General features: G+C 34.3%; 2 protein-coding genes and 3 long non-coding RNA genes across 14 annotated transcripts; 2 read left to right on the top strand and 3 right to left on the bottom strand.

Annotated features, from left to right (window-relative positions):
* Window positions 1–7,391: 7,391 nt before the first annotated feature.
* LOC112789727 (uncharacterized) lies at window positions 7,392–18,889 on the bottom strand. Of its 7 annotated transcripts, none has more exons than XR_011879575.1 (5): window positions 18,319–18,884; window positions 9,204–9,258; window positions 8,875–8,943; window positions 8,614–8,749; window positions 7,392–7,613 (listed from the first exon to the last, which is right to left on the bottom strand). It is a non-coding gene; the product is annotated as an uncharacterized lncRNA (long non-coding RNA). The 7 variants fall into 7 exon arrangements; XR_011879574.1 differs by having other exon boundaries at window positions 7,392–7,608; XR_011879577.1 differs by lacking the exon at window positions 7,392–7,613 and having other exon boundaries at window positions 7,639–8,749; window positions 18,319–18,364; window positions 18,444–18,889.
* Window positions 18,890–25,132: 6,243 nt separating this feature from the next.
* Window positions 25,133–27,870, top strand: LOC112789725 (uncharacterized). 2 transcript variants are annotated; one of them, XR_003196374.3, is made up of 4 exons: window positions 25,133–25,594; window positions 26,142–26,257; window positions 26,373–26,773; window positions 27,638–27,870. It is a non-coding gene; the product is annotated as an uncharacterized lncRNA (long non-coding RNA). The 2 variants fall into 2 exon arrangements; XR_003816401.2 differs by having other exon boundaries at window positions 25,142–25,594; window positions 26,153–26,257.
* Window positions 27,871–28,511: 641 nt separating this feature from the next.
* On the bottom strand, window positions 28,512–30,829 carry LOC112789724 (uncharacterized). 3 transcript variants are annotated; one of them, XR_011879578.1, is made up of 6 exons: window positions 30,410–30,829; window positions 29,591–29,961; window positions 29,383–29,456; window positions 29,111–29,285; window positions 28,907–28,998; window positions 28,512–28,809 (listed from the first exon to the last, which is right to left on the bottom strand). It is a non-coding gene; the product is annotated as an uncharacterized lncRNA (long non-coding RNA). The 3 variants fall into 3 exon arrangements; XR_003196370.3 differs by lacking the exon at window positions 28,907–28,998; XR_011879579.1 differs by lacking the exon at window positions 28,907–28,998 and having other exon boundaries at window positions 29,111–29,183.
* Window positions 30,830–38,602: 7,773 nt separating this feature from the next.
* LOC112789723 (transcription factor MYB14) lies at window positions 38,603–39,952 on the bottom strand. Its single transcript, XM_025831762.3, has 3 exons — window positions 39,647–39,952; window positions 39,422–39,551; window positions 38,603–39,323 (listed from the first exon to the last, which is right to left on the bottom strand). The coding sequence occupies exons 1-3, from the start codon at window positions 39,777–39,779 to the stop codon at window positions 38,633–38,635; spliced, it is 954 nt and encodes a 317-aa protein (XP_025687547.1). The 5' UTR covers window positions 39,780–39,952; the 3' UTR covers window positions 38,603–38,632.
* Window positions 39,953–55,612: 15,660 nt separating this feature from the next.
* On the top strand, window positions 55,613–60,846 carry LOC140183302 (uncharacterized). The gene is made up of 3 exons (XM_072231421.1): window positions 55,613–58,262; window positions 58,370–60,165; window positions 60,529–60,846. Exons 1-3 carry the CDS (start codon window positions 55,613–55,615, stop codon window positions 60,844–60,846), a joined length of 4,764 nt encoding a protein of 1,587 aa, XP_072087522.1.
* Window positions 60,847–66,756: the final 5,910 nt, after the last annotated feature.

The raw sequence follows: 66,756 nt of genomic DNA, 5'->3' as shown, positions 1-66,756 counted from the left end.
GGAGATGACACTAGGGATAGTATTCTGTTTATTGTATTTACATGTTCTTTATGTTTGTTAGTGTTCCGCTCCACTATTGTGTTGAGCTCTTTTGTTCAAAAAACAGAGAAGATGAGGGTTTTTTTATTTTTTTTCTTTTTATTTTTGATTTTTTTTGTAAGAACGGAGTTTTTAGTCCTTGTAATTATTTAGAGTTGACACATGGCACACACTTAACATGTCAGACGGACAACCTGTAACCAACCGATTGTAGGGATCGATTTGTCCAATTTTACTAATGGGTGGGGGCTAGGTTGAAGTTTAAAGATGATTAGAGTGCAATATATCTCACGGTAAAAAAGTTAGAGGCTAAAAAGAATATTTATCTCTTACATTTTTATCTTAAGTTTGTGGAATCAACTCTCACTTTCTGTATTTATTCAATTATTTTTAATTTTAAACATTAATCTCTTAAACTTGGACTTCAATAAACTTTCACAAATTAAAAGTTTTATTAGCTTATTTATACAAATTAAAATCTCATTCTTATTATCATTATTATTCTCATTATTAACAAGATTTTACAATTTTAATGTTAGAAATAATGGTAGTAACATTAATTTTTTTAAATCTATATAATTATTTATTTTACAATAATATCCTAGATTTAGGTCTTAATAGACTTTTATAAATTAAAAGTCTTATTGACTATTTTATATAAATTTAAATCTCATTCTTATTATTATTTATTATTCTCATTATTAACAAGATTTTATAATTTTAATATTAGAATTAATTGTAATAAAATTAATTTTTTTATCTATATAATTATTTATTTTATAATTTTAATTTTAAATTTATTAATGTATAATATAATATCTGTCTATATAGTTATTTATTGTCATATTAGTAATAAATTTTAAAATAATTATATTTATTTATTTTATTTTAATATAAATATTATTATAATTTTTATATTAAAATTTTTTGTCTCTCAAAGCCACTTATTACTACATTGTTACTGTATAGTTGATGATCCGTTAAATTTGTCTAAAAGAAGCCACTTTTTATACTTACAACTTAATGTTAAATTTTACATGGTCATATTTGTTAATATTATATCTTTCATGGCCAGAGTGTTAGTACTTGTTTAAACTTTAAATAGTTGCGCTTATCAACCTTTTTGGTCTTATATTTAATCACATTCCCACCTGGGATAGATAATTAAACGTGAACCTCGCAATGTAAGTTTCCAAGAAAAATGATAAAATAAATATAATAATTGTGCTTACCAAAATGACTGAACTGATTGATTATGTTACTATTTAAGTATTTATTCTTTAATATCAAATGATTCACTCAATTGGCCCTTGGCGCCTGGCGGATTGAAATGGTCGCATGTATGATATATTTTTAGCGTATGAAAGGCACCTTATTATTCTAAAAGATGAAGGGGAACTATTTCCCGTACAAATTTCCACATGTGAAGAACGAATATAAATATACTCTTGCAAACTTAAAAAAAAATTAAATCAAAATAATTATCTATTTTACAAGGAATCTCGTATTAGATCTGGCAATTTGCTTCATGAACTGTTAAAAGTATTGTTAGATGACGCTATTTTTAACGCGCAAATGCGTGAGCATATGATATCATCAATTCATCATAACTTTTTATATATGATCGATGAGGAATAATATGTATACATATATACCCTATATATTATGGCAAACGTATATTTAACAAAAATGTACGAGAAACAATAACAGGCTCATTTTTTTCAATATGAAGAATGTATGTGGGTTATGCGTCGTTATGAGGTTGGATGTATATTAGATGTTGATGTGGCAGTTTTGTTTTGAAATTTGTGTAGAAAAAATTCGACTGTCTAATTTCTATGTTGGTGAAAGATGATAGACAAATCAGAGAAAAAATTTTGAATTCTCCGTAAGTCCGATTTCAGTAATTTTAATCTTTTTTTATTTGAATAAGGAATAAATCGGACCGGCTGATTTGTATTAAAAAAAAATTTAATTTCTAAATAAAAATCAGATTAACCAATTTGTATAGTTATATATATACACAACAGGATTTTCAGTTGACAAATTTTTGTGTGCATTTCAAATAAGAGAAAGTATACGGAGTTAATGGCCTAAGCGTACGATGTGTATAATAGAGGTTTAGAAAATATCAGAAATATGACCATTAGTATTACATTATTCTATCATGTTATACTTTTGGGATGAGTGGTTTCATAATATGGTATTAAGGTTCTAGATTCGAAAGATCAAGAGTTCGATTCTTGGTGAACCCTAAAATCAGCTTAAACTTTTTGGATGAGTGGTTATATGACATAAGATGTTTATTATTCCTGAGTATGCAAATGGTTATTCTGGATAGTATGGGTGATGTTCATTTTATTCATGGACCAAAGATTTAGCCCATTGTACATATTGTACGCTTAGGCCATTGGCTCCCTGACAGTACTCTTCAAATAATTACCGTGAAGCTCATTTTGATGTAAGTAAAAAAAATGAATAATAGAGTTGTGTTAAAAGTATATTATTATGGTCAAATTTTGTTACAAATATCTGAATGAGTGAAATTTAATTTGCATGTGAGAATCCGTTAGATATTATTATTTTATTCACACTCTCATTTAAAGAATTTAAAGGTGTAATTTGTGAGAAGATAGATTCTCAGATGTCAAGGAGAGTGTCATGTATTTTATACAGGTATCTTATATTGGTATTTGGTGGATTCGTTCAATTTCAAACAAAATATATAACTGATGAAGCGAGCATGCAAGAGATGTTTTCAATATATATTTAAAGTCGTCCTTAGATATCGTTCATTGAGTTTTATATTGAGTTTGAACAATTTGAAGCCGACCGAAATATTGATCAAGAAGATTACAATAGTATAGTGAGGAAGAGTTTAAAAGCAACTATGAAGTTGTTGGTCCAGATGGAGACAAAAATCAAGCTGACGGCATTATAGAGACAGATGTGGCAGAAGTGGCAAATGCACTAACAAACCAACATCTGTTTGAGGAGCCATCTTTCATGCGCGCTATAACACCCTAACATTCATATTCTTATGCTTGAGTTATAAATCAATGATAATAAGGCGGTACGATTCAAGATGAAGTTATAATACTTACATAATGAGAAGAATTTATTAAACGAGAAGTCTGAAAAGGAGTAGAAGAAAAATTGCGAGCGCACACACACGTATCGAAGAATATAACGCATTTGGATAAATAGGGTAAAATAAAAACTTAAATGTAGAATAGAGTAAAGATAGAATATATATATATATATATATATATATATATATATATATGTATGTATGTATGTATGTATGTATGTATGTATGTATGTATGTATGTATGTATGTATGTATGATAGCCACTAATCACGACCTGCGAAGTTTAGGTCGGCTAGAGTTACATCAGTAAAAACAGTTGATAACAGTCTTATCTCTTCCAAAATACATCAAAGCCTCTATAGGCAATGTTTCAAAAAAAAAATTTACATCACATCATTAAAGTTTTCCAAAATAAAAAGGAGAGGAATCGAAACAAAATACAAGCAGAATTCAAAATAATGAGATTGTGGATAAATCAGAAACTCTGTTGTCTTTCCCGACTTGGTATACTTCTTTATGATGCCTTTTACGTGAGGATTTAATGATTTTTCCTCGTGCAAACCCTCCATTTATCATGTGTATGTGTCTCTCAAGAGTTTGTGGGGTTGATCTCGCCGTCCTCCGTCATCATCATCTCTTTTCCTCTTTCTTTGGTCGTCCGACCTCTCGACCAAGTACCTTTCTAGCCGACCTTCCTTGGCCAGATTTTCTATGACATTCTTTAAGTCATAATAATTATTTGTAGAATGCACATACAGCTTGTGGTACTCGTAATACTCTGTCCAACTTTCAGCCCTTTTGTGTTTGATGGGCCAAGGAGGTGGAAGCTTTTAGGTGTGACATATGTCCCTATAAACATCTACAAGAGAGATTCGGAGTGGGATGTAGTTGTGATATCTTCGAGGCTTTTTCGAATTATATTCCTCCTTTTTCTTAGCTTTTTTCTCATTGTCCTAATCTTGGTAGGAGAACTTTGGTCTTGGGGAGGCTTTCTAAGTCGGAAATTCTCCTCCATGTTGATGCAGTTTTCTGTCTGCTCTTGTACTTCATACAAGGAAGTCGGGTGTCGCTTGGATATGGATTGGGAGAATGGCCCTTCTTTAAGGCTATTAGCCAAACCCATTATTATCGCTTCAGGAGTGTCTATCCGCCTTCTTATTTGACCCCGAACAGGCTTGGAGTGTGCTTGACTTTATCTTTCTAAATTGAAAATCGGATAAGGAACTTCCTTACCAGGTCATCAAAGCAAGTTACTAACCTAGGAGATAAGTTGTCAAACCATTTTATTGCTGCTTTAGTCAGTGATGTTGGGAAGGCTTTGCAACGATTTGCATTGAGAATATCAGCTAGGTACATCCGACTTTTGAAATTACTGAGGTGATGCCTCGGGTCGGTCGTTCCGTCATAAAGATCCATGTCGAGTGTCTTAAAATTTCTAGGAACCCGGACTTGCATAATCTCTTTAATGAATGGATCTTCCCCTCCAAGAGGGCTTTTCTCCCGATCTGCTCGATTGCTATGTCTTCGAAGGTTGGCTTCTAACTTAGAGAACTTTTCCTCCGGCCCTTTTCATCATCGTACTTCTTTTCGTAATTCTCTCTCTGCTTCTCATTGTTGTTCAGCCTCTTTTTTGAGTCATTCTAATCGGCTGCGATGGCCGTGAACCAACCCTAATATCTCCGTCGGATGTGGAGCTTCTTCGTCTTTAGGTGGATGGACTTCCGCGATGATGGTTTTTTGACGTTCCCTCCCTGTGTGGGCGTATTTGTTCTCTCCAGGGATAGAGGTAATGCAAGCGTCAGGTCATCGTTGTGGGGCTCTGGTTCCGACTCAGATGCCATATGACCGTTTTCATACTAGTTGTCTGCCATACGTAGTGTAGACTTCTAGGTCCCCAACATCGGTGCTAATGTTTCGAAGGTTACCTGAAACTAAATTGCTTTTGGGTCTAGACGTAAGGTCTAGACACCTTTTGAGACAGCGTCCGACTTGTGTGGGAGTCGAGATGTCGCCGTCTGAGTTCCTCATAATAAGGAGGGGGTACCTATAAGAGATTTCGATACTTAAGTTAATAAGGATTTAAGAAGACTTTTAGTAGATTGGAGACCTGAATATACCTGAGGTTTTGTCTCGTGGCGGAGCCACGTTAGAAGGAAGGGGGCAACGACCCTCCAAAATTAATAATTTGTTTGTATAATTCTCTAATTTTTTAGTTTGACCCCTTTTTAATTTTTAATTTTTCTCTCTTCTTAACTTATATTTTTCATGTTGGCCCTTCCCAAAAAAATTTCTAGCTTTGTCTCTGATTTTGTCAGTATATTTATAGTAAAAAGATAACCACCTCTTTAGAGTAATTTTACCTTTTATGGTGGATGGCTGTTCCTTATTCTTGAGATTTGTTAAGATTTCCTTTCAAAATAAAGTAAAAAAATAGTAGGAGATATTTTAAGAGTTGGTTACTTATTCAAATAAGCATAATTAATCTCCTGTTATTGGGTAAAAATAGCCGCCTTTATTAAATGAATTCTTAACTTTTTGTTTACTAGATTTTATGTTTTGAATCAAAATATAAACATAATTCATTTTATTTTAAGATATTAGGATAATATTAATTTCTATTTAATTTGTTTATATAATTTACCCTTTAAAATATATATTTAATTTCGTTATTATATCCAAAGAAAAGTAGAGTATCGCAGATAAGGATTGAATATAAAAGTAATCTCTTTGATCAATGATTATCGTTGAGAGAGCTATTGCGGCCTTTAATAATAATAATAATAATAATAAGATAAATGTTATTATATCCTCTTTAAATTAATACGTAAATTATTCTCTTAAATTATATTTTAATAAGTATTTATTTATTTTAAATTTTTAATAAAATTTATTAGATGATTAATTTATCTAATAAAATAAAAAATAAGAAATTAATTTTGGGTCATTAAAATTTGTAAAAAATTTAACAAAATATTTGAAAAATAATGTTATATATTATTCTTTTATTTTTCATACAAAATCTCTAATTTCTAATAAAAATTAAATAAAAATCTAAATTTTCATAAAAAATAATTACAAACTAATTACATTAATTTTTAAAAACAAGATATAAAGTGTTTTAATTTTTTCTTTTTTTTCATATAATTCAAAATTAAATTGCATAGAATAAATTTTAAATTTAAAGATTTACTTGACACCATAAACTTTTCAAATTGAAAATTTTAATGGTAATGCTAATTTGTGTTTCTATTATTAATTTGTCACATCAATATTTTAGTTTAGAATTTAGTTAATATAAAAAAAATTTTAAATTAATATTTTAATAAATATATAACAAATGTATTAAAATAAACATCAAATTAAAATGTAACATATCAAGAAAAGGTAATTTACATGTTACTTTAGAGAGGATAGAATAACATTCACCTAATAATAATAATAAGGTTTAATTATTCTATTGGTCCCTATAGTTTCGTAAAATTTTCAATTAGGTCTCTATACTTTTTTTCTTTTTAATTGAGTCCCTGCAGTAAAATTTTTTTTTCAATTAAATCCCTTTTAGTAGTAATTGGCTTAATTTTATAGGGACCCAACTAAAATAAAAAGAATTGGTATAAGGATCTAAATAAAAGAAAAAAAAGTGTAAGGACCCAATTAAAAAAAAATTGACACAAGAACTCAATTAAAAAAAAAATATAAAGACCTAATTAAAAATTTTGCAGAATTATAAGAACCAATTAATTAAACCTAATAATAATAATAATAATAATAATAATAATAATAATAATAATATAACTGCACATCACTGCCAACATGGTATAATTAACATAACAATATTAGCGTACAGCTTGTATCAATCGTCAGTCACCAATGATGATTGACCCATCAAGAAACAATTAATCCCAATTATATGAAATGTTTATTCATTAGAATACGTATTATCATGTTATTGTATGTGTGAGATGTCGTCGGTCATATATGGCTGTGACAAAAAATTTTGAATCATGGATAGTATGTGATAATCAAAATTGGCATCACTAGCATCTTCTTCACTGCAGAATCCGGACTTTTAAAGTGATGATTATTATCATTGTCTGACACCTTTTCCTTTGTTATTATTTGGTGAGAAATTTGTTCATCACTCGCTGTTGTGTTATTATTGTGATCTGAAGTGGTTACAGAAGAAAATTCGTCACTAGAAGAAGAAGATAGTGGTGATGACGGGGTAGTAGTGCATTCTGAAGGATCAAGATCAAGATTCTTTATTGTTATATTATTATTATTACTATTACTAGTAACTTCTTCTTTTTGTGATGATGACGATTTGGATGATTCTTTATTGTTATTATTATTATTACTAGTAACTTCTTCTTTTTGTTGCAAGCGTGCGCTTCTTGAGCGTTATGTGCCAATAGTTCTGGATTTCGTTATCTGTTAATTCTTCCTGGTAATTCAGACGCAATTGAAGATCAGACCATCTACACTAGTACAATTGAAGGGAGAATTCATTAACATCAAGCCATCAATAATAACCAACAAAATCATATGAATTAATACCACTTAATTAAGAATCAACATAATCATATACATACCTATTAAATTGAACATTCGATATATTTATTATTCATTTAGTATTTTCATTGTCTCCCTATATTTTTCTTTAATTAATACCACCCATAAGGCTAGAAAAATAATAATATAAAGTTTACGGTTTATAATTTGAAAAGTTTAAGAGCCAGCAATTTTATTAAAATTTGGTCAGCACTTAACCAGTAAAAGAAAAGTGAGTAATTCAACATCATTAAATATAATCTCATACCATTAAAAACACTACTAATGACTAATTGATGACTATAAATTATAAAAACTGCTGACCACCTAACACTCCTCTTTATAATTTTATACATATTTTATATATTTATTATATATAATATTATTTAATTATTTTAAGAGTTCAACAAGAACTATTTTTTTCCAAAAACAATAATTTTTTAATTTTAAATTATAAAATTTGAATATTAAATTCTATATTCTAAATTCTAACTGTAAACTCCCTAAATTTAAAAAAAAAGGATTAAACGAATAAATTTACAAGAGCAATGTGATATATATAACAAAAAGATTTATTATTTTTTACTAATCTATAGTCAATTCTAAATATTAAAGATTAAGTCTAAATTTTAATAATATAAAAATAAAGTATCAACTCAAAGTATTGACTAAAATTAATAAAAAGTTTTGACCCCTATTATTTCTCATCTTACAATAAATAAAAAAAAGCTCGCTTGACTAATTAAAACAAGATTTTCTATATTTTTTATTTTAATGTTAATTAAAGAAATTTTTTCTATTAATATTGCCTGCTTAAAAATTGGTAATACTTAGAACGTTTTTCATTTAGTTTATTAGTCCTAATATTTATTCCCGGAATTAAAACTTGCGGAGGAGTTAGCTTCAGATTATTATTATTATTACTTAATTACCTATTGCCGAGTTTATTGTGCAATTTGATGATAATATCTTCTTCTTGTTGAATGAAGTTCCCTCTTTTGAGATTAGGACTTAAATAATTCAGCCACCTCAACCTCAACCTGCAACTCTTCCCACACCTTGCTAGGCCTGAAAAATTAAGAAGAATTTCATATAATTGATTTAAGACCGCTACAAATTATTGCGTGCTAGCTGCACCATTTGAATGAATACATTAAAGTGATTTGCAAATAGTATAGATAAATATATATTACCTGTAAATTTTGGAAGTTGACTCCAATTCCAGCAGCCATACCTAGTAACATAAGCAATTAGCTTCTTATCTTCCTCAAGAGCACATGCAACACAAGAAATAAGAATTTAGCTACGAAAAAAAGGTGGTTAAAATTCATAAAAACGGTAACAATCATACACTAGTCACGAAAAAATATTTGTGACTAATACTCAGTTTGTTACAGCTTTCGGTTTATTAGTCACAATTTCAAATATCGTGGAGATCTTTAAAGAGTCACAGTTTATACATTATTTTTCACACTTAATACCATCAGTAAAAAAAATAATTAAATAAAAAATATAATTTTACCACACTTTATCCGTAGCTAATTTGTGCAGGCCGAGTTTTTAGGTCACTACTTTTTCTGCAAAATCATGAAAATTAATAAATAATTAACTAATAAATTAATTATTATTCAAAAATATTAAAAAATTAAAGTTGATAAATTAGAATGGTAGAAATAATTAAAATACAAATTTTAACCATAACTTTAAAGATTTTGGCCGAAAACAGCGTCAACGGACTGAATCGGTTAGACATACCCAAATAGGACCCATAGTCCAACATATATAAAGCAAGTTCAGCCACCTTCTCTCCCAAAAAAAATTCACATTGAGCACGCTGAAACGGGGGGCAAGGGTGAACAAGAAAAACACAAACCCTTGTCACTTTGATCTTCAATCTCACATATCTCTCAATCCGGAGTTTCGATCGCCACACCGTTTGCGGCCACGCGACTACCACAGCGAGTTCTTCAAAACCATCTAAACAAAGTGGTAAGTAGATTGAGTTTTCTCACTCATCCTCTCTTTCTCCAATTTCGAAAATCTTAGGTTTTTGTATTGAAGAATTGAATAATTTTGATAGTTTAGATAAACTCTAGCAGCGGGTAATCAATAGGTTTTATCCATTTGACCCATAGATAATAGTAAAAAAAACCCTAACCATTGCGAATTGGTGATTTAGTGAGCTCTATGTTGATTATTGTGATATTGTGTGAGTTAAATTGTGCGTCATGTTATCTTGGAGTCCAATTTAGCGGTTTAGAACGAGATTCCGGTGTTGGAGCTTGTGGAGTTGGAAAATTGTGACTTGAAACTTGAGAAGGGAGGCACTTTGGGGAGTTACTGGCTTAGGGAGGAATCGACTAAGGTATAGTTTTGGTTTCTCATAGTTAATATTTAATGTCACGTAAAAACTTAGACTAGAAGACCTTAAGATAGGAATGAATTGAATGGATTGTGATTGAATTGTGTATTTGGGATATTGATATGATTTCCGTATGATGAGTATATGAATTTGTATGTGATGAGTTCTAAGTTTATGGAGTATAAGATATTGATGATGATTGTTGGGTTGTTGACAATTGATGATGATTTTGTGATATTGACTTGAAATAGATTGGGTGAATTGTGTGGGTTGACATGTATAGTGTAAGAGAGTAGTCTATGAACATGTTTAGGGACATTGGAGTTGTTTTGGTTGTGAATGTGTGGATTTGTAATTGAGAATTTGAAAAGTTAGAGGTTTTGTAAATTTTGTTAAAAAGTTGAGTTTAATGGAAATTGTTGAATGAAATTGATGCATTTATATGTTGGAAGGTTGTAGAATAGTTGGAAAGTATGTGAACATGATTTATGGATATTAGGACTGATTTGGTTGTAAAACATTTGTTTTAAATTGAGAGTTTGGCGAATTTGAGGTTTTAAGATTTTTGGTAAAAATAGATTTTTGACCAACTTGGCGGGTCATAACTTGGCTATCGGACTTTTAAATTTTGTGAAACTTATTTTGAAAGAAAATTGGGTCCGTGAAGTTTATAACGTCCAAAAAACAAATTAAAAACAATTTTTAACGGAAAAGTTATGCGCGTTCGAAGTTGGGTATACAAAACAAGGAATTCTGCAGATTTAACAGTTTTTCTAAGAAAAGTGATGCATTCGTGCGCGGACACATGCATGCGTATGCGAGAATCTTCTCTGTTTCATACACTCGGATACGCATGAGGTAGATGCGTATGCGACTTTTCCAAGTTTTACAATCGTACATACGCATGAAAAGTTAAGTTTTGAAGGTAGGCGTATGCGACGATGTTCACGCGTATGTAAGGCGCCCCTTGGTTTTGAGTACTCGCGTACGCGGAAAATGCTCACGTATGCGAGTTTGCCAAGAATCACATTTGTGCATACTGTTTTGGAAAAATGGTATTTTTGAGTTTTAAACGTATTCACTAGCTTTTCGAACCTCTTTGATACTAGTTTAAGGTCCATTAGCGAGCTTTTAAGCCTTAGAACAAGGCTGAAGGTGTTAAATAAGTTGAGGGAACATTGAGAAGGATTTTGGGAAGTGATAGCTGAAATTAATGAAGTGTTGATGATTTTAAACAAGAAGTTATTGATAAATATGATGATAATAATGATGAATTGCAAATTGAATGAGAGATGGATTGATGATGATTGAATTTGAATGAAAGATAATGAGGATTGAAATTATAGTATGATATTTGAATGAATTTAATGATATTGAGGTATATGTGATCGGATAAGATGCTGGGGTGTTGTCCACCTGCTCTGGGTATGAGTTGAGACTCTGGGCAAGACGCAGTGGCGTTGTCCACCTGCTCTGGGGATGAGTTGAGACTCCGGATAAGATGCAGTGGTGTTGTCACTTGCTCCGGGTAAGAGTCGAGACTTCGAGTAAGATTCAGTAGTATTATCCACTTGCTCCGGGTAAGAATTCGAGACTCTGGAAAAGAGGCAAGGGTTGAGTTCTGTTGCTACTTGCTCCGGGTCAAGAATTGTAACACCTTCTGGGTAAGAGGCAACGGTGAGATTGTCCGTTTGCTCCAGGTACGCGAGTAAGATGCAAGGGTTGTGGTTTGGTCCCACTTGCTTCGTGTTTGGTGTTCTATGCAGGGTTCGCTACCGGACAGGTCAAGTTTGACTTTATAGCCGACAGATGAGACTCATCGGCCGTAGGACAGACATACATCATATGCATTTGTATGTCTTGCTTGAGTGTGCATTATTTTGGTTTGCCTAAATGCTTATATATCTTAATTGCTATTTGCTCTAACTGCCGTATTTGTACCTTTATTTGTATTTTCTTTGTCTGAATTATATGTCTTTACAACTGAGAGATCGCTCATGCTGGGAGAGGAGGCGCTGAGGGTAGTTCCACTGGTGTTTAGGAGATTTGGAAGAAACAAAAAGTGAAGTGTTAGGTTAAAAATAGTTTTAGGACTTGAACACCTTAGATAACTTACCTCATTTTTTGTTTAGAATACTTTCTTAAGTTTAAATTTGAGTGTCAAAGTTTTAAAATTGCCTCTGGCTTTCTCGGGACCTTTTATATTAACTATGCGGGCATCTTTACCATGTTGAAAACTCCCGGTTCTCATTCCATACATATATGGTTATTTTCAGATGCAGGTCGAGTGGCACCTCATTAAGCATTTTGGAGACTCTTGGAAGCGAAGAACTATTTTGGGACTTAGAGTTTGTATTTTGTGTATGTTTTGGAGTTTGAGTTAGACTTTTGGGTTATATATATATAAATGGACGGCCTTAGCTTCGTAGGTCAAGTCTGGAGCTTGATAATTGTATCTTTGGAAACTCTAATCTTTATGTATATTGTTTATCCTTCTTTTTTATTCTCTTTATCCGTTTGTGCTAATTCGAACGAGTGTGATGTAATTTTTGATACGGTTCTGTTTAGCTTCTCTTTTAAGGCTCCTAATTACCATTTCCTTCAACCATACTATATATGTGTTTTTACTTTTAGAGGTCATAGCGTCTCGCCACTTCTGATTTACGTCCTAGGCGTAAAGCTCAGTGTGGTAGAGTACTACATTTTGGTATCAGAGCAGTTCGTTCCTATAGAGCCTAAAGGACAAACTGACTATGCTTCTGGGCATACTCTGAGTGTCTATATATACTGAGTAGGATATCTAACTGATATATGTGGCATATTTGTTCACGAGCATGCGTTTGGGACTTTGAAGCACCAGACTTGAGATATTGAGACTGATCACCTTGATATCACTTGTTTGGTGTGAACATGAACCAAATGACGACTCGTGGATGTGGACGCGGTCAAGGGAGAGGTCAAAGTGGCAGTGAGGGACTCGAAATGACTGAGAATAATCCTGCAAACTTCATGACTGCCTTGGAAAACATGGCTGCTGCTATGCAGGCCACGACTGAGGTGTTAGGGAATCAAGCAGGTAATGGGAATGGCAGTAACGGAAGAAACAGGCCAATGACCTTAGCAACCTTCCTGAAAGTAAACCCACCAAACTTTAGAAGGACGACGAACCCTACGGAGGCAGATAATTGGTTTCAAGCTATGGAAAGAGCCTTGCAAGTGCAACAGGTGCCTGAGGATCAACATGTTGAATTCGCCATTTATTAGTTAGTGGAGGATGCACAATTCTGGTAGCATGGAACCCGGCGACTCCTACAGCAAGGTAATGTCGCGATACCTTGAAATACCTTCCAATCTGAATTCTACAAGAAATATTTTCCTAACTCTGTTAGGACTGCAAAGGAGATTGAGCTGCTACAACTAAAGCAAGGTTCCTAGTTTATGTCGGTTTTCTAAGATCTGTCAGGGTGCTTTAAAGGGATTCGAAGAATAGAAATGCATTAAATACGAAAGGGACTTGCGAGGAGATATCCTGAGTATTGTGGGGCCTATGGAGGTCCGGTTCTTCTCAAACTTGGTAAACAAGAGTATGGTTACGGAAGAATGTTCAAAGAACTCTGCTATAGCAGAGAATGATCGCCGGGAGTTTTACCAAAAGGAGCACAACCAGGATTTTGCACCAAGGGCCCAGAATTCAAGAGGAGGGGATACGCACAACCATTTTTTCAAGGTCGGAATAACTCCGAAACGAGTGATCATCACTGAGAAAATGGTAGAGAAAAATAGATAAGGGCTGCCTTAGATGATTCAAGTTGTCAGAGATGTGGAAGCTATCACTCGAATAGGCCGTGCCATTTTGTTCGAGCTTATGTTACAGGTAGGGGTGTTCGTGGTGTGGTTTGATTCGATTTTTGAGAGAAAAATCATCTCGATCCAAGCCAATAAATCTATCCCGTGCTACAATCCATGCATCAATGAAACAGACTTCCAAAAATCAATAACAAATACATTGAACAAATACACTGAACAAATAATTAAAAAATCAGAAGCATAAATTCAAACAAATACATTCAGCAAATATATTCAATAATGAACAACAATCAGCAACAAATATATTCAACAAATACATTCAACAAATACCTGACTTGGAGGCTCCTTATTTGACTCGGTGGACTCTAACCTTCGACGGTGTTGAGAAGGAGGGGGGTTTGGCGCTGCTGGGAATGGCTGGGTTCGGCGCTGCTGAGAGGGGTTGGGAGGGCTAGGTTCGGCGCTGTTGGGAGGGACTGTGTTTGGCGCTGTTGGGAGGGGCTAGGAGGGCTGGGTTCGACGCTGTGCTGGGAGGGGCTGGGAGGGCTGGGTTCGGCGCTAATGGAGGGGCTGGAAAGGGGGTTCGGCGCTGTGCTGGGAAGGGCTGGAAGGGGGGTTTGGTGCTGTGCTAGGAGGGAGAGTTTGAACGCGCTAGGTTATAGTTAGGGAAATCTGATTTGGGGGTGGGGTAATAATGGGGTTGGGCTAAAGGGATAATGGGTTTTTTCAGGTGACCGGTTCGGTTCGGATTTTTATTCTAAGAATTGAAAACCGAACCAAATCGTAATAAAAATAGCAAAACATATTTTTCGATTTTTTCGGTTATCTATTTGTTCGGTTTTTGGGTTTTTTTTTTGTTCAGTTGGTCGGTTTAGGTCGGTCTGGATCGATTTTGAACACCCCTAGTTATAGGTGTAATCTTCCGGGGTATATGTCCTGGAACTATCCACATAGGGAGACTTAGGATGCCGGTCTGTCATCACGAGGTAGAGGTAATCGTGAAACTACTAACTTAATTTTAATTAAGTTATAGAAAGTTGAGACATTGTGTTTATTCATGCTTAAGATGGAAATGAAAACTTAGGATTGGAAGTGTTGAACTTAGAATCAAACTTAATAGTATCGCGTAGAATATTGCCATTAGAGCAGAGTTTAAGGAGATTCTAGTTGGCGTTAAGTGAACAGTTAAATTCTTAGAGACAAATGAATCAGAGTGCGACAACGAAAGCACGGAAATTGGGAGGACATTAGGACTACTAGGATAAGGAGGAGAAGTTGCGGAAAATAAGTCGTTGTGGAGATTGGCAAAAGGTCGAGAAACTATACGTTGAGTTAAAAAGGAGGACTACTCTCGCGTACTCTTGTGGTGACCGTTATTTTTTAGGGCAAATTTTTTGTTAATGGAGTAGGATGTAAAATCCTGAAAATTAAAAAATAATTAGCTAATAAATTAACTATTATTCAAAGAAATTAAGAAATTAAATTTGATAAGTTAAAAGGATAGAAATAATTAAAATACGAATTTTAACACTAATTTTAAAGATTTTGGACCAAAATTAGACCAACAAACCAAACTAGTTGGATTGAGACTAAACAGAACCCATGGTCCAACATATATAAAGCAGGTTTAGCCATTTCCTCTCCCAGAAAGAAATCACATTGAGCACGCTTAAAAGGGGGCAAGGGTGAACAAGAAAAACACAAACCCTTGTCACTTTGATCTTGAATCTCACATATCTCTCAATCGAGAGCTCCGATCGCCGCACCATTTGCGGCCACACGACCACGGCGGCAAACTCTTCAAACCCATCCAAACAAAGTGTTAAGTAGATTGAGTTTTCTCACTCGACCTCTCTTTTCCCAATTTCAAAAATTTTATATTTTGGTATTAAAGAATTGAATAATTTTGATGGTTTAGGTGAACTCTAACAGCGGATAATCACTATGTTTTGTCCATTTGACCCGTGAATAATGGTAAAAAAACTCTAACCATTGTGAATTGGTAATTTAGTAAGTTCTATGTTGATTATTGTGATATTGTATGACTTAGATTGTGCTTCTTGTTATTTTGGAGTCTAATTTGGCGGTTTGGAACAAGATTTCAGTGTTGGAGCTTGCAGAATCGGAAAATTGTGACTTGGAACTTGAGAAAGAAGGCACTTTGGGGTGTTTTTGGCTTAGAGAAGAATCGGCCAAGGTATGATTTTGGTTTTTCATAATTAATATTTAATTTCACGTGAAAACTTAGGCTAGAAGACCTTAAGATAGACCTTAAGATAAGTATGAATTGAATGGATTGTGATTGAATTGTGTATTTGAGATATTGATATTATTTGTGTATGATGAGTATATGAATTTGTATGTGTTGAGTTTTGAGTTTATGAAGTATAAGATACCGATGATAACTCTTGGGTTGTTAAGAACTGATGATGATTTTGTGATATTGACTTAAAATGGATTGGGTTAATTGTGTGGGTTGACATGTATAGTGTGAAACCTAGTGTATGAACATGTTTAGGAACATTGGAGTTGTTTTGGTTGTGAATTTGTGGATTTGGAATTGAGAAATTGAAAAGTTACAAGTTTGTAAATTGTTAAAAAGTTGAGTTTAATGAGAATTGTTGAATGGAATCAATGCATTTATATGTTGGAAGGTTGTGAAATAATTGAAAAGCATGTGAACATGATTTATGGATATTGAGACTGATTTGGTTGTAAAACATTTGGTTTTAAATTGAGAGTTTGAGAGGTTTCAAGGTTTTTGGTAAAAAAATTTTGACCAATATGGCGGGCTATAACTTAACTTCCGAACTACCAAATTTTGTGAAACTTATTTTGAAAAAAATTGGATCCGTGAAGTTTACAATATTTGAAGAACGGATTAAAAATAATTTTTAATAAAAAAGTTATGCGCGTTCGAAGTTATGTATGCAAAAAATAGAAGGCTACAGATTTAACAGTTTTTTTTTTTTTTTTGAGAAAAATGAGAAAAATGATGCATGCGTACGCAACTTTACCAAATTTTCCAATCGTGCATACGCATAAAAAGCCATGTTTTAAAGGTATGCGACAAGTACGCTTTTTATGGTACGCGACAATATTCACGCGTACACGAGGCACCCCTCGATTTTGAGTACCCGCGTAATGACTCAACTCTTTAAAAGAGGTGTTCTAGGGGCTCTAAGGATCAATTTATTTTATTTTTGTTTTTGGGAGTTCGTATTAAGAATTAAATTTTCTATAACTTTTCATAGTTCAGCTACCCGTTGCAAAAGAAAAACAAAAAATAGCAGGTAGGAGTAATATTAGAAAATTCATAAAAAATCTAATTCTAATCGAATGTCTTTCAAATTTAGAGAACATATACTAGACATGCCTAAGTTTTAATCACAATAAGTTTCAGGGGCACTCTATTATAAAGATTGAAGTGGTATAGAGAGAGAAAATAAATTCTTTTTATAGTTATTTTTTATTATTTTATTGTTATTCAAAGTGTGGATCTTATCTTTTTTAATCTCTCTTTCATCCCATAAAAAGAAAGATAGGTAAACTTACATCTTTACCATATAATTCACCAAGTTTCAGATCCATATCAAATCATATGAGGAAGATATGCAACTGGAACATAATCCTGTTTTAAAGACTAATTTTTTTTAAATTTCAGTGAGGTGGTCATACTCCTACTTGCATATTTAATTTTTCTAAATTAGCATTGATCTGAAATTTGATCTGGTATTCTAGACACATAGGGCTGTGAATTGCTTTTAGTTCCAACTCAAACTCTTATCAGAATTTAAGGTTTGGTAGATTAGAAGTTACTGTCTCAGCAACATGAAAATGGAACTTTCTGCATAAATCACCGATTTTTAAAATTCATTCCTCCCAATCTACCCATCAATAAATTCTAAAATTTTTATGAGATAGTCTATACACATCCAGGTTTTACAAAAAATTAATTTTATAAAAAATTACTGTATAGATTTCGCCCAGAATTTTACACAAGTTGGCGCCAATCTGCTGAATTTTCTGCAGCAAACAATTCAACAACCTCATATACTAAATTTTGTATCTAAGCTGTTAACCTTCCTAAAACCAAAATTCTAAATTTATTTCAGTTAACCAATATTGCTACCACCATTAGCACAACCCTAAGAGCCCAGATTTATTAATTCAACAAGCATTCACACAATTGGTGAAATTTCATAATCTCAGCAAGAATCAGAATTTTTAGCATATCATCACTAACAATCATACATCAATTTCATCATTTAGCAAACAATTCACCAAGCACAGCCACAATCAATATCTAACTATCCTAACCCTTACTTTTTTTTGTTGATCAAAAACAAATAATTTATTCCTGCTTCTCCCCTGAACCCGAACCCTAACCAATTCAAGAACCAGAATTTTGATCACATCCTCAAAGCCATTCGGCCAAATCAAACATAAGTAAGGGAAGATCACTCACCCCTCTTTGTTTGTGGTGGTAGCTATGCTAACAAAATTTGAATAAACTGGGAGAATGAAGCAAGGGAAGGGTCAGAATTTTGAATTAGAGTAGGAAGGGAAGAAGATGAAGCCGTTGGACCTTACCTAGCAAAGATGTAGCACACTCTTCAGCTTCGGTCAGCTCGCTCCTTGGCCATCACCCTCCTTCTCTTGGTGCTGTGGTTGATGAAGGGCTAGAAGAACTTGAAGAACGTTCTTGTTCTTGCTCCCTGGTGCTTCGGTCGTTCTCCTTCTCCCCGTTCTCTCTTCTGCTGTTCATGGAATCAAAGGAATGAGGAGTGGTGTTTATATAATTAGAAGAATAAGAAGTAGGATGCGGTGACGGCTTTGCTGGTCTTTACTTCTACCAACACCTATCAATGATTCATCATTGCAAATGGTGATCAAGAGGTGTAATCATAGTTGGAGGCTTTTGTGGGTTCGGTTAGCAAGAGAAGGAAGGAAAGGGGGTTAGGGCTTTAATCAGGGTTTGCTGTTCTTTTAACAGGGTGAAGGTTGTGTACACCATATCACATAGAGCTTTCCATTTATGATGTAAATCAAAGGTAGCGAGGCGCTACGACCTCTAAAAATAAAATATGTACGTGTGTGTATATATATGAAAAGAATTTTAACTAAAAACTTTAAAAAAACGTAAATGAAACACCAACAGACAAGCGCATCACTCTCGATCGAATTAACGCAGAAAGATAAATAAGATTGAACGGTAAAAATATTATATATATAAGATTAGAGTTCCAAAAATATAAATAACAAGTTTCAGACCTGACCTGCAAAGCTAAGAATGGTCGGAGTATAAACAAAACACCAATTGTACAATTTCATAAGATTCAACACAATAGTCCATGTTCATAACAACTATATACATAAATTGTCAATACATCATTATCCATCATCAAAATCATCATGTTACCAACATCAACCATATCAACTCAATAAATACTGCATTAATCAAAATCACTAAGTTTGCACCAACACATAATCAAAACCATACATTGACCCATTCCTCCCTAATATCGAAGCACCTCAATTATCTTTGTTCCTCAAGTGTTCAAAGCCCCGAATCCTCACTGAACGAAAACCCAACCTCTACGGTTCGCTTTCTAGACACCGATACTACCAAATTTGTTTCCAAAACATATATCTCTCTAATTCCACATAAATACCACAAAAAATCAAATTAGGGTTCATAATCATCAATGGTTCACAAGAGTTAGTAGTTTCTCACCTTACTGATGAAAATTCCGGACAAGACCCGGCAAGTCCACAAAGCTAATTTGATCCTAAACACCAAAATTTAACAAAATCTCAACACTTTTACTCAAAGTTTTTGAATTTGGAGAAGGAATAACTGGGTATGAAATTGAGATTTTCTTACCAAATTGTTCAGTGAGTTTCGTAGAGAATTCTGAGACGAATGCATGACCGCTGATGGCTCATATCAATCGGAGCTCCGGATTGAAATTTATAAGGATTTAAATATTATGTCTTGTTCTGTCCGTGCCTACGCATTTAATTATTGTATGTGAATGCTTCGCATTTCATAATTCCATTTTATGCGACTTTGAGCTTTACTCCTTCATCGGGCTTATATATATATATATATATATAAGCTTTAGAACTGTCGTGACACTTTGATATCCTTTGCTTTACGGCTAGAGGTAAGACTTAGGGTAATGGGGTGTCACATTTATGGTATCAGAACGGTTCGTCCTTGTGAGCCTTAAGGATGGACCGATTGTGCTTTATTATACTCTGGGTTGTTTAATTTTTCTTTCATACTATTTAGGATATCTGTTTGATATGCATAACATGCTTGTTTGTGAGTATTTTTGGAATAATTGAAGCACTGAGCTTGAGATATTGTGACTGATCATCTTGATATCAATTGTTTGGTGCAGAAAGAAAACCCAAATGGCAATTCGTGGATGAGGTCAATCACGTTCACGGAGAGATAGTGAAGATGACTAACCTAGTCAATGCGTTACAAGCTCAACATGTTCCAGAAAATCAGTTCGTAGAGTTTGCGGCGTATCAGTTGATGGGTGAGGCTCAGCATTGGTGGCAGGGGAAGTGCCGACTGATGCAGCTACATAATGAGGATAAATGCTTTTGCGGTTTTTAATTAAGATTTTCAATTTCTAACCGGTATGACTTTGAATCATGTCAAAAAAGTTTTAAAGCCGAGAATGATTTTGAAATTGATTTAGAACTTTTCGTTTAAATAATTTGGTTTTAAAATTGGGTCGGAATTCTTGGTTTGAATGATATGGTTTAAATGAAAACTGAGTTCTATGATTTTGTTAATTTGTGAATTTGGTTTAAAATTTAACTCATCGAAAAGGATTCAAATTGAAAAGTTATGATTAAGGATTTTAATGAATTTAAGGAAGAAGTGGGGGGTTAGGTTTTCTAAACGTCCATCTCCTCTTCTTCAGCGTATCCCCATGGGTGAGTAGAATGAAAGCTCATTTTTGGTGTTTTTATAGGATGGACCTTGGGCTCGGTTCGGGTTCGGTTCAATCGGTTCAGTTTGTTAGTCCAGTTTTGAGTAGGGGTGGCAAAAACTGGTCGAACCCGTCGGGTCAAACCGCTAAAAGTGCCAAAAACGGCGGGTCGGGACGAGATTTTGAACCCGCCGAATTTTAAAAACCCGCCAAAACCGCACTGCCAAAACCGCGGGCCAAGACGGGGCGGGGCGGGCTGGCCCGGCGGGCTATCATATTATTTTTTAAGGGTATTTTTGTAAAATTATAAATAATATATAAACCAAAAAAATTAAGTTTTCATTCCTGCTTCCCAATTCCCACTTCCCACAAACAGCTGGCCCTATGCCCCTAACCCTGCATCCCTTCCCTGACCCTGAGACGGTGAGACCCTCAGACGGACCTTGACCTAGTGACCCTCGGCTTCATCCTTCAACAGCTCACCTCCCTCGCCTGTCCTCACTCCTCGCTGTGTTCAGGTGTTCCCTGAGCTCCCTACGCAGCATCACACCATCGCAATTTTTGGCGGCACGCTCCAGTTCCACTTCTCTGTTCTCTCTGAGCTGCCTCTCGTCACCGGTCAGTCACGTCGCCGGTCGCTGTTTCATCTCGTCACTCATCACCAAATTGAAGTCCCGGCGACGCTGTCTCGTGTTGCCTTTACGCTATCTCGGTGGTTCTGTATTCCGGCGGATCCCGGCAGCGCTCCTCTCTCCTCCTCTGCCTCTCGACGGCTGTAATTCAATAAGTGAAGATTTTTATTTTTTATTTTTTTTAAGTAAGGAACTGAGGACAGCATCTTTCATGCTGTTGAAAATTTTGCTGTGGATTTGTTTATGAAATTTGTTTTACTGGTGTTTGTTTTTGAAATTTGTTTATGAAATTTGTTGTTGAATTTTGAGAGTTGGCAAGTAACCCTCTCAGATATCATCATATCAGCATTGTAGTGTGAATAATACACGCTGTTCATCTTGTTTCTTGCCTATCTTTGTGTGGCTTCTATTAGTATCATTTTAACCCAAACAAATAACAAATTGATGGTTTGCTTTTGACCCACCCATTTTGATAAAATCCAACACATCCAATTCCTACAATTGATGGTTTGTTTTACTGGTTAGTGACTCAGTGGGGTGTGTGCTAGTTGATATGCATTTTTTTATTTCGAATGGGTACTAGGAAAGGATATCAATTAACTATGTAACTTTAGTTTTAACTTTTAATTCGTTACTTTTTGTGATGCTTGGTGTATGTGTTCTGACTTCTGATACAACATTATTGAAGATTATTGATGGTTCAGTTCTGAATTTTGATGCTTAGCTTCTTTCATGCTTTTGAAATTTTACTGTTTTAATATTTTCTTATTGATTTATTGCTGATTTAGATATTGTTATGTATTTGTGTTATTTAGGTTGAGTTGCTGGTTCTACAATGGATAATTCTGTCTCTATGAAAGTTTATGGTGGGAATGTAACACAAAATTATGAAGATATGAAAAATCTGAAACGGCAGATGATATTAAAAAGAAAAAGAGGAAGGCAACAACATCTAAAAAAAAATTTGGTTAAAAAATATTTAGAAAAAAGAGGCAGGCCGACCCGCCAATCCGCCCTTTGGCGGGGCGGGGTAGCAAGTTGAACCCATATTAGTTTGGTTGGGCGGGCCGGCCCGCCCCATATTTGAGCGGGCTTTAGCGGGGCGGGGCGGGGCAGGCCAACCCGCTTTGTCACCCCTAATTTTGAGTCAAAATCTTTAAAATTAGTGTTAAAATTCTTATTTTAATTATTTCTACCCTTCTAACTTATTAAATTTAAATTCCTAATTTCTTTAAATAATAATTAATTTATTGGTTAATTATTTACTAATTATCCAGGATTTACATCTTGGTTCGGTTGAACAAAAAAAATATAGCGGTTCAATGTATTTTGGTTCATGGTTAACTAGTCCTAATGATATATCTATACTTTTCTTTATTTAATTCATTATATGATTAATTGAAGAGGTGATTATTAACTTGTGACAATAATTATTCCGTAGAATAATTAATTATAACGAAAAATTATTTTAAGGTACTAAACCTCGCCGTCAAAAAATTAAAACAAAGAAAAATCTTAACTTGGCAAGCGAAGTTAAATTGTAATTCTTCTGTCTTAATATTTATCTAACACACATACATACAGAAATTATGATAAAAAGGTATTTGGAATTCACTCGGAATATACGGAATAGAAATTTTGGTTCTTACAGCCTATGGGGTACCTTTAATGGGTTGGCAGCCTCCCCTTTTCACCACTTGGTCCCTCTAATAAGTTACCTCATTTTCGCTCTGTCTTAGCCTCTAGATCCGTCATTCTGTATTTTACACCTGTCATACTATTTTAGCCTTCACCCCCAAGACTCCCTTGTTAGCCAAGTGCTTAAGTTTCTGCCCCTCACACTTGGTAGCACATGCTAGATGAGATGTTCTAACATGAAACACGATCCCTTTATTTTCCTTCAGGACTTTAGGAAGGTTAAACATTGGAATTGAGGTACTACTGACTTTCTCTAATCTGCTCTGTTCCACATTTCTATCCTTGCATATAAGGTTAAAAAAACTTTTAAGAAAACTCATTGGTGTAGGTCGCTTGTCAATTTGCTTAAAAGTACTTCCACTCCTATATATGTTTAGATTCAGATTCTCCTTTGCTTTCTCCAACCTCCTTTCCACCTCCTGATCTAAACTGCCACTGCCTTCTCTAGGAACTTATCGCAATTTTGGTTTTTCATATTCCAAATATCCACAAAACAGTAATACACTCCCATCTTTTCATACTTCAGATGAATCTCATAATACTTCTTATTGATGGATTGTCTCAACAGTTTTGTAACGTATACCACAACCCACACCTTCTTAATCTGCTGTCTCTAGGTCTCATCACAAATAAATCAGCATCTATAGTATCCTCCTAATTTCTCTCCAATCTTCTTTGCTGTTTCTTTTGTTTTGCAAATTTCTGGTATACTCCACATTTGAATTCTACATTGGAATCGTTGAATAGTCTCTACCTTCTATCCCTTTACTAGATTACAATGTTTAACATGGATCAGAAATTGCATGAACAATTATGGGAAGCCTCTTTTCACCCTTATCAGATCAATTTATTTGTCGAAGATAAACTAATATATATTATCCCCATTGCTTTTAATCTGTAACCCCTCAGGATGGTTCTATATTACTGCAAAAGCAACTTCTATTGTATCGCTTTTGAAGTCTCGATCTGCTATAATCCTCCCTATCAGACTTTTAAAGCAATCATCCATCCCTGCCTTCACGTCTACATCCTACAGAAACACTACTTTCTCCGTCAATTTGATCTAAGTTTTCATCTCTCTGTCGTAGGGACACGGACATGGTGAGAAGAAAACTGCAGGGCTTTCTGATTAAATCTCTATTCATCGCTCTCTAGTATGCATTAATCACACTTTCATACACACAAATTCTAGTTCTCACATAAAATTCTAACAGGGCATAATACAAACCCTAACCGGGCATAAATTAGGATTCAAATTTGGACTAATCATTTAATAAATTAGTTATTAATTGATTGGTGAGAAAAAAAACTACAAGTATATTTTTCTTTTTATCATCATTCCTATATTATATTATATATTTTTTGTTGTTTTGGTGACAAATATCGCTTAGATTTTAGTGAATTACAACTACAATATTTTGGGTTTATGGTCACGATTTTTTTGTCACGGTAAAAAATTGTGACCATAGAGTCTATGGTTACTATTTTTTACTGTGACAAAAATAAGTTATGGTCATGGTTTTTTAAAAAAGGGTAGCCTAAAAAGAGTCTATAGTTATGATTTTGGGGGTGACTTAAATGTGTCTATGGTCACGGTTTTGGTGGGTGACCTAAAAGGGTCTATGATCACGATTTTTTCAAATGGTGACCTAAAAAATTCCATGGTCATGGTTTTGGGGGTGACCTAAAGGGGTCTATGGTCACAGTTTTGGGAGTGACCTAAAAGGGTCTATGGTTACGATGTTTCACCGTGACCATAAGGTATCTATAGTCACAGTTTTGAGAGGTGATCTAAAAAGGTCTATAGTCACAGTTTTATGAAAAGGTGACCTAAAAGATCTGTGGTTACGGTTTTGAAAAGTGACCTAAAGGTATCTATGGTCACAATTTTGGGGGTGATCAAAAAGATCTCTGGTCACAATTTTGAGGGGTGGCTTAAGGTGGTCCATGTCACGGTTTTTTATTTTTATTTTTTTTAAAACCGCTCCCCCCAAACGGCGTCGTTGCCTCCCCCCCAAAATTCCCCATTCCATCGTCGTTCGTCACTTAGGAAAAAAGAAACCCTCCCTCATCATTTTAAAACCCTCTCTCCCAGTGACCCCATCTTCTCTCCTAGCTACGCACCCTCCTCCCCTCACGCACGGCGCCACCCATTCTTTCTAAGCCCTCTCTCAGTCTCTCACCAACAACCACTCACCAACTTCAGAGTCTCCTTGGCCCGTGACAAAGCTCTTTGTTCAACTGACGACGGTGGTGACTGACAATGCTGCCCTACTTCTCGATGATGACTCCTCGTTCGACTGACGACGGTGACGACTCCTTGTTAGTATTATTGGAAGAGAAGAACAATCAATTGTGATTTTGTTCTCCACTTCACTCCTCCAAGTCTCTAATGGTCATTGATGCCTTGTCTCGATTGAATCCTAAACAGAGAAGGTTCACCAACGCTTATTCCATGGTAACTTTCTCATCCTCCTAATGATTCTTTTTTTTTTCTTTCTTGCTTCATGATTTTTCATTTCTTAGTTTCACTGATTTCAAGAATTTTTTTCTTTTTCTTTCTTTTTTAAGCTTAATTTATATTTTTTCTTGATTTTCTTATCTAATTGATTTATGTTACGATAAGACTTTGCTTTGTTTTTTACCCATCTTTGTTTAGAATTCTTTTCATTTAGTCCTCAAAATAATGGTAATGAACTAAAAACCCTAAATTGTTAACCATAGAGTGCAAAATTTGTGAAAGAAATATGAATGGGTAATGATAATAAGGTTGATGGTAACGTGTATCTAACTAACTCTATCTATGTATTTTTACATTGCAACGAAATGTAGGTAATTTTTTTTATCAAAATCGTGAAAATAGATCCAAGCAAAAATAGAATCATCGAATGGGTCTAGTTAGCTTTGAATTAGTACGTGCTGAATTGGTATTATATTTTTGCTTCGCATTTAAGTATCTTTGCATGTTTTATATTATCAGTGTTGACTTAGTCACATGTTAGTAGTTTCTTTGTAGCGTGCAAAAAAGGAGGACAATGAAGATCCATCACAATCTGAGATGTTTGTTGTAACTCGTACGAACAAGAAAGGAGAGACTGATTCGAAAACATAAGAGACGATTGTGAGTTGTTTTAGTTTCTTAAAAATGTACACTAAAAAGAAATGTATTAACTATTTTTTTTTATTTTAAGCATTTGGGCGCATCGAGTTATTTTGATATTCTTTGTGTGTAATAGGATCTTCTTCAAAATTTGAAGTAAGCAGGATACAGTGATGATGAAGCAGTTCAAACAGTTTTTGAAAAGGAGAAACATAGTAGAGTTCGTTTGTATGGTCGATCAGTCACAAAATCTCTTCTTAAAAAGGATAAGCAAATCCGACAAATGCAACAACAACATACTGGAATAGTTTTAACTATGGAGAAAAATCAAAATAGCTTAACTTGTAAGTTGGATGGTTTAACAAACTTGATTAAAACATTATTGCAACAAGTCAATACCAGTATGAGTGCAAAACAAGTGCAAGTAATGATAGAAGCTATCCAACAATCTCTGTCTGACACCAGTAGTACACCAAATGATGCGTGGCGAAGTATTCCTCCTTCATTTGGATCGAATCATGTGCCGAAAGATTTGAAGTAAGTACTATTTAAATTAGTAGTTAAATTAATAGTAGCTGATTGCTATTAATGTTGATTTTATTGTTGATTTATTGGCCTTATACAAATCTACTATAGAATCTAGTTTGTTAGCAGAAGGTTGCTTGTTCTTGTTGTACTTAGTATGTACTAGATTATTGTAGTAGTTAATTATGAAAGTTTGATGTTGGCATGTCTTCTTCAAATAAGAAGCTCATTAAGGATGGTATGCTTAGAGCATTGGTGCCGGATTTCAAATAGAGTAAGACACAGCTACATTAGTTGACTTCTTAAAATTTTTTCCCTTTCATTGTCATTGGACTTTTTTTTTTCACGGGTACCTTTCTAAATGTATGACTTTCTTAGGAAAATTATCATCATCATCACTATCTCTATCTCTAGCTCTTGATATCTATCTTTATCTAGCTATCCATTTGTCTCTTCTTTATTTGATTCATGTTATATATTCTTAATTAATTAATGTTGGTTAATTGCTGATACTACATTATAAGGTATCCTTATTAATTATAACACAGATAAATCACAGATTTTACATGTATTTATGTGCATGATAATTATAAGTCCATGTTATTTAAGAGGCTAAAATAAGGTATAGACACAGAAGAATAACTCTTTATATAAGCTCTGAACAAGTGAACAACTTCTATTACATGTATGTATAGGTTTTGGCTAAGGTTTTATTTTTATATGGCTCAAAACTGTAGCAAATGCTCCTTGCTGTTTAGTGTTTAAACTTTAATGTTGAATGATTTATTAAACTTCTATCACATATTCATTACTCAGCTGTACTGCGCCATCAAAAGTATTTTTGCTCTGTTCTAACATGTTTATTTCTTTTGCTAGCAGGAGGACATGATGTGAAGAAAATATTTTTCATAGAAATATGAGATGGAATAGGTCTCATATAGACTTTAGTTATCTAAATATAATATTCTGATGTGTTCTGTGTGTTTTTAAGAGAATTTATCCAGTATTACATGTAATGGATAAATTACACACTATATTGATTTGTGTTGTTTGAACTAAAAACATATCTAGCTTATAATTTAAATTTTATGATTTAGATTTCTTGACTTTCTCATTTTTAGACTAATTTTGTGATTATAATAATTTTGAGATGTGATTATGCTTTAAAAAAATAAATTTTATAAAATAGAGTAGGCTATGATTATAGATTTAAAATAGGATGACCATAGATAAGCATAGGGTCATGGTTTTAAGGTAGGGTGACCATAGAGAAGCTATGATCATGGTAAAAACTGTAACCATCACTACAAGAAAATAAGCTTTCTGCCATGCTTTTAAAACGCACCGAAAAGTGCTTAAAATCGTGCCGATAGCTTTTCGCCACGCTTTTTGAGCTATCGGCACACTTTTGAAAGGGTCACATCCGCAAGAGTTCCGGTTGCTCTATCGTCACGCTTTGTGGATCTATTGGCACATTTTTTTCATGCTTTCATCTCTTACCTCGCTTAAAAAGTGTGGCCATATCAACCTATAGCTACGCTTTAAAAGCGTACCAAAAAGTGTACATATCATCACGCTTTTGAAGTGTTCCGATTAGATTAGATTTGGGTATGCTTTGAAAGTGTACCAATAGAGCACATACAGTCACACTTCAAAAGCGTGGCTTGCCAGCTAAAATCTTTTGCCACGCTTAGAAAGCGTGACCTATTCCTTTGTCAAATTAAAAAAAAGGAAAAAATTAGAAGGTATAAAAAATTGATTTTTTATTGATTTATATGAATTATTTATATGCTATAATTATAATTAAAAAATTACAATACTTGAACAAAACTAATAATTGAATTAGAACAAAATAAGTTCAGCATTAGAACTTAGGAGATCATTAAAACTATCAAATTTGTGGCCAATTTGCAACCATCACCGTACAGATTTAATCAACTAAATCTTGATTGAGAAGTGGTGATTCAGCAATGGTTACATGCCTGAACTCTTCCTTCATAAGAAATCAAAGTGCCACCCTTCACATCAACCAATGTTTTGGGAGTCACCTGCATAACAGGCACTATAAAATATAAGTAAATTAATCAAAATCATGTAAGGTCTACAACTCAAAGGCAATTGCTGATGATAATGATCATTTTTCACCTCCATGTAGTATTCATTCTTGTTCTGGATCAAATGATTTAAGATTTCTAAATTAACCAGTCAAGGAGGTTGGATGATACTAAAAGCACTACCTTCATATAGAATTGAAAAGAAGTACAACAAAAAATGATAAAATTTAATTCAGATTGTTATCTCCAAGATTGCTAAAACATGACATCAAAATGCACAAGACAAATCACATACCAAAAACAATGAAAGATGTTCAACTGAGCTCCAAAGTGTAGTTAATTTGCCATAGATTCATATCCTTCTAAATCTGAAAAGCCATCTAAATGGTAGTTTAAAGGATAGCTATGCTGTATAAGTATCTAAATCAACTTCCGATTCATCAACAAGCTATATTTATAGTAGTTTCGGACTGCCAATTCAAAAGGAGAGAAATACATGACTCGGGTGAAACTAGTTACAACAATACAGTTGAATAACAAAGGCAAAATACAAAAATGAAATCATACCACCCGCCTCTGCCAGTCTGCCCTTTGGATGGGAATGGCAAAAAGTCATCAACAACCAATCGGGGATATTGACTCTGCATAAATTTAAATTTGCAAAACCAAGTGATTACAAACCTGGTTAAAGCAAGAAACTAAGTGATATAAACCTGGCTAAAGGTATGAATCTCAATGTTTGAGCCAGAAGAGTTAAACGAAAATTTTTATATACCTTTTGAGTGTCATCATGAGTGTTGGATGAGTTCATCATGAGTATTTCTGTTGCTAGACATCTCTTTAAAGAAAAATAATTTCATTCATTTTGAGTGGCTAGATTGCTCCCAATTTTGTTCACAAAATGCTGTCCAAAGCTACATAATTATGCAACACGTAACCTTGGATTTTGAGAGATCAAAATTTGATTCATAGAGAATTCATAACACTTTCCCTGTTATACATAGAGAATGAGCAACTTAGCCCACGTAGCATGCAGAGTTAGAAGCCATAGCAGCCACCATGCTTCATTCATGCAGCAACATAGGTTTACCCTGTCAGGTCATGGTTCTTCTTCTGTAAGTTACACATTATATCTGTGCTTTATCTCTAGAGAAAAATAGAGAATTCAAAATCATGATATTGCACTATGTCATGAATAAAATGATACACAGACACATATTTTCATAAAAATTAATCAAATATTTTTATTATTGTATAATAACCACTGATGACAGGGCATCCATATAGCAAAATCAGAAAAAATAAAAAATGAAAATAAATAATCAGAACCAACAAGAAATAATCATAATCGAAAATCATAAAAACAATCAAAACAGAAACAAATCCTCAGAAAAAGAATAAGAACAAATAAGTAAAAAATCATAACAAAAAATTAAATAATTTAAAGCTTAGCAAAATGAGAAAAAAAATCAAATAATTAGAAGTTTAGACAAATAAAGAAAATAGAAAATCAAGTTAAAACCCTAAATCAGGAATTGAATCTTTATTGCCGACGCCAGCGATGCATCCGGCGCCGAGCTCGACAAAAACCCACCGATTGTTTCCTTCCAGATCTTGCCACCGATCCATGGATAAACACCAAAGACGTCGGCACTAGCAGAACGACGGTTGCCACTGACGGGTTGCCGCTAACGAGTGGCGCTGACGAGTTGCGCTGACGAGTGGTGCTGACAGTTGGCGCGATGCGTGAGAGAGAGGGAGACGGTGTCGTGGGGCATGATCGACGAGGGAGGGATGGATGTAGGTACTGCGATGGGTCGAAGGGAGGGGTTGTGACGGGTTGAGAGAGGGAGACAACGGAGTTATGGCTGTGTTAGGGTTGCAGAGATGAGAAGGGTGAGTGACGGCGAGCTAGGTTAAAAGTGATTTTCAAAACAAAGTGAGGTAGTGTATGTTGTTGTTATCACTTCTTAGTCTAGGGTTAAAAGTTAAAACTTAGAAAAAAAAGTGAAGTGTCAAAAAAATAGGTGGGAAACTAAATTTTGGAAGGAGGGAACTCTATCGATACGCTTTTGTAGAGTGCTAAAATAAACACAGGATATGGGCATGCTTTAAAAATGTGACCATTGAAAGACTAACTAGCCACGCTTTTCAAGCGTATCGATTTTCCTATATGGCTACGCTTTTCAAGCGGGGAAAAAAAAGTGTGGCCAAATCACAAATCAGTGGCCACTCTCATAAAAGCGTGCCGATTTTCCTATATGGCCACGGTTTCAAGCGTAGCAAAAAAAGCGTAGCCAAATCACAAATCAGTGGCCACCCTCATGAAAGTGTGACCATTGACCACTTTTGGCCATACTTTAAAAGCGTGGCAAGAAAAAAGTGTCCCGATAAGCCTTTTTTCCTGTAGTGCATAGATAAGGTAATGGTCACGATTTTACAAAAGGATGACTATAGAGTGACCATAGAGTAAACTATGGTCACAGTTTTAAAGTAGGGTGACCATATATAAGCTATGGATAAGGCTATGGTCACGATTTTAGAGTAGGGTGACCATATCACCCTATAGATAAGCTATGTTTGCAGTTAAAAATCGTGACCATAGATAAGACTATAGTCATGGTTTTACAAAACGGTGACCATAGAGTAAGCTATGGTCACGATTTTAAAGTAAGGTGACCATAGATATTTATGATTACGTTAAAACCATAACCATAGACTAGATTATGATCACGGTATAAAATAGGGGTGACCATAGAGTAAGTTATGGTCACAGTTTTACAAAAGGGTTACCATAAATAAGCTATGGTCATATTAAAACTATAACTATAAATTAAGCTATAATCACAGTTTTATAAAAAGGTGACTATAGAATAAGTTATGGTCATAGTTTTTACGTATGATTATAGAGTAACTTATGGTCATCATGCAAAAAATATGGTTTAAAGTGGCAGAATTTGAACACAGCAACCGTGACTATAGAAACTATGACCATAAATCTACGGCCACGTCAAAATAGATCATTGTGAAAAAATTGTGATCATAGACTTATATGATCATTTTTTTTACTAGTTGTAGTCACAGTTCTTTATCGTAATAATAGAGTTTTTTTTTAAGTGTACTTTGTCGATGGAGTTACTATATAAAATATGAGTTGTTATTATTGAACCAAACTTTCGTACTAAGACTATGTTATTGTAGTTTTTTTTTTTTTTTTTCAAATAAGTGTTATTATGCTTTTACTTGATGATATTTGACAATAGTTATCTGAATTTTATAAATATACAGATTTTATGAGTTAAAGTAAATACTTTTTTATACTGTGATTTTTACTATTAGTTAGTATAAGTATATAACTTTTTAAAATACGAGTGTGGTAATAGAAAATTTATATCACATGTGTTAAGTAAGTATTTTAGTAACTTTAAGACAAAGTTAATTAAATAAAATGTGACATTAATAATCATAAAAAATATAAGATAACATTTTTCTAAAACTTAACCTAAATTCAAAAACTAAATCAAACAATTTAAATTTAAAATAATAACAAAACCAATACATTCTATGAAAAGAATATCTTGATCATAAAACCCAATAAGGTTACAATTTCATGAGTGGTGAACGATCTTGCCTCTACGCTTCGCTATTTCCTATATATTACCGGATCAGTATTATAAACGTGGTAAATACACTTAATAAGGTCAAAGAAAGTGATCATAAATAATTGATTACTTTATAATAATTAATTAATACAATTATTGCATGTGCGCAAATTATATACTGCAAAGTGACGCAGTATGGCCAACGATGTATAATTTAATGACATTTTTTTTTCATCTTCACTTAAAAATTTTAAATTTGAAAAAACATTTTAACTTGGAAAAAAAAAAGGTGACGCAGTATGAACGCGCCAGATCCGTAAGCACGTTTCGTCATCGGTATCAGCTCATCACTTTTCACTTTATAGCGAGAGTAATGAGTCCTGATTAAGGATTAATTATGAACAAACTAGAACCGAAGAAAGCACCATTTTTATATATCGGCGTTCATTGTTCCCTTGCCCGTTCAATGAATACCCCCACAAACGCAATAGTGGGAGTATTATTATGTATAATTAATAATTAATAAAGGAAGATAAGGCTCACGTGCAAATTAGAGACAGCTAGTGTGAAGTTTCTTCTTTCCGATTACTTTGAGCCCTTGCATTGACACAAGTTAAAAAGAAGCAACTACGTACGTACTGAGCATCTATAATTGGGTCAAACTTTTCTTAAGTTGCCAAATTTGATAAAATAATCAAATAAAAAATTAATCACTCTTAAAATAAAATAATAACTTTATATATAATAAAAATTATAAATTTAAATAGTAATTAATTTATTATTTTATTAATTTTTTTCATTCTCATTTTATTTAATTTTTTTTACTTCTCTCGCTAAACTTTTGTAGAGTGAGGATAGATGAATTATTTTAAATTATCTTTTTTGAACTTCTAATTTTTTTCCTATTTTTTAATTTAGTTAATTATGAAATTATCTAATTTTTATATTGTTTTTCTTAGAAATCATAAATTTAGGGATTGATTTATGTTTCTAATCAATGAATACAGATTTATAAGTTAGAATAAACTAAAAAAATAGTTACCATAAATTAGAGCATATATAGCCTACCAAACAATTACTTGCTTAGCTTGTGTGCCCTAAGAAATTCTCATTCTTCATCGTTAGTAGAGCATCTTTAATGAAAAATTTTTAAAGTATGATTTTTGATATTTTTAAAAAATAAATTAATTTAAAATTAAAATCTACATTAAAATTAATTAATAATTAAAATAAAATCAGTATCACTTTAGAGATATGGTATTATTTTAATAAAAAATTAATAAAAGTTTGTTATTTATATAATTATAGAGGAGTGCTACACATACAAGTCTTTTTGACTTACAAGTCTTACAAGTTGCTAGGCCTTTTAATGCGTTATTCAACCGTTTCCTGTTTTCAAAGCGGTACACTCAAAACGGTTCTTCTTCTTCTTCCTCTTCCTCTTCCTCTTCCTCCTCTTCTTCTTCTTCTTCGTTTTTTTTCGATTTTCCTGTTTTCAAAGCGCTACACTCAAAACGGTTCTTCTTCCTCTTCCTCTTCCTCTTCCTCTTCCTCTTCCTCTTCGTTTTTTTTCGATTTTCATGGTTTCTGAAATTAAGCTTTGAAATCGGTTTAAAGAAGAAGAAGCAGCAGAAGATGAGGAGAAAGAGAAAGAATTCTGAATTATGCAACGAATTTTGGGTGTATTTCTTAAATCTTTTGGGTGTATTTTCGTAATCCTTTTGAAGATAATGGAACTTCATAAATACACCCAAATGATTACAGAAATACACCCAAATGATTACAGAAATACACCCAAAACGATTATAGGAATACACTCAAAGGATTACAGAAATACACCCAAAAGATTACAAAACTACACCCAAAGAATTTAAGAAATACACCAAAAATTCGTTGAAGTACATCTTATGCATAATTCAGAACTCTTTCTCTTTCTCCTCCTCATCTTCTGCTGCTTCTTCTTCTTCAAAAACGATTTCACCATGAAAAATCGAAAAAAACGAGAAAACAGAGAGAAAAGAACGTAAATGAAGAAGAAGAAGAAGAGGAAGACGAGGAAGAAGAACGTGCAGAAACGAAAGAGAAGAAGAAGAAGAGTAAGAGGAAGAAGAACGTGCAGCAAGAAGAAGAAGAAGAAGAAGGAGAAAGAGAAGGCAAAAAATGAAAGAAAAGAAGAAGGAGAAGACGAAGAGGAAGAAGAATGGTTCGAAGCGCGTTTTGAGTTAATTTTAATTGAACTTGTAAGGTTTACAAGCTTTAATCGCTTGTATGCGAAGAATAACTCATAATTATATTGACAAAATAATTAAAAATAGCATAAAATTATAATTGAATTAAGACTAAGCGCTTGTTTAATCTGGGTGAATTTAAAAAAAAAATTTAAGTTATTTTTTTTAAAATATCTTATGAAAAAGTAAAAATAATTCTATATTTGGGTATCTCATGTAAAAAGATCTTTTTATTTATCAATTATATTTGAGTCTAACAATATAAAAGTACTTTTTTGTTTATTTAATACACAAAAAATATCTTTTTTAAGGAAAAAAATCTTTTAAAAAAAGATGTAAATTATAGTTTCTCAAAAAAAATATTTTTTATTTTTCTAGTACTTTTACTTTTACTCCTAAAAATTTGTCAAACATGCTAAAAATAAAAAAATATTTTTTTATCAAAATAATAGCACCCAAACAAACTCTAAGTAACAGAAAAACAAATTTTATTTTAAATTTTAAATCACTATTTATATCAAATGGTCCCACAAAATATTTGTGTATCATTTTTGTAGAAGCCAAAATAAAATTAAAATTAAAACTAGCATTAAAGTCATTAATTTAATTAATCTAATTAGGAGGGCCATTATATTTGAGTAATCAAGCTATGACTATAGTCAAGAATAATTTAACCATAGTCACATTATATTGAAAAAAGTACGGGTAAACATTTATTAGAGAGTTTAAGACATTTATTGAAGTGAAATCTTAGCCTCTATTTTTTATCCATTATTTTTCAGCTTACAATTTCCTATTTTTTGGTATTCTGTGTTAGTTCTCAATTAACCATTTAATTTGAATAAATGAGATAGTAATAGATTCAATCAAATTGGTACTTGATTGAATTATTCCTTAAGAGAACGATCACACTACTTTATTCACTTTCTTAATGAAAAAACATAAGGATTGATTTTATAAAAAGATAAAAGGGGACCTAACATAAATTTCGAGAAAACTTTTACATACATTGCGGTCAAATTTGTTAGTAACGTTGATTTTTGACTAATTAAAAGTTTCTTTGGTAAAATATACTTTTTATCAATTAATTTCATTCAATTTTGTTGTTAATATTTTTATTCATTTAATTTTGTCCCAAAACGTTTTGTATTAAAATTATTTTCGAAAATTTTTTTATTTTATCTCTAAAGTTTTATATAGAATTAACATTTAGAGATAATTTTGACAAAAATAAAAAATATTAAAAATAAAATTAAATGTTAGAGATATTTTTTAAAACTATCACAAATGTTAAGAACAATACAAAAAGCATATTTTACGTTTTTCTTTTTTTGGTAATTAAGGAGTTTTTAGAAGTCGATAATTTTATTACTTTGTTACCATTAAAAGAGATTTAGTTTTGATATATTGATAATGTAAAAGTATTTTACACAAAATATTTAATTTTGTATTATGACATTAATAAAATTTTTTAATTTATTATTTAAAAATTTATTTAAACGCATAACTTTAATGGATGACCTATTAAACTTTTTAAATTATGAATATACTAAAATTAAACTCTTAAATCAAAAGTTAAAACTATGTAAATAGAAAATTTGAACCAGAACAATAAATATTTGAAGTTTTCATGTATTTTTATTATCTTCAAATTAATTAATAGTAGTAGCTTAGCAAATCCATATTCTTGGTAAACATCTTTTGGAAAATAATAATGAAAATACTATATAAACCTCATTTAGGTGTTTATATGTTTGGTACCCATCCACAATTTTACTTACACATATTTATCTAGAGGAGAAAATTAAATTGAATGATGTGTAAAAGCATATATGCTAGTTTAATAGAACTATATATGTTAATTTATAGCCATAGAAAGAGAACGGAAGACAGACAACTAAGAGGGTTCCATGATGCTGCTAAGCGTCTTATGATTCAAGATCTTGTTTTGACATTTATTAGTAAATTATTATATATAATAAAGACAATTGTCATATTATTATAATAACAATTATGAACAAGGGAGTAGGGACCTTAAGTTTTACTAATAAACACTTATTATGTTCATATTTTATAGGCTAGATTACATGGGAGATGCCAGCATTGACAAGTTATTAAAGTACTCAATGAAGAAAAAAATATATAATTAAGAGCTTATGGATTATCCATTTATGATCTTGAATTCTTGATTAACGAGTAACGACTTATTCTGAACATGTGACTCATAGGAATATATTCACCTTCATATTAATATTCTCAACAAGATATATGTATATATTTTTTTTGAAAAGCACAGTGTTGAAAGGGACAAAAGGAGCTTATATTATATTATAGTATAGGCTAGGAAACCATAATATATAGCAGATATTAGAAGTCTACAAGCCGAAGTCTCATGGACTCTTCATACGCGTCTTAAACCACCCGTGTTTTGAAATCAAAATTGACTCTTCAGACATTATTAATTAATCAGTTTCTTAAATAAATTTCTAGTTAATGAAGGTACATGGCGATGCAACATTATAAACATGTGGTCAAATATGAGTATGTTTATGCTAAACTGAAGCTTATTATTATATAATATAAGATGGAAAGAAAAAGAATTAGATTGTTTTGTGCATCTTAAAGCCATTACAGACCTATTTTGATTAATTATATAACAAAGAACATTTAGCAGCGAAGACCATTCTTTAATCTATATTTTTATTTAATTTAGGTGGCAAATATTGAGAAAATGGTGTTTTTCTTTTGTTTTATATTTATGACTTTGCTTTGTGCTGCTATCAATCAACTTCCCAAATTAAGGATTTTAATGTATAGATATTTTTAATTTTTATATGAAAAAATATGAACAGATAATGAAAATACTAAATAATGTGAACGATGAATATATCGGATGTTCAATTTTTTAGGTGTGCGAAGGATTATCATAATATTAAGATTAAAATAAATAATTTAAAATGTAGTATATTTTTATTTTATTGGGCCAATTTTATAATTCTTTATTTACATAAATTGTTCTAATCCCGATCTTAATCCCATCTAATTCCAAGTAGTAAATGTTCGGTCTTAATTATGTGTCATAGAATAAGAAATTATTAGAAACGTTATAAAAATAAAATTTCACAAGGATATAAAATCACTAAATTTTACAATATTCTTTAATCTATATTTTGTAAATAAAAGTGATTTTAAAATTTAAGTATAAGATAACAAAGAAAAAAATATATGTAAAATAAAATATTATGTACATATTAAAATTCAATACTAAATTAGTTACTATATATTTATATATAAATATATATTATTTAATTTATTATTTTTAATGTATATTTTATATTTTAATATTTATTTTATATGAATAAATACATTGATATTTTTTTATATACACGTAATATAATTATATGTAAAATTCATCAGATTTAAATTTTTGGAATAACTAATTTAATAATAATAATTATCGTAAATATTTTCGTGAATAAAATTCTATGGACCATATAAAATGTTTAATTTAATTTGCAGAGATAATTTTTCACTGATTAGATCATATATCCACATATATAATTGTAAACTTTAATTGAACTTTTTTTTTTGGCACACATGAATAAAGCTGATAATAGAGCAAAACTTTTCTAAATAGTAGATCAATAATTACAACCTCAGCTTTCTTTTTCCCTCTTCCACTCCTCTCTCTCTCTTATTTATGTTCTAATAATACTCTTAATTCATTCACTAATAAACTAGCCCAAGTTTCAAAACCCTTGTTATTCAATTAAGAAAAACCATTATTCAAAACATTTTAAATAGCAGCTGCAATAAAAGTAAAATTCACGTATAATTATTTTTATATAAAATTAATAATTAAAAAATTAGATTTATTTAATAATTTTTAATTATTAATTTTATATAAAAACAAGCATACGTGAATTTTACCTTTTAATTACTGTTAACAATAGAAGATGAAAATCCCAACATTATATTAGATTTTATTCAATGGAATAAGCTAAGATGTTGATCATACAAATGAGTAGTACTTGGAGTGCTCCAAGGATCTGACCCACACAGCGTTGTAAAGTATTCAGATGATGGAGGCATAAAAGGAATGTGGGACACGTCATCAGATTCAGACACACATGGCTGGGTCCAAAAACTTTCCATCATTGTTGGTTCAATCAAGAAGCTCCCAAACTCTTTCTCCAGATCAAACAAACTTGACGTACTGTTGTTGGATGATAATTCCAACTCTTCATTTTCATTGGCCACTGAGATTTCACAAGGATCAAACACATTGCTAGTACTACTAGGCACTGTTACTACTGTTTCTTGTTCATGCAAGATTTCAGCAAGATATGGTTCTGTCCAGAAACTTCCATCCAGAAAAGCGAAATCGTCGTCTTCAAGAACCAGATTGTTCTTATTATTATTATTATTGTGACTTTGATCCCAGGAAGTTATGGAGGAAAATTCACTTGAAGATGACAATGGTGATAATGGTGAAGTAGTAGTAGTAGTAGTAGTGTTGCTCTCTGCTGAGATCTGAGTAGTTTCTTTGGGTTTGGATTTGGTGGCGGTTTCGGATTCTTCTTCATTGGTTTGGAAGCGCTTCTTGAGTGTGGTGTGCCAATGGTTCTTGATTTCGTTATCAGTTCTTCCAGGTAGTTCCGCAGCAATGGCAGACCATCTGCAAGTAACGGAACCATGAATCTTCATCAAATTCATGTTCTAGTAATTTTGAATCCATTAATTTAAGTAGAATGTCACAAAGACACCATTAATTACCTATTTCCAAGTTTAGAATGCAATTTGATTATGCAAGCTTCTTCCTCTTGATTGAAGTTCCCTCTTTTGAGATTAGGCCTTAGGTAATTCATCCACCTCAATCTACAACTTTTCCCACACCTAGCCAGTCCTGAAAATTTTTAATTCAAAACAAAATCCTATTAATTAATTAATTAATTACGTCAATTTCTCACTAATCACCAGAAAAAGTACAAGTTTAGTTACCTGCAAACTTAGGCAATTGGCGCCAATTCCAGCTACCATACCTAGTAACATAGGCAATTAACTTCCTATCTTCCTCAGGAGTCCAAGTACCTTTCCTCAATCCACTCTTGTCACAAGAAGGTGTTCTAACCATCTTCCCTTCAAATTCAATTCAACCAAGTAATTATTAACAACAACACACTAAGGTAGCAACCTTAGTGAGTAGTGTTTAGTTTTTAGTTTGTATTTGAATCTCGTAGTTCTAATTGGGGTATGAGAGAGTTAGAGAGGAACACAAAACAAGAGCAATTGATGAGTGTGGGTTTCGATTTGGTCTCTGGCTGCCACTTATATATATGCATGACGCGTCACGACCAAAACGTGTTACATGCTTTATGGTATTTATTTATTTCTTTATTTTACTACACTGATTTTAATAATTAAAAGATTCCTTTGACTTCCAAATAAGGGGGGTCTTTCTCAATTAGATAGCTATGTTATGTTATGGGGTTATGTTGTGTGCTTTCATCACACTAAAACCAGTCAAATATTCATCATATAATGTTTTCTTTCACTATCAAGAATGGAAACGGTTGAACTTCTTTTCATTATTTATTTATTTATTTGTTTATTTACTTATCATTCAACCTGCTAGTTATCTTCCTGGAAGATAACAGGAAATTAGACTAGCCCCTGTTTGGGTTTTGGTAAATAAGCACGTGTAGCAATTCGTGTACACGGACACATTTTTACTATCTTAAATTAATTATTGTGATCAAGCATTATTTTTTTTAAAAAAAAATTACGGTCAACCCATTTCCACAGATGATTTTGTCTATTCTGAATTGTTGTTGTTGTTGTTATTGATTTTCAATTTTTGAAATACTTGAAATAATTCTTTGAATTCGCTTTTTCCTCTTGGTTCCCATTACAAAATGACTATACTAAGTGTTTGGAAATGCTTAAGAATTAAATTTATTATTTTGACAATTATTATTTTTATAATCACTTTTCAAAATAATCAATAATGTCACAATTAATTTATGTTTGTATAGTTTTGATGAAAACTGGTTTTAAGATAATTTATTGTGTTTAAAATATATGAAAAGGTAATCTTTTAGTGAGATAATTACAAAACAATATGAAATTATTGTTTATATTATATGATATTTAATACTTGAGTTCAAATTAGTAAAATCATTACAATTCAGAAAATATAAGTTGTTGAATATAATCATAAGCTTTAAAATATTACTTTTATTTATAAGATGATTTTTAGCTTAAATTATTAATTTCAATTATAACCTATTTCCAAATTTTATCTGAATATAATTATTGTTTTACAAAATACTTTTTTTTATTCATTGTTTTTTTCTTCCTGAATTCCAAATATATTGTAGAGAAATATTAGAAGCCTATTAAAATTTATTATTTTTTTGTTATCAGTTAGTTATTAATATTTAAAAATATGGAATAAAATATATTGTTAGATTACTAGACTAAAAAAATTAGACTAAATAAATTGAGTAGTAGGGATCAGTAAATTTTGTGATTTATAGCCATCAATTAGTTATCATTGGTGTTTTTAATGGTGTGAGATTTCATCTAATAGTGTAAGATTACTTACTTTTTTTTGCTGGTTAAGTGCTGGCCAAATTTTAATAAAAATGATGGCTCTCTAGACTTTTTATTCAATAAATTCTGATGGCCCATAATATTTCTCTATATTATATCTATTATATATTATTTATTTTATACTTAATTTTACAAATTAAATAATAATTCAATTAATATAGTATTTTAATTATTTTTCAAATTGTATATTGTATAAATATAATTGTTCATTTTATAATGTATAACTATTTGTTACTTTTGATTCTAAAAAAATTCAAGTTTTAACTCCTATGCTACCTTTAGAAGGCTATACTTTATACTAACTTTTTCAACATCAAAAATTCCAGTAATGATTTTTTAGATGCTAATGAGTCAAACGATGATTTTTAATAAATTTTTAAAAATCGTTTATTGTTCCATTTTAAATTCATAAGTTTATAAAAATGTAGATTTTATGGAATTTAAAGTTAAACACAAAAGTTGAATTTCTATTCTTATTCGTTTTAATTTTTTTGATATTTTATTCAAACTCAAACGGAGATAAGTTAAATGTTAATAATCTGTAATTTAAAAGTAGTAAATATTAATAATCTGTCCAGATAGTAAATCGAACCAAACTAATTTGATTTATTATATATATGTGTTGTGTAATAGTAAATCAAATCGGTTAATTCGAATAATGTTGATTCGATTTAGTACTATCAAGGCTAGTTCGAATTCAATAAATTCAACTTATATAGAGTTTTAGTGCACCATATAATTTGAATTCAGTGAATTCAATTTATATAGAATTATGCACAAGGACATACACGTAACTTTTTTATTTGGGACTTTTATGTAATTTTGTAATGGGTTTGGTTTATCAATGTATTTTACCTTTTTTAACTATATTTTCACTTCTTTTTCTTTAAATATTTATTATATAATTTAAAAAAATACTAATGTTGTAATTAATAATTAAAATCAAGATTTAATTATTTTAAAAAAATCAATTTTAAGATAATTTTATAACTATTAATATAATTTTTTATACTAATATCTAATTATATATTTATATATCTAGAGAGAAAAAATATTATTTTTAAATAACTAATATGAAAATTAATTCTTTTTATTTGTACAACAGATTTAATACTTAATTAAATGTAAAAGTATACACATTAAATTTTTTTAAATTTTAGATAATAAATATTAAAATTAATTACTAGTAAAAAAAAATTCTTTGATATAAAAATAATAAATAAAAAATTTATTATTTAAATTTTTTTATCGACGGAGATTCTGATCATTTTAGTCAATAAAATTTTTTATTTTTTTACGATTTTTTGTATAAATAGTTTAATTATATAAATTATTTTGTTCTATAATCTATAAAATCAAAATAAAATTGATATAATTTTAAAAAATTTGTATTTTTATAATATTATTACAGACAAAAACATAATATTTTCTAAAAATCTTTAGACCTAGTCGCCGGTCATGACCCCATTCAGACCATTACAAGTGTGAAAGTAGCGAAAGTCATTTTTGAACGAAATGCATAACGAATGACCGGGAAACTCTTGAAGATCAATCACTTTACTGGAAAGATAAATAAATAAAAGCTTTAATATGTTCCTAAATCCTAATCCTTATAAACATATAAGTTGTTTTGACTATAGTTTTTTTTTTTTAGTTTTTATGGTTAAACTTCTGGATTTTTCTTTTATGGTGTTTTTTAATTAATCATTTTTGAAAAACAAAATGACTCTTCCAAATTCTTAAAATATATTTAATATTAAAAATTAAATTTTTTAAAGTATTATTTTATTTAATTTTAATACATTGATAACACAATTATGTGTTTTTACACGTCGTCCAATTAAAAAATATGCTTACTAGACATTTGATATTATGGATTATTAAATAAAATATTTTTGTTGATGTTATAATGTATAATTAAATAATATTATAGGTTCTTTACAGTACTATAAATCAAAACTAAATTTAAAATTAATATGTAACAATTGCACTAATGTAAGGTAGAAAAGTTAAATGTTAGAATAAAGGTGATAATTAATGAAAGCAAGTATGTGTGTAACATATACCTAACAGCTAAAATGCTAAATACGTGCTTAAACTACTTTCATGTTATTTAACCAAGTGCCAAATTCAATCATCGGATGAAGCCTCTTTCTCGTGTTGAACACACCATTTCCATTTCAACCAATATGAATAAACATGGATAACCAACTAAGGATGCACACTACAAAAAAATGGGTGGACATCATCGGATTTATCGATAAATTTATTAAAAAAAATTATCGATAATTTATTTATTGTCAGATTTATTATTAAAATAAATTTAATGATATAAATCTCACAGATAATTATTTATCAACAAATTTTTTATCTGTCGTTAATTATCTTTAAAATTTTTTTGTCAAAAACTTTTATCGTCGAATTTATTTCCGATAAATCCGACAGTAATATGTTATTTAATAATAAAGGATAAATATTGTTTTGGTCTTTAATGTTGAGTATCAGAATCGAAACTGGTGTAATTTTTTATTTAGAATCGTCCTTAATGTTGCATTTAATTTTAAAATCGTCTTTTCTAATGAAATTTTTTTCTAAATGACAAAAATACTCTTTTTTCCACCATTTCATTCTTCTTGTTCTTCTTCTTCTAGAAGAACAAATTCTTCTTCCATTAACAAGACTCAAAATTTCAAATTTTTAAATACAATTAACAAAATTCAATTACAAGAATTAAAAATACTCAAATTCATCTTCAATTACAAAAATAAAAAATCTATAAATTTAGAGAAATAAGAAACAAGAACAAGAACAAGAAATAAGAACATATTAGGAAAATTCAGAACAAGAACAAAACCAACAATAAGAACAAAAATAGAAATTCAGAAATCTACAAAAAAGCAACAGAAATTCAGAAATCCAGAAATAATAACAAGAACAAAATCAACAATAAAAATTAAGGAATTAGGGATTATGATGATCAGATTCAACAACACCAACAACTAAAACATTATTTAAATCCAAAAATAACAACATTAAATTCAACAACTAAAACAACACACAACAACGATGAAATCAGAAAATAACAAATCAAAAGTAGATTAGAGTAGAAACAGATGCAGACCCAGAAGAAATAAAAGCAAAAGCTCAAGCAAAAATAGAAAGCAGAGGCAGAATCAAGAAGCAAAAGACGAAGTAGAAACAGAGACCGAAGCAAGAAGCAGAAGCGGTAAGGTGCAGCGGCGAGGAGCAGTAGCGAGAATGCGGTGGTGAGGAGCACCGGTGCAAAAGCAGAAGCTCTCTCCCTGGCTCGCGACAGCGACAGCAGCTCCAAGTTTCGCTAGCGCCGTCCCCCTCTCCCCTCCCCCCTCCCCCCGCGCGTCCTTTCTCCTTTCCCTTTCTCTTCTCTCCCTCGTGTCTTTTCTTTTTTTTTTAAATTTTATAATTTTTTTATAAAAAAGGACAATTTTATAAAAAAAAGGGTAGCTTCGTTATTTATAAAAAAAATTATTAGAAATAACGATTTTAAAATGAAATCTAACGTTAAGGATAATTCTAAATAAAAAATTATATTAGGGACGGTTTCAATTCTGACCCTCAACGTTAGGAAACAAAACAATACTTACTCCTAATAATAACTAAACTAATAATTACCGACAGATTTATCCGACAAAAAATCTCCGGTAAACTAATTTTATTTTTTTTTTTATAAATTTATTCATCATCATCCTCCTAAAGCATATATAACTATTACCAATTAATCAAACAAGTAAAAAAAGATAAAACTAAAGTACAAAAAGAAAAAAATAGAATAACCAACTACACTATAGGGCAATAACCCCATATTCTACAAACAGAAAGAAAAATTAAGTATATATATATATATATATATATATATATATATATATATATATATATATATATATATATATATATATATATATTATGACTAGAAATTTGTCTTAAAGTATTTTTGGCACACTTATAAAAAAAATTAAAGCCAGTTAAGAATTTTTTTATGTTCAATATAAAATAATTCATATATCATATTTTATTACTCTTAATGGCCTATATAGTTGACTTAGTAAATTTAATCCAAATTAAAATTCTATCCATTACTAGCCAAATCAACATATAAATTTGTTCATTTTTTTCTCAAGTATTAAGATTTCAAAAGTATAAAAAATGGGTACCAAAAATAGATTATAAAACTTATAGAGAATGTTCACTCTATCAATGTTTGGTATTATCGTACTCTGTGAATTAAGATATGAACAATTGAATATTAATTATAGGCATAATCTATCGAGAAAATGAACAAAGAATAAGCACAAAATTATAGGGAAAGTAAAAGTGAAGATAATTAATGTGTGATTGAATTTTAAGTTTCAATAAACCAATAAGAATGTATTTTTTTACAGAGACAAGACACTGAGATACAAAATTGTGTTTGACAGATGAGACATAAACAGAGACATTATGTACAGAGACACTGAATTAGTGTATTTTTTGTCTATCCTGACAGAAAGAACAGAGAGACACTAACAAGAGACACAACTTATTTTTTATTTTTTTATTATTCTTGTTAATTTTTATAATTATATTTTTTATTATTATATTTTTCTTCTCAAATTTTTTGAATGAAAAAAATGAGAATAAAATATATTTTCATAATTTATTTTATTTTATCACCAAATAGAATACAAAAATACTAAATTATGTGTCTCTGTCCTTTATGTCTTGTTCTTAGTATCTTGTCTTTTCCTGTTCTCAAAAATAGACGCAACCTAAGAGAAGACTTATGAAAATAACAACAAAAACAATCATCAATCATAAAATAAGTTAAAAACAAGTAATTGATTTTTACTTGCCACCACCAGCCTTGCTAACCTAATTGTTTTGAAGCTGCAACAACAAAAGAAGTTAAAATTCAAACATGTTAAAAATAATTTGAAAACTAATTAAAAATTCTTTAAAACAAGTACAGAATAATATTCCACATAAATAAACACTCACAACTACAACAGATTTGTTATTTGGGTGCTCTTTCTTATATTGTTCTCTGAACTCAAACTTACAAAATAAAAACGTAACAAAAAATCTCAACCAAGAATAAAAAACAAACTAAAAATCATAACGAGAGTTAGATACAACTCAATAATAACTACTTACGTCAAATAAAACAAATTATCTAAATCTACGTCAAAAATTAAAATTGAAATACTAAAAAACTTCAATATCAAAAATTTATGGAATAAAAACAGAAAAAGTCCAATGAAAAGTGAAGTCAATGAACTCATTCACTCTATAAAAGCTGAACCAAGAACATAATGATGGAGGAATCACGAAAAGAGAAAGTAGTGGATGGCGATGTGACAGAAACTAAGTACGACTGGCAGCGAGAATGTGAGGTGGCAAGAACGTCTGAACTACGGACCACAGTCACTGAAGAAGGAGCGAGATAGGGTTATGGTCCAAAAAAGGGGTTAGGTTTTTTTATTTATGATGAGGTAAAAATAAGGAAGGAATAGGAAGAGAGCTGAGGGCAACTTACCTACTGAGGGCAACTTACCTGGAGGAGGGAGGAGAAATGCAGGTGGGCGAATAAGGGAGCAACGACAATGACAGCATCGGCGGAAGCGACAAAAATGGCGGCAACAGAGCAACTAACGTGTCGCAAGGAGTACCTACCCGAGTTCACGTAGTCTTTGGACGTAGTTGGTGGTGGCCGACAGTGGTGGAGGGGCTACCGGATGTGGTTTGGGGAGAGAAAGCGGGAGAGAGAGAGAGAGAGAAGAGAAGGGAAGGTTAGAAAGAGAGAGAGAGAGAGAGAGAGAGAGAGAGAGAGAGAGACTATTTCGAAAATAAAGGGAGAGAGGGTTCACAGTTCAAATTTAGGGCAAGATTACCGATAGATTTACTGGCAAAAGTAGTTCGACGGTAACGCTTTAAAAGTGACCAAAGCATAGTTATACTAATAAGAATTACCGGTGGATAAATCTGACAGTAATTTCGGCGCCATTTTTTTGTTTTTCCTCCAATTATTTCCAACGAATTTACCATCGAAAAATCAAATTTAATGGTAATCTTTTTATTCGACGAATTTATTAACAAATCCGTCAATAAATTTGCTGATAAATTTGCGGCTAACTTTCAACGTTATATCTGATAGTATTCACCATTTTTCTTGTAGTGGTAGCTAACTACACTCAACTAATCATAACCTAATTTCAAAAATTAAAAAAAAAAAGTACAACATGATTTTAGAATTCATAAAAATTATTTTTTCACTCTCAAAAAATACATTCCTTACTATTCGAACTAACCCATAATGCTCTATGATCGCGATCTTCTTCTCTTCCATTGCAGCGACATCACCTCCCCCTCACTCTCCATGTCGTTGGCCCTTCCTGCTTCTTTGCCAATCGTCACATCACTGCCCACCTATGCCTCCTCTTCCAAACGCTTCTCACCGGTGACATCTCCTTGTCCAAGAACAGCGCGATTGCGATTCCCCTCTCCTCCGGTACTGCAACGTCGCCTCCCCTCACTTTCTACGCCACCGGCCCCTCCGGGTCTGTCATCGGTTATTGCGATACCACACACCTACGCTTCCTTCCAAACGATGCGGCCACTCTCTCCATCTTCTCATACAAGAATGGCCTCCGCTTCCATCTCCTCACGAAAGATCTTTTTTTTATTTGGATGATTTTTTTTACTAGTTTTGAATTTTTTTTTGTTTTGAATATTTTTTTAATAGTTTTAGATGTTTTTTCTTATTCCTCGAATGTTATGTTTTCAATAATTTTAGATGTTTCCTTTTGTTAGATTTTAAATTTTTTAAAATGATTTTGGATATCTCATTTTTCTTAGGTTTTGGATATTTTTTGTGACGTTTTAAATATTTTTTTATTAAGTTTTGGATATTCTTTTTACAATGGCAATTTTTTTCTTTTCTTGTAGGTTTTGGATGATTCTTTTTATTTGTTTTGAATTTTTTTTCCAAAGTTCTGGACGTGTCTTTTTTATATTTTTTTAATATTTTTATATATGTCTTTTTTTTAGATTTTGAATAATTTTTTAATTGTTCTAGACGTTTCTTTTTTTAGTTTATAGATATTCTTTTTTCAATACTTTTTATGTTTCGTTTTGTTAAATTTTAAATTTTTTAAAATAATTTTAAATATTTTTTTTGGTTAAGTTTTAAATGTATGTCCTTTTATTACATTTTAAATATTTCTTTTTATTAGATTTTGAATATTATTTTTATAATTATTTTAATTTAAATGTTTGTTTTTATTTAGTTTTAGATATTTTTTAAATTTTAATTTTTTTATTTAATTTTAAATGTTTCTCATGATCATTTAAATTCAGATTCTTTGTAAAGAAAAAATAAAAAAATATTAGTTAGCGGCAATTGAGTGCCTCTTTATTGATTAGCTAATAGAATTGTTAACCAATTTGTCTTTCTTGTTTTCACCGCAAGAAGGTTTTCAGTAGTGTATTGGCTAGACTTAACTTTTTTCCATCGTGACAATACATATTGCGGTGGTTTTTAAAATTGTCTCCAAAATCTACTTAATTAATATATTAAAAACGATAATACTTAAAAAAAATAAGAATTTGTTTTATTTAATATTTATTAATTATCGCAATAATTAATAAATAATAAATAAGACAAATTAATTATTTTTGACTAACTTTTTTTGTTATTGAATATTTTCAATTAAAAATTAATTTTTTTTCAAGTTCTTTTATTAATATACTATTTTTTTTAATTTCTAAGTTCTTTTGTTAGGCGACATGTTGTTCTCCATCTTTAATTTTCCTTCTTAAATTGAGTAAAAATTAGTGAGAACAACTTTCTTTGAAAAAATTCATATTAACTGATAACAATTATTTAATTTGAGAATTTTTACAGTTGTAGATATTATTATTATTGTAAAATAAATAAGGAAGCGAAATAAATATAGAATAGAGAAGTATAAATATGCTCTTATTTTATTATAATAATTTACTAATATTATATGTTGTAAGGTATGTATATATTTATAAAGTGAGAGAGAGATATGTATATTAAAGTGAGAGAGAAATATTACCTCGTAAAAAAAAAGGAAAAAATTATTATTATTGTGTATTTTTATTCAGAGGTTTAATCCTCTATATGTGCACATGATGGCATCTTTTCAAACTACAATAAATTGAGTCATCCTTGATAAACTAAGCTTCATTGAAAATGGGCATCCACATCAGATCTTATCACAACACTCCTCTTTGGATGACCATTTAAAATTATTGTCTCGTTAAAACCTTACTAAAGAAAAATTCAGTGAAAAAAAATCTTAGTAAAGAAAAAAGAGTACAATATCCTTTAGTAATGGGGACTGTCTCATTAAAAACCTTGTCAAGAAAAATCCAATGAGAAAAAAACCTGACCAAGAAAAAAAGAGTACAGTCTCCCCCTCTTGTTGACATCAGTTAATGTCTCGAAATCGGCGCATCCCAATTTCATGTGCCAATCTTTCAAATGAGGATTTTGAGAGTGACTTTGTAAATAAATCTGCTAGATTGTCACTTGAGCGGATTTGTTGGACATCAATTGTCCCTTGATTTTGAAGATCATGAGTGAAGAAGAATTTGGGAGAAATATGCTTTGTTCTATCACCTTGGATATATCCGCCTTTAAGTTGAGCAATACATGCTGTATTATCTTCAAATAGGACAGTTGGAGCTATCTTCTGATCAATCAGTCCACATGATGACAGAATATATTGGATCAAACTCCTCAGCCAAAAATACTCGCGACTAGCTTCATGTATTGCTAGTATTTCAGCATAATTAGAGGATGTTGCTGTAATTGTCTGTTTCATTGACCTCCATGATATAGCTGTACCACCATATGTGAATAGGTATCCTGTTTGAGATCTTCCTTTATGTGGATCAGACAAGTATCCAGCATCTGCATAGCCAACTAATTGTGACTTGGATCCATAGGGATAAAACAATCCCATATCAACCATTCCATAAAGATATCGAAAGATTTGTTTGACTCCACTCCAATGTCTTCTGGTTGGAGAGGAACTATATCTTGCTAGTAAATTCACAGCAAATGATATATCGGGTTGTGTATTATTAGCAATATACATTAGCACTCCAATGGCACTAAGATATGGTACTTCAGGACTAAGGATATCTTCATTTTCTTCTTTAGGATAGAATTGATCCTTTTCCACATCCAAAGACCTTACGATCATTAGGGTACTTAATGGATGTGACTTATCCTTATAAATTCTCTTCAAGATCTTTTCTATGTAGGTCGCTTGATGAATAAAGATCCCATTTTTTGTATGCTCGATCTGCAGGTCGAGACAAAATTTAGTCTTTTCAATATCTTTCATCTCAAACTCTTCTTTTAGAGTTTTTATAATTGTTGGAATCTCTTCAGGAGTTTTAATGATATTTAAATCATTAACGTACACAGCAATTATAATGAACCCAGATACAGATTTTTTTATGAAAACACATGGACAGATATCATCATTCTTGAATCCATTTTTGGCCAGATACTCAGTAAGACGATTATACCACATTCGTCCAGATTGCTTTAGACCATATAAAGATCTTTATAATTTTACTGAGTATAACCCTTGCGAATATTCATTGGATGGTTTAGATATCTTTAGTCCTTCAAAGACTTTCATATAGATATTCCGATCTAATGAGCCGTATAAATAGGCTGTTACCACATCTATTAAATGCATATACAGTTTATGATATGCAGATAAATTGACCAAAAAAATGCAATGTTATCGCATCTATTACATGGGAATATGTTTCTTTATAATCTATATCGAGCCTCTGTGAAAAATCTTGTGCTACAAGTCGAGCTTTGTAGCGTACAACTTCATTTTTCTCATTTCGTTTTCTCACAAATACCCATCGATATCCAATAGGTTTTACATCTTCTGGTGTATGGACTACAGGTCCAAAGACTTCACGTTTTGCAAGTGAGTCTAATTCAGCCTTCATGGCTTCTTCCCATTTTGGTCAATCATTTCTTTGTCGACATTCTTCGACTGATCCTGTCTCAAGATCCTTATTTTCATGCATGATGTTTAAAGCCTCATTATACGCAAATATTTCATTGACAATTGTCTTATTTCCATCTCACTTTTCTCCTGTAAAGACATAATTTATCGAGATCTCATCATTTTCAGAATTTTCAGGTACCTGAACGTCTTCTGGCGTTAAAATTATATCATAAATTTGGACAACTACAGGTGTCTTTGCTATGTCATTTCGAACAGGAATATTATTTACCTCTTTTCTCTTTCGAGAATTTTTGTCTTTGGAATCGACATGCCTGCCACGCTTCTGGCGTGTATTTGCTTCTGTGGCAATTTGTCCAACTAGGACATCAATTCGAATTGGGGCATTTTTTGCTGGTATATACGACTTGGTTATCCTCTTTGTATCGGAAAATGCATCAGGCAATTCATTTGCTATTCTTTGCAAATGTATAATCTTTTGAACTTCTAGTTCACATTTCCCTGATCGAGGATCTAAATGCATCAAAGATGATGCATTCCAATTAAGTTCCTTTTCAGGAAGCTTATTCTCTCCTCCCTAATATTGGAATTTTGATTGATCAAAATGACAATTAGCAAATCAGGCTTTAAATACATCTCATATTTGTATCTCAAGATACATCACTATAGAGGGAGAATCATATCCAATATATATCCCAATTTTCTTTGGGGTCCCATTTTGGTGCAATTAGGTGGTGCAATGGGAACATATATCGCACACCCGAATATTCTTAAATGGAAAATATTTGGCTGCTGACCAAAAGCTAATTGCATAGGAGAGAACTGATGGTAACTCGTTGGCCTCAAACGAATAAGTGTTGCGGCATGTAAAATAGTATGCCCCCAGACCGAGGTTGGGAGATTAGTTCTCATAAGTAAGGGGTCTAGAAATTAATTGGAGGTGTTTAATAAGTGATTCTGCTAACCTATTTTGTGTGTGAATATGAGCTACTGGATGTTCAACACTTATTTCATTAGCCATATAACAATAAGCATCAAAGGCTTGGGAAGTAAATTCACCAGCATTATCAAGACAAATTACTTTGATTGGATTTTCTGAAAATTGTGCTTTTAATCGAATAATTTGAGAAAATAATCTTGCAAACGTCAGGTTGCGAGAAGACAATAAGCACACATGTGACCATCTCGAAGATGCGTCTATTAGGACCATAAAATATCTAAAAGATCAACATGGTGGATGAATAGCTCCACATATATCGCCTTGAATCCTTTCTAGGAATTCAGGGGACTCAAATCCAATCTTTACTGGTGATAGCCTTAAAATTAACTTCCCTTGAGAACATGCAGCACAACGAAATTCACTAGATTTAAGAATCTTCTGGTTCTTTAGTGAATGTGCATGGGAGTTTTCAAAATTTTCCGCATCATGGTTGTTCCCGGATGACCCAATCAGTTGTGCCAAGTTAGGAATTTATTTGGCCTAGTAAACTTCTGGTTTACAGTGGCCTGTGATTCAATTGCACTAATCTTGATATAATATAACCCAGATGAAAGTGAGGACAACTTTTCTAATATAACCTTTTTATTTGAATCATGAGTGATGATACATAAGTACTCATGATTTTTCTCATTCATAGTCTCAATATGATATCCATTTCGGCGAATATCTTTAAAGCTCAACAAGTTTCTTAAAGACTTAGTAGATAATAGTGCATTATTTATTATGAATTTTGTTCCTCCAGAAAACAAAATTATAGCTCTTCTGGAGCCTTCAATCACATTTCCTGAGCGAATAATAGTATTAACATAGTCTTCTGTTAGCACAAGATGGGTAAAATATATATCACTTTTGAGAATGGTGTGTGAACTTGCACTATCCACAAGGCATACATCTTCATTATATATCCTTACCATTTTCTTCAAAGACAAATAATAAAATGAGTAGTAATACATGCACAGTCAAATTGAATTCTTGATTAGAATTATTTTTTTAAGAAAAACTGTACATAATGTCATATACTAAAATTTTATTATTATTATCATTATTATTATTATTATTATTTAAAACTGGACACATTTAATGATTTCAAAGCATAAACATTAATATTTCATTATTTATATACATCACATTTGAAACTTAAATACATAGAAAAAAAATAACAATAAGTTCTTTACATTATTTATTTATATAGATACTTAACAATTCCACATATTAAACTATTCTATCATTGATCAAATGACCAATATTTCTTTCAGAATCCTTAAAGAAATCAGATACATCATAATGAGTAGTGGAATTTTCAGCATCATTTGAAACAAAATTTGTTTCCTTTCCTTTGTCATCCTTTTTCAAAGATGCCTGGTAAAGATCGACTAGGTGCCTTGGGGTACGGTAGGTACGTGACCAATGGCCCTTTCCACCACAACGGAAACACTTATCCTCTGTTGATTTATTTTGCCCAATATTTCTTTCTTTCTCCCACTTCTGGTGAGATCCTCTCATTTGAACATAATTCCTTTTCCTTTTATAATTTTCTTGTTATTAAATCCTTGCCATTTACCTCTTCTGAGGTAATGATTTGCCGTATTTACTTAAGAAAATGGGGCGGCGCCAGCTGGGCGCGCTTCGTGATTCTTTAAGAGCAACTCATTGTTGCGTTCAGCAACAAGAAGGCAAGAAATTAGCTTAAAATATTTTTTTAAATCATTTTTCACGATACTGCTGCTGCAGGAGCACATTTGAGGCATGGAAGGTTGAGAAAGTTTTCTCTAACATATCATTATCAGTTATCTTTTTCCCACAAAATCTTATTTGTGAGGTGATTCGAAACATTGCAGAATTATATTAATTTATGGATTTAAAATCCTGTAGACGCAAGTGCGTCCATTCATATCAGGCTTGAGGAAGTATCACCATTTTTTTATGATTGTACCTTTCTTCAAGGTCTTTCCAAAGATCTGCAGGATCTTTTAATGTGAGATATTCATTTTTCAATCATTCGTCAAGATGACGACGAAGAAAAATTATGGCTTTGCCTTTATCCTTCTGGGATGTATTATTTTCAGTCTTAATGGTATCTCCACGATCCATTGAATCAAGATGGATTTCAGCATCTAGTATCCATGATAAATAGTTGTTTCCAGATATATCAAGAGCATTGAATTCAAGATGAGAGAGTTTCGACATAATGAAAATTTGTTACTTGAGTCTTTCTAAAAATTTGATCAGAGCTAATAACGTGTTGTAAAATAAATAAGGAAGCGAAATAAATATAGAATAGAGAAGTATAAATATGCTCTTATTTTACTATAATAATTTACTAATATTATATGTTGTAAGGTATGCATATATTTATAAAGTGAGAGAGAGAGATATGTATATTAAAGTGAGAGAGAAATATTGCTCCTTAAAAAAAAGGAAAAAATTATTATTGTTGTGTATTTTTATTCAGAGGCTTAAGCCTCTATTTATATGTACATATAATGACATTTTTTCAAATTACAATAAATAAAGTCATCCTTGATAAATTAAGTTTTATTGGAAATGAACATCCACATCAGATTTTATCACAATAATTATCTTTAATTTCTGATATAATATCGGTTATGTTAGCAGTTATTAGAAATCGTGGCAAATCCGTTTTCCACACTTTAAAGGACGATAATCACCTAAATGCTAGTAATTTATTTTGCAGTGATTTAAAATGGTTGTAAATTCTTAAAAAAATCATCGCTAAATTTCGTGCTTGTTGTAGTGGTAAGTATTATTCAATTTACTATTTCTTTTCACTCATATAGTTTGGAGAGGCTTTTAAATTCTATATATGCTCATAATTTTTTTTAATATTCATTGTTTCTGTTACGGCCTGACCCAGGCCATTTGCGGGTCAACTCGACCCAGAGATGACCCGACCCGAACGGTTGGGCACATACGATTCACTGTGCGACCCGGACACGCGTCCCTGACAGCTCTCCACTATAGCTGTGAGGAAGCTTCGAGGAAGGTGGGCCTGTCCTTGAAGGGCCCACCTCTGACACGGTATAAATGGGGAAGGACCTGCCCTTCCCCCAAGGTACGTCACCTTCTCCACCTATCATTTTTCCCGCCTGCACACTAACTGACTAGGGCGTCGGAGTGTCTTTGCAGGTGGCACCCCCTCTTTCCCGTCACAACGAGAGCTCGGTTACACGGCGAATCTGAACCCAGTACGACCGCGATTGAGGCATTCTGACCCCCTCCAACAACCACCCGACCTGTCCGGCAACTGACAGCCGAACATTGGCACCGTCTGTGGAGATTGCCTTAATGGACGTTGTGCCGGGTCCCGGAGACCAAGGCCGAGGAGCCGGAGCGGAAGGGGCGGCCTCTGTCGCCTCACTAAGAGGATGGCGAAGGTCCCCCCGACAACACACTGAGCAGCACACGAGGACGCGACCCTTCGTGGGAACGGGCGGAGACAGCGCCATAATAATGCAGGAGCTACGTCACAGGGTCCAGAATCTGGAGCGACAACTGGCCGACCAAGAGCGTGACGGACGAACCACCGATCCCAGCTACACCCCATCTCCTGAAAGCCAAGAGAGAGACTCCCACCGAAGCCGTCTGCGACGCACCTCCGCATCCCGAACGGAAGCGGAGAGCACCCGTGAAGAGTCCCCGATCCCGATAAGACGAAATGACACGATCATCTACTCCCGAGGCAGGGAAACGCGCCGCACGGCACGAGATCGCGAAGACGGGGAAGGGAGGTCCAGGAGGACACGACAACCTGTGATAATGGGCGTCACCCCATTCCACCGATCCATCCTCGAAGTCTGGTTGCCGAAACACTTCGACAAACCAACGGACATGAGGTACGATGGAACTCAAGACCCTCTAGAACACCTCACGGCCTTCGAAGCAAGGATGAATCTAGAGGGAGTAGGGGACGAGGTGAGGTGCCGAGCCTTCCCGGTAACCCTAGCGGGACCCGCGATCAGGTGGTTTAACGGCCTCCCGCAGGGATCCATCTACGGTTTCTCGGACATCAGTCATGCATTCCTGGCCCAGTTTACAACACGAATAGCAAAGGCAAAGCACCCGATCAACCTTCTGGGGATAATCCAGAGACAGGGAGAGCCGACCAGAAAGTACCTGGATCGGTTCAACAACGAATGCTTGGAAATCGACGGCCTAACCGATTCGGTGGCCAGCCTTTGCCTGACGAACGGCCTCCTCAACAAGAACTTTCGAAAACACCTTACCACGAAACCAGTTTGGAAGATGCACGAGATCCAAACGGTAGCCAAAAAGTATATAAACGACGAGGAAGTCAGCCGAGTCGTGGCTGCCAATAAACGGCAGTCCGGCTACAGCCAACCTCGGCAACAAGGTAACGGAGAAAGATTAAAGGAACAAACCAGGGAAGAGGCGCCAAGCAAGGCACCAAGGCCGTTCCCCCGGGTCGGGAAATTCACCAACTACACTCCGCTCACTCTTCCCATCGTGGAAGTTTATCAACAAATAGCCGAGAAAGGAATCCTGCTGAAGCCCCGACCACTCAAGGACCGCACGGGAGGAAACAAGAACCTCTATTGTGACTACCACAAAGGCTACGGCCACCAAACACAGGACTGCTTTAACCTGAAGGATGCACTAGAACAAGCGATAAGGGAAGGTAAGCTAGCAGCATTCTCCCATCTTATCAGGGAGCCGAGGAGGCGTTATCGCGACCAAGACGAAGAAGGCAAAACCCGTTCGGCAAAGCGGCGACAAGAGCCAGAAGACAGAGATCACGACCTCACTGTGATAAACGTGGTGACGGCCAAAAACGCCGTGCCAAGATCCCGATCGGCGCACAAGAAAGATGCTAAGGTCTTGGCGGTCTCCTCCTCGTTGGTGCGAAACTCTAAGAAGCCTCCATCCATTTCTTTCGGCCCAGAAGACCAATGGTTCGACGACACCCCGAAAAACCCACACATGGTCATTACGGCCAGAGTGGGAACCGATCTCGTCAAACGCATCCTTGTCGACACAGGGGCCGACTCGAACATCATATTCCGCAATGTATTTGATGCACTAGGACTAAGGGACGCCGATCTGATGACTCACCAGCACGGGGTCATTGGATTGGGCGACCACTTCATCAAACCGGATGGAGTAATATCCCTGCCGATCTCGGTGGGACAGACTCAAGGCCGAAGATCGGCGATGGCCGAGTTCGTGATCCTCCGAGATTCCACCTCCTATAATATCATCTTGGGAAGGAAGACGATTAACGATGTTGAAGCGATAATCAACACGAAGCTGCTAGTCATGAAGTTCGTTACCGATGACGGATCTATAGGGTCCATAAGAGGAGACCTTGAGACGGCAGTCGCTTGCGACAATGCCAGCCTCTCTCGTAGGAAGAAATCCAAAGAGGCGTCCGGCGTGTTCCTAGCCGACCTGGATGCCAGAGTAGACGACAAACCCAGACCGGAACCAGAAGGGGACCTGGAAAAATTCATGATCGGTGACACAGAGGAAAAATTCACGTTCATCAACAAGAACCTCCCGCATGAGTTGAAGGAGCCCTTGATCGAAATGATAAGGGCTAATAGGGATTTGTTCGCCTGGACACCGGCCGACATGCCGGGCATAGACCCAAAAATTATGTCGCACCATCTGGCCGTCAAGCCGGAAGCACGCCCGATAGCCCAACGGAGGAGAAAGATGTCGACGGAGAGGACAGAGGAGGTGGCCAGGCAGACGGCCAGCCTCCTAGAAGCAGGTTTTATACGAGAAGTAGACTACTCGACGTGGTTCTCGAATGTAGTTCTAGTGAAAAAGCACAACGGCAAGTGGAGAATGTGCGTAGACTACTCTGACCTTAACAAAGCATGCCCTAAGGATTGCTTCCCCCTCCCAAACATAGACGCACTCGTCGATGCTGCGGCGGGCTACCGTTATCTAAGCTTCATGGATGCCTACTCCGGTTACAACCAGATACCGATGCACCGTCCAGACGAAGACAAGACGGCGTTCATAACGCCGGGGGAACCTTCTGCTATAAGGTGATGCCATTCGGCCTAAAAAATGCAGGGGCAACATACCAAAGGTTAATGAACAGGATATTCCACGACCTCATAGGCAAGACAGTTGAAGTCTATGTGGACGACATCCTCGCGAAAACAACGCGACCCGACGACCTCTTGAATGATCTGGCAAATGTATTCGCGTCTCTCCGACAACATGGCATGAGGCTGAATCCCCTCAAATGTGCCTTCGCTGTGGAAGCTGGAAAATTCCTGGGATTCATGATAACTCAGAGAGGGGTAGAAGCCAACCCGGAGAAATGCCAAGCGATACTACAGATGAAGAGCCCGGGTTGTATCAAGGACGTCCAAAGGTTGGCAGGGCGGCTGACCTCATTATCCCAGTTTCTCGGTGCATCGGCAACAAAGGCCTTACCGTTCTTTAACCTCATGAAGAAAGGGATAGCGTTCGAGTGGACACCCGCATGCGAAGAAGCCTTTCGGCACTTCAAGGAAATTCTGGCGGCACCCCCGGTTCTCGGGAAGCCGAAGGACGGGGAGCCATTATACCTGTACCTCGCCATAACAGGAGAAGCCCTGGCCGCAGTTTTGGTGCGAGAAGAAGAGAGGGCTCAACAACCAGTCTATTTCGTAAGCAGAGCCCTGCAAGGGGCAGAATTAAGGTACAGCAAATTGGAAAAGCTAGCTCTAGCACTCTTGACCTCCTCACGGAGGTTAAAGCAATACTTCCAAGGTTACCAAGTTGTCGTAAGAACGGACCAGGGAATCCGGCAAGTACTTCAAAAACCTGACTTGGCGAGAAGGATGATGACTTGGTCCATTGAACTTTCCCAATACGACATACGATACGAGCCCCGGCAAGCCATCAAGGCGCAAGCGATGGCAGATTTTCTAGTAGAAGTAACGGGGGATCCGACCGGAGAAACGAGCACACGGTGGAAGCTCCACGTGGACGGAGCCTCCAACCAGACGTCTGGGGGCGCCGGGATCATCCTGGAAAGCCCGGTTGGAGTCGTATACGAGCAGTCGATTAGGTTCGAATTCCCCATTTCGAACAACCAGGCAGAATACGAAGCTCTTATAGGGGGCTTAACCCTAGCAGCGGAAGTCGGAGCAACAAGGTTGGAAATATGCAGTGATTCCCAGGTCGTCACCTCCCAGGTAAACGGGAGCTATCAAGCCAAAGACTCGTTATTACAAAAGTACTTGGAAAAAGTCAAGAACTTAAGCCAAAAATTTGAGGAGGTCACAGTCCACCACATGCCAAGAGAAAGGAACACACGGGCAGACCTCCTATCAAAACTGGCCAGCACCAAACCGGGAGAAGGCAACCGGTCTCTCATCCAAGGTATGACGAGGGAACCGGCGGTCACCTTGCATTTGGCAAGGCTGGGCTCTTCATGGCTAGACCCCATCACCAGCTTCTTAGAAAATGGCAAACTCCCTGACGATGAAAAGGACGCCGTGAAACTGAGAAGGGAAACAGCTAAATATGCAGTCATTCAAGGACAGCTATTCAAGAAAGGGTTCAACCAGCCCCTACTGAAGTGCTTACACCCCGACCAAACGGACTACGTCCTCAGGGAAGTCCATGAAGGCTGCTGCGGACACCACATAGGAGGTAAAGCCCTAGCAAGAAAACTAATTCGAGCCGGATACTATTGGCCGTCAATGATGGCAGACTCCAAGGAGTTCATCAAAAAAATGTGTCAAGTGTCAAGAGAACGCCAATTTCCACAGGGCGCCGGCCTCCGAGTTAAGCCTGTTAACGTCCTCCCGACCATTCTCGCAATGGGGAGTCGATCTCTTGGGGCCATTCCCAGTCGGTCCCGGGCAAGTCAAGTACCTCATAGTCGCCATCGACTACTACACCAAATGGATAGAGGCCGAGCCGCTGGCCAGCATATCCTCATCCAATTGCAGGAAATTCATGTGGAGGCAGGTGATAACGCGATTCGAGATTCCAGAAGTTGTCATCTCGGACAACAGTGCACACAATTCACCGACAAGAAGTTCACAGATTTCCTCACCGGCCTGGGCATAAGACAGAAGTTCTCCTCGGTAGAGCACCCCCAAACAAACGGACAAGTGGAGTCCGCGAACAAGATCATCCTGCTAGGACTCAAGAAGCGATTGGATAACAAAAAGGGTGCTTGGGCCGACGAGCTAGCCTGGGTGCTCTGGTCTTACTGAACAACTGAACAGTCCTCCACCAAGGAAACTCCTTTCCGACTAACATACGGATTAGACGCGGTGATACCCGTGGAAATTGGGGAACCGAGCCCCCGGCTACTTTTGAAAGGAGTAGAGGAAGCCGTGGAGAAAGACCTAATAGACGAAGCCAGAGAAATGGCCCATTTGACGGAGACGGCGCTGAAACAAAGAATGGCCCTACGCTACAACACCAAAGTGCTCAAAAGGGAATTCGAGCCGAACGATCTCGTCCTAAGGCGTAACGACATCAGTCCACCGACCCAGGAGCAGGCAAGCTGGCGGCAAACTGGGAAGGCCCCTATAGAATAAAAAAAGTGATGGGTAAAGGCACTTTCAAGTTAGAAAGGCTCGATGGTAAGGAAGTCCCGAGAACATGGAACGTGAACAACTTGAGAAGATTCTACTCCTAGCAGATGAGGCGACGTGCCGACCAATCGAGCTAAGTAGTTAATTCGCACATTTGTACTAGTTATGGCCTATGGGCCTTTTATGCGATTACCGAATAAGATATACTTGTGCAAATTCTCTCTCTTTTGTTTTGTTCACCTTTTCTAGACAACCCGCTCCGCAAGCGAATTCATTACAACTCGACAACGACGCGCGGCCCCGGGACTGATCACCCCGGGAGCCCATCAACTGCCGCAATAGCAAATGGTTACACTAAAAAGCCACGACCCGATAATATAAACGACAGCTATAAACCAATAACGGTTAATAGAAACGATAACACGACCAGGCGAATAAGAAAGTATTAACTACGGTAAAGCGGACAAACGACCAAAAAAGTCAATTGTTCACAAAAGCCAAAACGAAACGGCTAAACCAAAAAGTTTTACACAGGGAAATAATATTCATTTCTTAGGAACGTCAACAATCTTGCCATCTTTGATCACTTTGAAAACGCCAATCGCCGACGTGTCGAAAGCGGGGGCAACAATTTTGACCTGAGCTTTAAGGGTCTCCTCGGTCGCCAGGATCGCACCCTTCCCCTGCTTCACGACGTCTTTATACTTCGTTTTTAAGGTCGCCAGTTCAGCCTCCACAACTTGCTTCTCCTTCTCGATCTCGGCCACCCGTTTTTGTGCCATGCCGACCTGAATCTCTAAAGCCATTTTGCGCTCGACAAGACGTGAAACCGTGGCGTTCGACTCTTCCAACTTCTTCTCGGCGGTAGTGGGCTTCTTCTCGGCAGCAGTAGCTTTCTTCTCGGCAGCATCAAGCTTCTCATTTGATTGGGTCAGCTGCTCCCGGAGAGTCTCAACTTCACTTTTAAGCTCGTTGTTAGCCTTCCCAGCAGATTCCAACCTTTTACGAAGGGACTCCATCCCAAACAGTTCGAACTCGGCCTTTCGAGCTATCACTGCGCCGCGTAAAAGGGTACGGTACATCCACCTCGCCTGCCCGGCAAGGGATGACTCATGAAAATGCTCTTCAGTACCAGGAATCAGCTGGGAATCTATGAAGTTCCCGGCATCAAAATTCCTCTCCATGACAGTAAGAACCCCCTCAGGACTGGACGACGTCTTTCTTTTCCTCTTGAGGCTAGGAACTTCTTCCACCTCGTCGTCGGCATCCGGGTTAGATGTCGAACCCCCAGTGCCGATCACCTCACGGAAGGGGGAAACATGAACCGCCTTGTCACCTTCGATCGAGACACCTTGAGCTGAGGTGCCGGTCTCGCCGACCTCAGCCCCTTGCTCGGAAGCGGCCTTGTCCTCAAGGGGAACGGCAGATTTCTCAGCAGCAGATTTCTCATTACCTCCCTCGTCGTCACTTGCACACAGGAAGGTTTGGAACAAGTTAGGGAGACCCGTTATCTCGGCCGACATTCCCACTGTAAAAAGAAAAAGAAGGCGGTTAGTGACAATAAGTTATTAAGGAAAGCAAGAAGCTGACACAAGACAAGCAAAGGCTTCTCACAAATATAATTGCGACCGGCTTCCCGATCACCCATGAGGAGGTGAGGATTCACATGATTCCTCCCAAAGATTGCCATCAACACGTCGGCAATCTTTCTATCCACCGCAGACATGCTCTTATAGATTACTTTAACGAAGGCATTGGACCCTGCCCCGAAGCTCCAATAGGTCGGGATAAGGCGTGCCCCCTCCAACGACAACCAAAAGGGATGACGACCTTTGACAGGGCGGACCTTGAAATATTTATCCTTAAATCCATGATAGGAGTCCTCAAACAAACCAAAAATCGTCCGACCTTGGGCAGACCGGAAGGACATGAACCCCTTCTTATGTTTCCCCTCCTTCGAAGGATTTGTAAGATTGAAAAAGAAAAGAAAGACATCTACAGACACCGGTAGCTCAAGGTATTCACAAACCATCTCGAAACAGCGAATCGAAGCCCAGCTGTTCGGATGCAACTGCGACGGCGCCACAGAAACCCGACCTAGAAGCGCCATCTGAAAGGCGGAAAATGGAATACGAACCCCGACTTGGGTAAACATGGATTTATAGAACCAAATCCAATCGGCGACCCGGGGATGGTTGAAATTAAGCTCATACAAGCGCTCGTGAGGAGCCGGGACGAAGACGTCATAATTGGCTTCCTCATCGGTCCCTCCGCACAAGTACTTGGCTTGACGGAACTCGGTGAGCTCTTCCTCGCCCATTTGGTTAGGAGAGTCCTTTACGTCGGAAACGACCCAGGCGTAGGGATCATACGCCGCGGGAGAAGGGGAAGCCCGGGAGGTCGTGCGAGCCATACCTACATGGGGGACCATCCAGTCAGTCTAAATGGTCGGGTACTCGGGGCGAATACAGATACTAACCCCACTACTCCCCAACTAAGACTAAACACAATTAAAAACGTAAAAGCCCCAAACAAAGCCTATCCTGGAATGGTACTCCTCCCCTAACACATCTAACCAACATCGAAAGGCCACATCACAACAAAATCAAGCAGAACAGCAAAAATGATAAACAAGCACAAACAACAAGCATGTAAGAACAAAGCAGAAAAGAGAAGGATCCAAGAACTACCTGAATTAGTTGAAAAAGCTGAAAAGGATGAAGGGAGGATGCACGAGGGCACTGCAACAACACTTTGAAACTCTTTGAAGAAGGGAACAGGAAAATAGGAGAAACGAGAGTGTGCAGAAGTGTAAAAAATAAAGAAGTGAAACCGACTGTTTAAAACTGCCTCCCAGAAAGCGCGAAAAAATCTGGGGGCAAAATAGTCTTTGCAAACAGGGTTTTTCCCCATTATGAGCATTCAATGCTCAACGCGAAAGACGAGGCGACGGAACGGTTGTCTGGGCAACCAAGAGACGCGCGCATAGGGGGCGTGTCCCTCCCACGAGCAGCCGACCTGACGAGGATAGACGAAACGTGAATTAACACGCCATTGATAGTTCCCACGACTACCACTGGCGCGTGGGGGCACTGTTACGGCCTGGCCCAGGCCATTTGCGGGTCAACCCGACCCAGAGATGACCCGACCCGAACGGTTGGGCACATACGGTTCACTGCGCGACCCGGACACGCGTCCCTGACAGCTCTCCACTACAGCTGTGAGGAGCTTCGAGGAAGGTGGGCCTGTCCTTGAAGGGCCCACCTCTGACACGGTATAAATGGGGAAGGACCTGCCCTTCCCCCAAGGTACGTCACCTTCTCCACCTATCATTTTCCCCGCCTGCACACTAACTGACTAGGGCGTCGGAGTGTCTTTGCAGGTGGCACCCCCCTCTTTCCCGTCACAACAAGAGCTCGGTTACACGGCAAATCCGAACCCAGTACGACCGTGATTGAGGCGTTCTCACCCCCTCCAACAACCACCCGACCTATCCGGCAACCGACAGCCGAACAGTTTTTATATTTGTATGTTTTCTTGCTCGCTGAAAACTTTTTATAAAAAGTGCTTATTATATATATATATATATATATATATATATATATAGAACACTTTTTTAATTGGCCTTATATGTTGACGTCATTTTTTTCTTTATATTTGATTCTTTATTTTATCAACCAAATGATATATTATGCAAATTCTTATATTTTAGTTTAATTAATTTTTCTTTTGTTGTTATTTTTTTTTTATGATTTACCATAAACATCTCTCTTTTCATATATAAGATTTTTTATTTTATGAACCAAAAGACATTATTAAATTTAATTATTGGCTTTAGTGGTTTTATAGAGAAAAAAATCCTTTATTTTTTTATATTTTATCTCATATCATGCAAAAATAGAACAGAAAAAAGATAGAAGATTAACACAGCTATATATATATTGGTTCAACCTCCAACTGTAATAAAGTTTGTATTTAATCTATTAGAATATATTAAGATGAATTAGCTTTTATTAAAATTATTTAGCATATTTAAATATTTATTATATGATATTATGTTTTTATTATTTTGATTCTCTTTGCACTTATAAATACTTTTTTATATTGCATCATTCTACATCATTTGAATAGACATAAATATTTTCACTATTATTCTCTCTTACTTTTCTAACATAGTATCAGATATATAATATCCTCCTTGAAAATAATAGATTGTTTTTCTTCTGGTGAAATCACTATATTTTTTTTGCACTTTTCTTTGTACCATTTTTTTTGTCTTTTGTCACTCTTTATATACTTTTTCACCTCACCGATTATCCTATCTTCTCTGTCTTATGTCTTTTCAAGTCTAATGGTTAAACATCATTGTCATCCGCTACATACCTATTTGCATGGAGAAACCATATATTTTTTGTCACCTTCCGATAGTTCGTCATCCTCTGGCATTTTACCATCTCTTCATAGGTTATCACTTTCCAACAGTTTTCGGGAAGTTCACCATCTTTTCGACAGTTACGTCTGCGCTTTTCTTGCAGCAGCTTCGTCTGCATTTCCTTGCGGCATCTTCGTCTGTGCTTTCCTTGCGGCAGCTTCGTCTGCGCTTTCCTTGCGGCAGTTCCGTCTGCGCTTCTTTGTAGCAGTTCCGTCTACATTTCTTTGTGGCAGTTTCGTTTGCACTTCCTTAGCTTGTGACAGTTTCGTCTGCACTTCCTTCTGACAATTCCTTCTGCACTTCCTTCCGGCAATTCTTTCTACACTTCATTCCGGCAATTTCGTCTGTACCTGTTCTATCAATTTATGCAATTTTTTCTTTATTTCGTTATTTTAAACAAGTTGTTACTTGAGTTTGAGGAGGGATGTTCAAATATATTAGGATCAATTAGCTTTCATTAGAATTATTTAGTATATCTAAATATTTATTATAAAATATTATGTCTTTATTATTTTGATTCTCTTAGCACCTATATATACCCTTCTATATTGTATCATTTTACAAAATTTGAATAGACACAAACCTTTTTTCTACTATGCTATCTTACTTTTCTAACACAATCTACATAATAAATTATAGTAAAAATTTTACTATAATTAATAACTAATTACAACCACCAATTTCAATACATTAAAATCTAATTGATCAGCAACCTTTGAACTCAAACCATGTTGATATACCAAGAAAGTCAAACCAAATTTACCAAATAGTGGATTCTGACAGAGTAATGATTAACTCAAACAGTTAAAACTTCAGTTAGATTCAGTTAAAGTCAGTTAGAGCTTGCTGTTATGAATGTCAGGCTGGACTTCAGTTAGTTAGGTTACATTAGTCAGCTAGTTAGTTACCTTACATTGTCCTTGTATAAATAAGACTACACTGCACCTAATGTAACTTGATGAAGCAGTAATCAATCACACAAGAATTCACTCAACTCTATGCTTCTCTCTTCTTTCTTTCCTATTCTTTGCTCAGGTTTGGTACCTTTCATATTCAAACCAAATCCATCTATCAAACTAGTAGGAATCAAAGAATGAGTTTTATTAGACAAAGAAATATACATTTTGATAACACGGATTATACATATTTATAGTGAGAATTGAATAATCTTTTATGCCACAAATTAAAAGAAATTCTAATAATAGTAGGATGAAAAATAACATAAGCAATTACAACTATATTATTGATGAATATATGCTCCCTTAATATAAGCCTTCTATAAGAATCATCTTGGTGAACAGACATTTTACATAATAATGATTAGCATGAAACTCAAATTACATTTTATTATTTCTAGCAAACTTCAACACGAGAAATGCACATATCTAACTCATTACTCGCATGCACTTGCTCAGGTCCTAAATATTCTAAGCACAAAAGAAATTGGTCTGATTAAAAGTTATATGATGAGAAGTTCCGGT

The sequence above is a fragment of the Arachis hypogaea genome, chromosome 3 (assembly GCF_003086295.3).
Source record: "Arachis hypogaea cultivar Tifrunner chromosome 3, arahy.Tifrunner.gnm2.J5K5, whole genome shotgun sequence".
Classification (NCBI taxonomy): domain Eukaryota; kingdom Viridiplantae; phylum Streptophyta; class Magnoliopsida; order Fabales; family Fabaceae; genus Arachis; species Arachis hypogaea.
The sequence above is the reverse complement of the archived record's forward strand: the minus strand, read 5'-3'. Positions and strand labels throughout refer to the sequence as shown.

Excerpts from the sequence above, each read along its gene's own strand:
- LOC112789723 (XM_025831762.3), bottom strand. The coding sequence starts at position 39,779 with ATGGTTAGAACACCTTCTTGTGACAAGAGTGGATTGAGGAAAGGTACT. Across the intron at positions 39,552-39,646 it reads CCAATTGCCTAAGTTTGCAG|GACTGGCTAGGTGTGGGAAA; the intron begins GTAACTAAACTT and ends AAAAATTTTCAG. Across the intron at positions 39,324-39,421 it reads CATTCTAAACTTGGAAATAG|ATGGTCTGCCATTGCTGCGG; the intron begins GTAATTAATGGT and ends CGTTACTTGCAG.
- LOC140183302 (XM_072231421.1), top strand. The coding sequence starts at position 55,613 with ATGGACGTTGTGCCGGGTCCCGGAGACCAAGGCCGAGGAGCCGGAGCG. Across the intron at positions 58,263-58,369 it reads CTTCATGGATGCCTACTCCG|GGGCAACATACCAAAGGTTA; the intron begins GTTACAACCAGA and ends TAAAAAATGCAG. Across the intron at positions 60,166-60,528 it reads GTCGGTCCCGGGCAAGTCAA|TCCTCCACCAAGGAAACTCC; the intron begins GTACCTCATAGT and ends ACAACTGAACAG.